Raw genomic sequence first — 67,961 nt, forward strand, 5'->3', positions numbered from 1 at the left:
GTAAAAAGGGTGCATAACATATCTGGTTAACAAAGCATGTCTGGTTAGACAATTTGAAATTTTTGATAGTTTTTAAATATTTAATTGATTTATTTATTAAAGAGAAAGAGAAAGAGGAAGATAGAGAATGGGCACACCAGGGCCTCCAACCACTGTAAACAAACTTCAGGTGCATTTGTGCATCTGGTTTAATGGGTCCTGGAGATTCAAACCTGGGTCCTTAGGCTTTGCGGGCAAATGCTATAACCACTAAGCCATGTCTCCAGCCCTATTTTATTTAATCAAAAGTTATTTTGATTAATAGTTAAGTTTAGTTGTCAGGTAAGATATATTTGAAACATAGAGAGCATACACATTCTATCTTTTTTAAAAAAATTTTATTTATTTATTTGAGAGCGACAGACACAGAGAGAAAGACAGATAGAGGAAGAGAGAGAGAATGGGCGCGCCAGGGCTTCCAGCCTCTGCAAACGAACTCCAGACGCGTGTGCCCCTTGTACATCTGGCTAACGTGGGACCTGGGGAACCAAGCCTCGAACTGGGATCCTTAGGCTTCACAGGCAAGCACTTAACCGCTAAGCCACCTCTCCAGCCCCACATTCTATCTTTTAACTATCTTTCAGTTATAAGTATAGGCAGAACATTTTAGTAGCCCTGAAAACAATATTTTTATCAATAACTTTAAGACAATTTGATTTACTCTAGAAATTGTATGACAGGAAAAGACAAGACAGTATAAAAACTTAGCATCTATGTTTGAAAACAACTTTGGCTAGGGCTGGAGAGATGGCTTAGTGGTTAAGCACTTGCCTGTGAAGCCGAAGGACCCCGGTTCAAGGCTTGATTCTCCAGGACCCATGTTAGCCAGATGCACAAGGGGGTGCACATGTCTGGAGTTCATTTGCAGTGGTTGGAAGCCCTAGTGCACCCATTCTCCCTCTCTATCTATCTATCAGCCTCTTTCTCTCTGTGTCACTGTCAAATAAATAAATAAAAATGAACAAAATATTTTTAAAAAAACAACAACTTTGGCTAGTCTGTATGTTAATACAAGTACCAATTACCCACCCCCAAACTGAAAGTAGAACAGCAATTTAAGATTATTTTTCTAGGGTAGGAAACATGTCTTAGGTATCAATATCTCTATAAGCAATGAACTTAAGATACCAGAAAGAGCCAATTAAGTGAAGCCTTGGCTGAGACTAATTATACATAGATCAAGAATAAAATAAAACTTGGTCATTGTTGAGTTATGTTAGAGGCAATATGACAGACACAAAGTAATTTCTTAAATAAGTACCTTTTTTTTTTTTTTTTTTTTTGGTTTTTCGAGGTAGGGTCTCACTCTCGTCCAGGCTGACCTGGAATTAACTCTGTCATCTCAGGGTGGCCTTGAACTCATGGCTGTCCTCCTACCTCTGCCTCCCGAGTGCTGGGATTAAAGGCGTGCGCCACCACGCCCAGCAATAAGTACCTTTTTAAAAAAAAAATTGTTTATTTTTATTTATTTAGTTGAGAGTGACAGAGAGAGAGAGAGAGAGAGAGAGAGGCAGAGAGAGAGAGAGAAAAAAAAATGGACGTGCCAGGGCTTCCAGCCACTGCAAACAAACTTCAGATGTGTGCGCCCCCTTGTGCATCTGGCTAACGTGGGTCCTGGGGTATCGAGCCTCAAACTAGGGTCCTTAGGCATCACAGGCAAGTGTTTAACCACTAAGCCATCTCTCCAGCCCCAAATAAGTGCCTTTTACTATTGAACAATTTTAAGGTTTAACTAAAGAAATATTTATGACTGTTACATGGTTAGGCAACTTATATTAACATTGTATACAGTGGATTTCCCTAAGACATGGGGAACTTCCCCAGTTTTTCTAAGAACAAGATCACAATAAGTCACTTTTTATAAGACTTTGATTATAACCTCAGTGATAGACACCCAGCAAAACAAGCATGAACAAGACAAGAACAATTTTTAAATAACAGAGTTTTATCCAGGCATGGTGATGTATACTTATTGATAGCCATAACATCATGGACTTTGTATAAAACAAATTGCAATACTCTGATACCTGGAAAAGTCAGATATTGACAAAAAGTACAGTTTACATATTTAAGGCACATGAGGCTATAGAGAGTAAACTATGAAGAAAAGGTCTGCTGACAGAATTTTAAATAAACAAGAAATCTATATTATATAGTAAAATTTTTGGTTTAGATATGAAGACATGAAAAGTTTTATAATTTTTAAAGTTCATCAGAAGTGGGATACCTTTATTATATATGTATTTATTATAAGATTTAGCACTTTTGAAAGCTAAATAAGATGTCCATCCAATCTATAAGTCAGGTTCTGAAATTAATTTAACTATATTTAACATATACAAAGAATAGAGAAACTGGATTAAACTGCCATGATCTAATGAAAAAAGGAGACAAGTTTCATGGAAAAGAGAAGGAATGAGCATGCCAGGGCCACTTGCCACTACAAACAATTTCAAAATATATGTTCCACTATGTGTATCTGGCTTTGCAAATAAGCACCTTTAACTGCTGAGCCAAAAAGAAATATTTTTATCTCTTCCAAATCAATTTTATAGAACTATACTGAATTCCAAACATACACAAAATTTTATGACACAATCTTTAGCTATTCAAACCTTACCCAACTCTATGGTTCTGTCTGTGGTATTTTGGTAAACTTGTTCAGTAATGACATAAGTTAAATCTAAAGTGTTAAGACTGATTGTTGGAGGAATTGAGGAATAACATCTTATATCACAACATAACTGTATTTATAGTTTTTAAGTGTGGGACAAATACTGCTTAATGTTTTCAAATGTGGTCTATTTAAAATAGAAAAAAGAAGAGTAAATAAATCCTTTGTGAGTTTTTTTTTGAGGCAGAGTTTTAGATACAATATCTTAGGAGAAAATTAAATATTAATTGGTTACTTTTAACCTTAAGATTTAGTTAAAAGATTGACAAATAAAGGGACCTAGTTAACTTAGTTGGCTACTCTAAATTCAGTCTTTAATGACCATTATTATGACCAGATTAACATCAATGAGTTAACGTTAAGTTTACAACCTGAATACCATAGCAACCTGCTACCAGCCAGGGCCATACTTTGTTAGTCTGATGTAAGCCCTAGGCTAATAGTCATTTTATATCTCAAGAAGTCTGTAATCTGATTAAGTACTTGTCTTTAACCTTCTGTTTAAACTTACTCATATCTTTATCTACATACTTTACTCATTCATTCATCTACATACTTTTACTTTACAATCTATGTAACCACTCTGTAACAATCTTTTTCATCAAACACTTAACATCCAACATTTAAAGATTTCCCTCCAGTCATCTTAGAACTACAAAAAATTTTATTGTCTTTACCATAAGATTTAAAAAAAATTTTTTTGTTTATTTTTATTTATTTATTTGAAAGAGAAAGAGGCAAAGAGAGAAAGAATGGGCATGCCAGGGCCTCCAGCCCCTACAAACAAACTCCAGATGCATGCGCCCCCTTGTGCATCTGGCTAACGTGGGTTCTGGGGAATAGAGCCTTGAACCGAGGTCCTTAGGCTTCACAGGCAAGCGTTTAACCACTAAGCCATCTCTCCAGCCCCATAAGACTTTTAATATGACCATTTAAGTTATTTTTTCCTCAAACAGCCTTTTGAAATAACGTTTTGAAAAAGTAGACTAGATTTGACTTACCCTGTTTACCCAGAATAAGCATATAGATTTTATCATTTTTGTTTCTTATAACTTTCCTGAAACACGTTTAAGAAAAAATATGAAAGCATGTCAGGCATGGTGGCGCATGCCTTTAATCCCAGCACTCAGGAGGCACAAGTAGGAGGATCGCCAAGAGTACAAGGACTACATAGAGTATTCCAGGTCAACCTGAGCTAGAATGAGTGAGACCCTACCTTAGAAAACCAAATATATATGTATATATATGAACACAGATTCGAACATTTTAAAATTTTTCTTACAAACTCAGTATTGAGTACTCCTAAATTTAAATATAAATCTTGAGGCTGTTGTCTGTTAGTAATTCCATAGAAGCATGGAAAGATAAAGTAAATGTAAAAAATTATAAATTTCTTATAATTAGTCCCCATCTGATCACAGAGACTTGGAATTCACTGTGGGCCAGGATCGTGAGATTCCCTGTGTTTGCAGCCCCCTGGATCTTCAAGGCAGGGAAACTAGCAAGAGCTTTTTTTTTTTTTTTTTTTTTTTTCTTCTTCTTCCTAAATTCCAGGAAGAGTTTTGGACTTCCCTCAGGGCTACAATGCAATTTTCTGATCCTGCCATTTTACAACTCTTTAAGAGTAGGAGACTCTTGCAATTTTTTTTTATTTTTATTTATTTATTTATTTATTTTTTTTGTCTATGGTCTTAATTACTTTTAGTTGGTGGAGAATATCTCCCACAATAAAATGGCACTGCTCAGAACAGAACTCATTCTGCAGCCTTAGGGCTGTTAGCCACATACATACTCATACACACACATTCATTTTAAGTGCACTTTTCATATAGTCTCTAGACAACCATTTCCCCTTTACACATTCATTCATTCATTTATTCATTCAGAAGCTATGCATTCCCATTTCAAATATTTATTTATTTATTTATTTATTTATTATTTATTTGACAGAGAGAGAGAATGGGTGAGCCAGGGCCTCCAGCCACTGCAAATGAACTCCAGACTCATGTGCCCTCTTGTGCGTCTAGCTAAGGTGGGTCCTGGGGAATTGAACCTGGGTCCTTTGGCTTTGCAGGCAAACATTTTAATCGCTAAGTCATCTCTCCAGCCCACATTCTCATTTTAAATTTCTATTCTACTTACAACTCCAGAGAACAAAATTAAACCTTGTTAACAGGCAGGGAGTCAGGAAAGGGTAAGGGAGCTGGAAGAGTTGGAGGAGCTGTTGGGACAAGGTTGCTAGAAGGACCAGGTGAGAAGAGCAGGTAGAACAGAGATGCAGATGCATGCAGAGTAAAAAATAGGGTATTTTGGACCATTTGCCTGTACATTGGCAGAAGTTTTTAAATAAGTGAGAATTTAGAAATCAAAAGTACCATTCCCAGGTCATTTAGAGCCATTGTTCAACTTATATTGTGGCCAGGCAGAGTTGTAGAGAAAGATAAGATCCAAGAGTCATAGAGACTTTAAGTTCTTAATGAGACAGGGAAAGAGCAAAATAAGGATGAGAGAAAGGAACTAGAGCTTAACCTGGCTTTTCACAGAACACCTATATGACCCCCTGGCCTGTCAGGGTGAATGGGGACTGCACCTACCACGTGGGCAGAGACCATACAGGTGGCAACTGTTGGCTTTTTAACCTGTTAGTGAGCAAGGCAGGTGACTGTGCCCCCAATGGTGAAAGCAGCTGGCAGTGGAAGATTAGGCCTCAGGAGGGAGAGGGAAGAGCAGTGTCCTAAAATGGTGCAACTGAACCAAAAGTCACACCTTAGAGTATGATAGACCAAAGAACGAGAGAACCAAGGTGTCCTAAGTGAGTCTTTCTCAAGACCTGAAGTTGGGGTCCAAAAGCAGCTGAGGGGTGTAGCCTGGCATGCCGGTATGGCTTCCTGGAGGAGGGATTAAACCCAGGAGCAGGACAACCTACGAGGAACACTTACTGAGAAGGAGGAAGGACAGGAGGAAGGGAAGAAGAGCAATGCCAAATTGTGGTGGATGTGAAAGCTGTTACCAGGCAGAGATGATCTGAAGCCTTCAGAGGGTCAAATGGCAGTTTGGTGGTCCAGTCAGGAGAAAGGAGGTCTGGCCACCCAAGAGGGCAACTGGAATCCTCCTATCTGAGTTGCGAGTACCCGAGTGACCAAGACCATGCAAACCACTCTGAGGCAAAGATGAAAGCTTTGATTTGGGAAAAACACAAGCTACCAGGACTGACTCGTAAGACAGGAGCACAGACAACCTGAGATTCCAGAGGGTGGGCTTTATAGGGCTCTTCAGTTCATTTCAAATAGCCAGGGTGTGAGACCAGAACAGTGAGCAGGCAACTTAGGAGATAAGGGGGCAGGAAATCATGACCTGGGGACTTTGTTAGGCAAAGAAGGAATAATGGCTGGGTGGTTTCTTGAGGAATGTAAATAAGTCCTGGTACCATCCTGCTGTCTTTGGTGGCTCCATTTTTGAGAGCCTGCCCCAACCTAACAAAGATGATTTCATCCTCAGTAGCTCTTCACAAACCTTCCTGAAATCCCATAGTCACAACAAGCAGGGTGTCTTATAAGATGACTCCTGCTTTAAATTTACACAAGCAATATTCCCATTCCTCCACTCCCAGGAGAGCCCTGTTTGTGAGCTTGTGTTAGTTGGTACAAGATAGATTTTGTAGCAATAATAAATCCCAGAACCTCTGTGGTGATACAAATTAGGAGCAAAATACTCTTATTTTGCAGGTAGTCAGTTTAGGGTCATAAGTCCAAAGGAACATGGACACCATCCGGAACTGGCAAGATTAGAACTCTAGTCTGATTCAGTCTCATCCAAGATGGTGACTAGCAGCATCACTTCCTGGTTCTTGATTCTTTCCTGGGTTTAGCACCTGTAGGTCACAGGATTAGCACTCTTCTGAGTCAGCAGTCCTCCTGGACCCAATAACCAATCAAAATCCTTTATATATATTTGAACTTGGCAATGAGGCTCATCCTAATTTGATGCTTAATTTATATAAATGGACCTGATCCAAGCCTCACAGGCAATTTTTCCTGGCCTTTCCCTCTTTCTTCCCAGCCAGACGGAAGGAGGAACCCCTCTTGACTTCAGAGATTTCCTGCCTTTCTTCTTAACCTCTAACTTTTTCTCATTTTCTTAATTTCCTCTTCTCTGTATCTGCATTCCTTAATTCATTGATAAATATAGACAAGTGATAGAGGGCTTTGGGGTCCAGAAAGAGATTGTGCAATAGATTTCAGGCCTATGAACCCCAACTTTTGTGTCCTTATCTGATGTAGCAAAATATTGAAAAGAAATTTACTCTTAGCAAGGTAAAATATGAGCTATGAGGTTTATTTGGGGGTAAATTAAGATCCAAAGGAAAGTTAGATGAAAGACTTAAGCCAGAAGGGAATTCTTCTATTGCCTGGCTGGAAAGGGGGAGGAGAGAGGGAATCTCCTTCACAGAGAAATCTCACAGGTAAAAGCCTGGGGAGAAAGCATGCACATATGTGCACACAGCAAAGCATGAGATCTAAAAGATCCCCCCCTGAATAAGATCAGAAAGGATTAAGAGATAGTGAAGAGGGCTGGGGAGATGGCTCAGTGGTTAAGGTGCTTTTTGCAATGCCTGATGACCAGGGTTTGATCCCCCAGTACTTATGTAAAGCCAGATGGACAAAGTGGCACAAGTATCTGTTTGTCTGTGGCTAGAGACCCTGGCATTCCCATTCTCTCTTTCTACTAACAGAGAGAGAGAGAGAGGGAAGGAGGATGCTAGTGAAGGATTCAAGGCTTAAAGGAAATCATACATACAGCAAAACAAGAAAGCACCCAAAAACAAGGCAGGAAAGTGCCCAGACAAAAAGAAATCCTCCCTCCTTGGAAAGCAAGAGAGCTTACCAAAGCAAGGACCAGGATGCAGTTGCCAGGAGAATGAATAGCCAAGGGAGAGTTACACACACATGCCAGGCCCATTTATATGAGTTAAACATCCAATTAGAATGAGCCTTGCTATCGGACACAGGTGTGTAAGAGAGAGACCTGATTGATTCTTGAACTCAAGAGGTTGACTCAGGAGGGGCCAGCCTACCCAAGTGTGGTGAGCTGAGGAAGAAGCTGTAAGCTGTAAGCCAAGGAGTGTTGCTTGCAGCCTTCTTGCATGGGAGCACTCAGAACACACACTAGGCAAATGCCTCATCCATTAAAAAGTGTGTGTGGTGGTGGTGGTGGTGGGTGAAATCAGAGGATTAAGAGGTAATATTTCTAGTATTGGGGGAGGGGAGCAGAAATGAATATAAGGAAACAATGAGCTATTGGGGATGTAATTAAGTGGTAGAGCACTATTTCTCAAACAATTTTTTTTTAACTTTTCAAAAGAATGAAACATAGCTTTCCATTCCTAGGTGTGAGCTGTGCACAGTAGCTTTCTTTCAAAAAGCACAGTATGGGAGATTGAAGTTGTAAGTCAGTGTAGAGGGCTTGCCCAAGTCCTGGATTGAATCCCTATCACTGCAAAAAATATATACAATATAGACTTGTGGAGGGTTAGAGAAAGAAAGCAGCCTACCTGTGGAGAAACTTGAGAGACACTACCTCAGATGGGTGTTCAGACCAACACTGAGAGTGGAAAGTCACAGTAGCACTCTGGGAATGATGTAAAAAGAAACTTCACATCAGTGGTCTTCTTCCCCAAAACTCAGAACCCCAGTCTCATCGTGAGAGAAAGATCAGATAAATCCCAATTAAGGCACATTTTTGCAAATTCCTGACCAATGCTCCTCAAAACTCCCAAGGTCATGAAAAACAAACAAACAAACAAAAAATCTATGATACTGTCATAGACCAGGAGAAGCCAATGTGACAATTAAATGTAACATGGGTTCCTGCATGGGGAGATGGAACAAAAAAAAAGGATATTAAAAGAAAATGAAGGTAATCTAAATATAGATTTTAGGGGATAATAATTTCTCAATGTTGGTCTATCAATTGCAACATATACCATACTACTATAACATGTTAATAATAGGGGGAAACCTATGCTGAGGAAGAAATACTTGAGATTCCTATAAAATACTATCTGCCCATTACTCTGAAAATCTAAAACCATTTTGAAAGTAGTGTAATAATTTAAAAAGCCATGTGATTACTTCATATGAATGCAAAAGTAAAACAACTATTTTTCATTAGTAAAAGAGATAGTAGGTTGTATTACTGAATTTATTTATTCATTTATTTATTTATTGTAACAGTGTCACTATTCACTCTGTAGCCCTATGCTGGCCCCAAACTCATGGCAATCTTCTTGTTCCATATTCCCAAATTCTAGGATTATAGGCATGAGCCACAATACCCAACCTTTGCATTTATTTCTTGAATAAATAAATGAATTACTTTTATAAGATTTTAGAAAACGTGTGATAGAAATAATCTTCTTAGCCTAGTAAAGGGCATCTGACAAAAATATCAGAAAGGATTAGGAAACATCAGAAGTATTATAGTTGAACTCATCAAAAAAAAGGGTACCTAATCTCACCCCCTATTCCTGTTATAGGGAAGGTAACTGTGCAATAAGAAAAAGAAACAAAGCCTGAGAGATGGCTCAGTGGTAAAGGTGCTTGCTTGCAAAGCTTAATGGCCAATGTTCAGTTCCCTAGTACCCACATAAAGCTAGATGCACAAAGTGGCACATGTGCCTGGCATGCCCATTTTCTCTCTTTTTGTTTTCTTTCTCTCTCAAATAAATAAATCAGTATTTTTTAAAAAAAAAAAAAAACATAGGAAATAGGTAAGAGATTTTAAAAAAGAAAAAGAAGCAAAATTGCTCCAGCTAAGACTTCAAAGATTATATTGAATAAGAGTAGAGAAAATGGATACCCTTGTTTCATTGCTTATTCTATTAAAAATGCTTTGGGGGCTGGAGGAGAAATGGCTCAGTGGTTAAGGTGCTTATCTGCAAAACCTAACAACTCAGATTTGACTCCCCAGTACCTACATAAAGCCAGATGCACAAAGTGGCACATTCATCTGGAGTTCTTTTGCAGGAGCTAGAGGTGCTGGCATGCCCATCCTCCCTCTCTCCTTGCAAATAAATAAATAAAAATATTTTTAATGCTTTGATCTTTTTTCCCATTTAGCATAATGTTGGTTATAGGTTTGTCATATATATCCTTTATTATGTTGAGCCATCTTCCTCCTAGTCCTCTTCAGAGCTTTTATCATGAAGGGTCTTTGAAAATGTCCTTTCTTGCAGCTGTTGAGATGATCATGTGACTTCTGTCCTTGAGTCTTGGTATGTAATACATGTATTGGTTGCCATATTCTGAACTGTCTTTGACTTCCTGGAATTAAGCCCATTTGGTCATGGTGAATGATCTTTTGGGTGTGATTTACAAGTATTTTACTGAGAATGTATGCATTCATTAGGAAGATTGGCCTATAATTTTCTAAGTGTCCTTATCTAGTTTTAGTAGCAAGGTGATACTAGCTTCCTAAAATGAGTTTAGTAGTGTTCTTTCTTCTGTTTCATGGAAAAATTTTGTGAATATGAGGGTTAATTCTTTCTTAAAGGGCTAGTAAAATTTGACAGTGAATCCACCTGGAACGCAGCTTTTCTTAGTTGGGAGACATTTATTACTGCTACAATCTCATTGTTTGTTGTAAATAAGCAGTTCTCTGTCAGATATCAGGGAAAAAACCTTTGCTAGTTACACATCTAATGGATAATTTGTACCTTGGTTATAATTAAAGAACTCAAAACTAAATAATCCATAAATGTGTTGAAGTAAACTGTACTTCAAAAGTTGAAGTATAGCTGGGTGTGGTGGCACACACCTTTAATCCCAGCACTTAGAAGGCAGAGGTAGGAGGATCACTGTGAGTTTGAGGCTACCCTGAGAGTACATAGTGAATTCCAGGTCAGCCTGGCTTAGAGTGAGACCCTACCTAAAAAAAAATAGTTGAAGTACAAATAGCCAAGAAATGTGAAAAATGTTCAACATTTTTAGTCAACAGGAAAATAGAAGTTAAAAGAACATTGAGACATTACTTCACCCTACTTAGAATAGTTATAATAAAGAAAACAAATAGCAACAGATACAAATAAGAATGTAGGGAAATGGGACCCTTACATACTGCTGGTGAGAATGTAAGCTTGTCCAGTCACTAGGAAACCAGTATGGAGTTTCCTACATAATTAAAAATTAATACCATTCCTGAGTGTACATTCAAAGAACTCTATAGTAACATACCACAGAGATGCTTGAACATCCATATTAATTGCAGACTACTCACATTTGCTAAGTTGTGGAATTGGCATAGGTGTCCTTCCATAGATGAATGGATAAAGAAAATGTGGCACATATATACAATGTAACTTTATTTTTCACAAAGAAGAATTAAGTTACATCATTTGCTGGAAAATGGATGCAACTGGAAATCAATATATTAAGTGAAAAGAGTGAAATAAGTCAGACTCGGAAAACAAATATGATGTTTTCTCTTATTTATGAATCCTAGATTTGGCATAATATATCTTGTATGTAAGTACACACAATATACTTGAAAGAAACTATTTTTATGAAAACCAGCCCTATGTAAATGACTATAAACCAATTACCAAAAAAAAAAAAAAAAAAGTGAGGGGCTGGAGAGATTACTCAGTAGTTAAAAGCACTTGCTTGCAATGTCTTGATTGCCCAGCACACTTGTAAAGCCAGATGCACAAAGTGACACATGCATCTGGAATTCATTTACAGTGCAGTGGCAGGAGGCCCTAGCAAGCCCATACTCTCCCTCTGTCTACCTCATTTTCATTGTCTCTCTGTCTTTAATAAATAAATAAAAATATTAACAAAAAAGGTAAATAAAAGATGTGAAAATCAAGTAAGTCAAGGGAAATGTTTACCTTCAAATGATATTCTTGTTTACAAAGATATCAAATCCAGACCACAGAGGGTACCTTCAACCTCTGGTGTCTGCCAGCATTTGCAACCCAGCAAGGGCCTCAGTGTCCTTGGGTGGCTGATGTTCAGCCTCCTCTTTATAGTTTGTTTGCTTCTTAAAAGAAATCCTCTCCTTTCAATACTTCCCCTTCTCCCTCCAGGATCATCACTGTAAACTGACTCCTCACTACTGAATGGGAAAAGAAACCAGAGAATTCAACAGATCCATCCTAAAGTGTCCCTGAAAGTTGCACTGGCTTAGCACCTTGGAAGAAAGAATTGAAGGATGCTTTGTGCCATTCACTGCCACATGAAACTTCACTACACGTGATGCTAGATGAACCAATAGTAAGAAGGTGCTGGACTCTGGACTCTTCAGACGCTTTCTCCACCTACCTCAATGCCTATTTTTTTTCTTCACCCATTCAAACTAACAGCAGTTTCATCCCGCTAGAGTGGCAAAAGACGCCAGGAACACATGAGTCTCTCCCCAGATACCAGGGACTTCTCAAGCCCCTAAAGACTGCCCAGATTCAATAGTAGAGAAAGTTGGGATGACCTTATATACCAACAATGGGTTTCTAATCTTTGGCTGAAGGATTTTTGAAATAGAAATCTAAGAGACTGAGAACATACCTCAATGGGCAAAGTACTTGCCATGCAAACACGATTACCTTTGTAGGTGTTTAGGTCCCTAGGAGTAGTGATGCATGCCTTTAATCCCAGCACTAGGGAGGCAAAGATAAGGAATCCCTGAAGAATCAATGGTTGGCTTGTCTAGGTGAGTTGGTAATCTCTAAATTCACTGTGAGACCCTGCCTCAAAGAATAAAATGGAGAGCAATTGAGGAAGAAGATTCTCAGTGTCATCCTCTAGCTCCATACACAAATGCACATGACACACACATACAAACATTCTCTTCACACATATAAAAATGAAATAAAAATTAACCTTATAGAAAATAAAGTTCTGTTTCTCGCATACCCACGCTTGTGGACAAAGTTTTATCCTTACTTTGTGACCACAATTGGCACTCAATAATTATTCTTGGGTCATGACCATTAGCCCAAGTCATAGAAACTTCAGTCTGACAATCTCCATAGTGACAATCTTAACCAGAAAATAGCAGTGATGATGACCTAAGGACAGGGACAGATGAAGGGGATAGAGATTTTATATTTCCTTTATACAGTGCTATATTTATTTTGTAACATTTTACATTTTAATGTTTTTATTAAACATTTATTTATTTTGAGAGATAGATAGATGATAGATGATAGAAGATAGATACATAGATGATAGATAGATAGATAGATAGATAGATAGATAGATAGATAGATAGATCAGATAGCATGGGCATGTCAGGATCTTCAGCCACTACAAACAAACTCCAGACACCACCTTGTGCATCTGGCTTATGTGGGTCCTGGGGAATTGAATCTGGGTCCTTTGGTTTTGAGGGAAGCACCTTAACTGCTAAGCAACCTCTCTAGTTCTACATTTTAATTTTTAAAGAAATTCCTCTCTTTATATCCTATACCTGACTTTGTGTTCCCTAAATAAGAGTATTACATAAAGATACTGAATCTTGTGTGCAATTCACACCTTTTATACATCTGACCTTCATGATGTCATTCCTACCTATTTTAGAAACCGTATTTGCACATACTTTATGAGAACACAAATTAAAATTCTATTTTAAGGATATGATGAACTCATAAGGAAAATACAAAGTCTAATTCTAAGTAAATATATTTGGGGAGCATACTCTCCTTCCTTACACCTAAGAGTTTTATCTTGTTTGGGAGGGGCCATATTTCTAACCTGGAATGATGAGTTCATATCTCATAACTTACAAACTCATTTTTCTGGAAGGAACTTTTCAAGACTTTCTAGCCTATCTTCTTATCTTGAGTTAATTTACTGAGATTTTTTTTCCCCCAGTTTTGAAGAGGAGAATGAATCGAATGTGGGAAAGTTCTAGTCTTTTGTCTCCTTTTGTCCTCTCTTACCATCTTCAATCCAGCCACATACTTGGGTTGTTGGGCTCTCTGCACCAGCTTGATTGAGGTGGGAAGTGAGCTAAGAACATGGTTAAAGCACTTGTTAAAACATGGCTTCTATCCCCAGAACCAAAAAAAAAAAAGGAGAGAGAAAGAAAAAAGATAGAAAGAAGAAAACCATAAGTTATCTTGCATGAGTATGAGATAGGAAAGGGACACTGAGCAACAAGTGTCACCTGTGTCCCCTGTCCCATTCCCTGTGCAGTGTCCCATCCTCCATAAGACTTCCTGCTATTTGCAGCCTCAGCTTATTGACACCAGCAATACTTTGCCAATGAGAAGCAATAAAATGGATATGTCTACTGAGAAGTTTGTGAAGACCCTGTGCTATTCTTGGTGAAAGTAAAAGGAGAAGACAGAGCCTACCATTTCCAAGGGAAGCTTATTTCTATTGGCTCTCATAAAACTGTTTGTGGAACTTTATATAGAGAACATTCAACAAATCCTCCCTTGCTTTATGCCTGAAGTCAGTAGAATGAAGTACAGGCTACATACCAGAGATAACTCTAGGTTTCAGGCCTGGATTTAGTCTTTGTGTTGTTACATATTCTGCGACATTAAATAAGCCATTTAGCTCCACTGACTTTTAGTCTGACTATCAAAAAGAATTGGTAGCAATTGTTTTTAGTAAGAGTCCACCCAAGAGAAATGGGATTTTCTGCTATACTTATTTATGGGTGCTAGCAAGACAAGCAGCTGGAACTTAGGAATGGAATCTAAGGCTTCTGTTACAGGTTGAATTTCTCTTGGAAGCCTAGGCCATCCTAGCTTCTAGTCATTACCATTCCACTCTGTTCAACTCTTTTAGATTCCATACATGAGTGATATCATGCAGTGCTTATCTTTCTGTGTGTGGCTTATTTCCTTTAACATTATTGTCTCCACATCTACTTACGTTGATACAAATGACAGTTCTGTCATTCTTTTTTATTTTTATTTGTAATATTCCAATGTGCATGTGTATTGCATCTTTATCCAATCAGTTGGTAGACACCCAGGTTGATTCCATATGTTAGTATTGTAAATACAACTGCAGTAAACATAGTAGTACAGTTTTAGTTTTTTGGTTTATTTTGTTTTTGTGCTGGGGATGGACTCCAGGTCTTTGCACATGCTAGGCAAACATTCTAGCACTGAGTTACCTCCCCAGGTCTTCCCAAAAGAGAGAGGGCCATTTGGTCTGTGTTAACACAAATATACTGCTTCCTGGCAGCATCTTGGAGTCTGAGTTTTTTATATCTTCAATGTAACAAAGCCCGAAAAACTGGGGAAGAAACAAGAAGTTGTTGTTGCTGAGGAAGGAGTAGGAGGCTGTTGTTTATAGCCATCTTGGATGAGACTGGATCGGATTCAAGTTCTACTCCTGTCAGGGCAGGTAAGTGGGCATCCATGTTTCCGTGGGTCAGTACCCAGCTGACTGCCTATCAGGAGAAACCTACCTTGTTCCTAATATGTATCAATTCTGAGAGGGAACTAGTCAGATAACTTTATTATTAAGTAGCGAGCTAGGAGAGGGCCCAAAAGAGGGAATGAAAAAGATGTCATACCACCTGCTTCAACAGAACTGGAATTCTGCTTTAGATCCAGTCTGTCCAATCAGCTTGTTCTCTCCCCCTAATCAGATGTGCTGGCATCTTTCTGAGCTAGCTAGCCCTTTGAGCTCAGATACAGATGGGGGCATGGGGGGAAGCTGCTCATCTCTCCACATCCAAGTCTTGCTGGTCCCAGTACCTCTAAGCCCAGGTCCTTCCCACCCTGGCTACCAGAGTGGGAAAGAATATTTTCTTACAACCTTTTAGTTATAGTTTTTTTTTTTTTTTTTTTTTTTGTTTGTTTTCAAGGTAGAGTCTCACTCTCTAGTCCAGGATGACCTGGAATTCACTCTGTAGTCTGAGGGTGGCCTTGAACTCATGGCAATCTTCCTACATCTGCCTCCTCAGTGCTGGGATTAAAGGCTGCACCCCCATGCCTGGCTACCTTTTAGGTTTTGTTTAAGCTCTAGCGTTTTTAACTTTCCTGAAAAGTCCCATTTCACATTCAGGTGCATGCTCAACTCCCACATAGGCTCAGTCGACTCAGATGTATTCATCCCCTTCCCTTGGTTCATCCTTAGAATTCATGTAGACTCCCCTGTACATATCTGACTCCCCTGAATAAATGTAATAGTTTATAATCTATCCTTCTCAGTCTGTTCATTTCAATTGTTTGTTTAAAACAGATCAAACACAGGGTTTGGAGTTTAAAGACTTTTCCTGAGTCCCCCAAACCCACATGGCCGAGACTAGAGAGGTCAAGTAAACAACTGTTTTGATCTTTTTTGGTCTAAATCTCCAAATGTAGGTGAGCCTATGAGCAGCAGGTGTGATGTCTGCCCTGATTAGACGTGAGCAGCAGATGTAATATCTGCCTTGATCAAATCTGCTAGAGCATTGCTGAGTGTCCTGTGTTCTCTATGTTTAGGAAAAGTTCATACTGCATTTGAAAAGTGTTTATAAGCAGCATGAAATCCAACAGAAATAACTGGGCCTCTTCTAAGTCTCCCCCTTTTTTGAGATGGAATTTCCTAGGCTCAAGCAGTCCTTTCACCTCAAGCCTCCTGATTAGTTAGGACTATAGGTGTATGCTAACATACCTGGAAAAAAAAACTAAGAATTAAAATCACATCATTGCAGCCTCTGAAATAAATCCAAACCAAGGATCCTGATTGGTGTTGTCCTCACGGGAAAATTGCTCCTGGCCTGCCTGCCACTGTCACCTGGACACCCCATAGTAAGTAAACTAACCTATAAACAAACCAATCTGCTTGGGCTGGGGAGGTAACTGAGTGGTAGAGTGTTTGCCTAGCACGTGCAAAGCCCTAGAGTCCATCCTCATCACAAAATGAAACAAAACAAAAAAGATAAAACTGTACTTCCATGTTTATTACACTTTTATTCACAATAGCTAAGATATGGTATCAACCTAGGTGTCCAAAAGCTGATGATGGGATAAAGAAAATGTGATACACATTCACAATAGAGTATTATTCTGAAAAAAAAAAAAAAAAAAAGAATGACCCAAGAGGGGCTAGAGAGATGGCTCAGTGGTTAAAGGTTCTTGCTTGCAATGCCTAATGACTTTTCAAAGCCAAGTTCAACTAAAAACATGAAAACACAAACAATGTTAATATAATTTGTCAAAGCTTCATGTAACAGTCATAAAATATTTCTTTAGTTAAACCTTAAAATTGTTCAATGGTAAAAAGTACTTATTTAAGAAATTACTTTGTGTCTATCATATTGTCTCTAATGTAATCAGTCTCAGTCAAGGTTTCCCTTAATTAATTGTCTCATTTCTGGTATCTTAAGTTCATTGCTTATAGAGATATTGATACTTAAAACATGTTTCCTACCCTAGAAAAATAATCTTAAATTGCTGTTCTACTTCCAGTTTGGAGGGTAATTGGTACTAGTAGTGGTATACAGACGAGCCAAAGTTGTTTTCAAACACAGATGCCAAGTTTTTATACTCTCTTGTCTTTTCCTAACATAACAATTTATATGCTAAATCAATTGACTTAAAGTTATTGATAAATATTGTATGCAGGGATACTAAAATATTTGGCCTATACCTATGACTGACAGATACTTAAAAGATAGTATGTGTATGCTTTCTATGTCCCAGACATAGCTTACACTGTCTCCTGACAACTAAACTTAAATATTAATCAGAATGATTTTAAACTGTTGTGTCATTCTCTAACCAGATCTGCTTTGCTAACTAGATATGTTCTGCATATACTAATATACTAATATACTAATCTATTTTGCTAATCTGATATGTACAGTTTCTCTGAGTGATTAATAACCATATGTATGCTCCTCCGGTGGGCAGGTAGTGCTGAGGGAAGGACCAGGTCTGCTAGTTCCTCCCAAGGGGTTAAGGAGGAAGATGAGTATATGGACGACTCAGAAACCTCTCCTAGCCACCGGAGAAAAACCACACTGAGTTGGGAGACTTTTTGAAGCAGGAACTCACAGGAACTCACTTTATTGCTATGAGCACTTGCCTATATTATGTTGGGGATGTAGGCAGGGATTTTAGGACAGGAGGGAGAGGTAAGGGCCAATAGTAAACTGTAACTATTGAAATGGTAGTTGCAATTCATGTGCGGAAGTTGCAGGCTAGAAGCCATTAGGCGTCTTGCTGAGTCCTAGCTGGCCTGAGACAGGTCACCAAACTTTAGCTAGACTCAGGAAGTTCCACTAGGCCTCACACCTGGGCATTTCAGGGCCCAACATTTCCCCATTTTGTTTTTGTAAGAGCATTAGTCACCATGGCCCCTGTCTTAGGTTGTCCCCCTCTGGGGATCTTACCCATCATTGGTCACATGGAGGGCAGAGGAGGTGGCAGTGGGTCATCTGAGGAACTTAATTCCTGAGTTGCCAGCCTGTGATAATGTATTTTGACCTGATGAACTTTTATTGCCTCTAGCCGCTGGTGAATAAAATGTGTAATTTTGTTAATTACACAAGGTCCAACAGTGAGGAGAAGGAGAAGGTGGAGGAGGGAGGGGTCCAGGTAGAGGGAAAAGGTAGGGTAAGAAGTCATGTAAGCCCATCCGCAGTGGGTTGTCCTAGAGGTCCCATTGTCTCCTCTCCAAGTCTTCCTGGAGCCTCTTAATCTTGTCCTGGATGATTTCCGATTTATTGGCATAAAAGCGTCATTTTTCCTGTAAAAACAAACATACGCCTCCCTTTTCAGGTCTAGTCCTCTCCTGTTTTGTAGGACTACCTCAGCCAGGGAATCTAGCTTCCAGGAATGATATCTACATCTGGGATTAAGGTGGCTGGGGCATAAAGGCCCATCCAATTGGTGGGCAGAAAGTTATAGGCCATTCCACCTCCATAAACATAAACCATTCCAGAAGGCGGGCAGTGTACAGAAGGAAGGATGAATGTATCCCACATCTATACTGGAATTATTAGGGAAAGGCAGGGCTCAAATGCCCAGAGGAAACATTGGGAGAAGCTGGATGGGGATGGGGAAGGTGGCTGAGTAATTTTTTAAGGTCGTATGGGCAATCGTACTGCAAGCAGCCAGAGAGGCCCAGATATTTTAGGTCTCTCGCTGGTACCCAAATGGGTCTTTTTCTTTTTACAAAGTTTTCCTATGGACAAAAATTCCATGCGCTTTACATAAGTTTCTATCAAAAAACTCCTTTCTGGGGCTGGAGAGATGGCTTAGCGGTTAAGCGCTTGCCAGTGAAGCCAAAGGACCCCAGTTCGAGGCTCGGTTCCCTAGGTCCAACGTTAGCCAGATGCACAAGGGGGAACATGCGTCTGGAGTTTGTTTGCAGAGGCTGGAAGCCCTGGCGCGCCCATTCTCTCTCTCTCCCTCTATCTGTCTTTCTCTCTGTATCTGTCGCTCTCAAATAAATAAATTTTAAAAAAAAAACCCTTTCTGTTACAGAGTTTTTGCATTTTAATCACTTCTCAGTATAAAAGATTATCTCAAGGTTGGGAAACAAACAAACCCTTTGATCTCAGCAATATAAACATAAATATTAAGGAGTGGTCAGCTCTTATCAGTAACACTGAATGTGTATAATCTTGCTTACATGTAGGTGTTAAAGTCTTGCTGTTAAATGTCCCAGAGCTATAGATACAAGGCCAGTCAAATGGCTCTAGACATTTTTTTATTTTATTTTATTTTTTTATGAACGGGGCCCTTCTGGGCCTCGGTGCAGAAAGACTGTGTCTGCCTTAGGTTGTCCTCTATGATATTTAGGCCTTGCCCATCATTGGTACATGAATTCTGTCATTCATGTCCTGTCTTAGGTTGACCTAACTTGAGAGAATCTTACCTGTCTTTGACTACCAGCCTTTGCAGGGGCTTTAAGATAATGTCTCAGGAAGCCGGGGTCAGGTCCGTAGCTGTATTCCATGTACTTCTGTACAAATATCCATAAAGGATCTTAAAAGGCATCTAACAAGTATGGGCAGCAGACACAGAATGAGCAAAAGACAAACACCTGTCGGAGCAAAGCTTCCTATCTAAGAAGTGAGAGAATTCCATCTAGGCAAGGCAGATTTAAAAACAGATATTAAGTCATCAGCAGCTTTAGCTGCATCAAAAATAAGATGATTATTTTGTAAAGACAAAATCTCTGAATGTAACTGAATCAGATTTAAGGAAATATTATCATTGTGCCAAATATCTCTTAAATGTATTTTCCCAACGCTATTGACTGTTATTATATTTTTTAGAACACAAATCCATTGAAAATTTATATGACACTCCAAACGAGTTTTAACTTTTAACCCTAGTATATAGAGCATCTAACAGGTGAAACTGTATCTAGGGTAAGGATCAAGCCCAAGATCTTAAAGGGAGGTACAGTTTGAACTTTCTCAGGAGCTACTTTAAAGCTGTATGAAGGATAGTTAGACATTAAAAGTACAAGCCTAAAGCCAAATGTCACAGCACACTTTAGCAACTCCTGTTAGGCATACTTTGTATATCTTTAGATTAAAATCTGAAACCCACCATCATACCTTAAGATAAACAATTGAATATATTGGGAGCCATTTATTTAAATTACCACATTCTGCCCCTAGAGCCCAATAGATTTGTAACCATCACATATTATAAATTGTTAGAAAAATTTAAAAATATTTAGGGTCAGTAATGCCATATTTAGGGTAAATAATGCCTTTTTTAGTTGGTTGTGTGGGGGTAAGGAGTTCCCCTTTTGTTTTTGTAATTGAGACTTGAGAGTTTGATTGTATCTTTTAATGATAGCTTGGCCCCGGAGGTTGTATGGGATGTCTGTGGAATGTGAAATTTTTTAGGTTTGGAGAAAATCTATAAAGGCCTTGTTTATGAATCAGGGGCCATTATCTGTTTTAATTTGATCAGGTAGTCCAAGAGTTGCAACACATTGAAGCATATGACTAATGGCATGTTTATATTGTTCCCTGGCATGTGCCGATGCCCAGTAGGTGTGGGAAAAGGTCAGTGAGCCCAGTCACCACAAGAGGGTGGACTTCTCCCTGTCCCCACCTGGGTCAGTCCAAGGGGGCCATGTGGCAGTCTCCCAGGAGGTGGATTGCCCATCAATTCCCAGTAGGGGGTGTTGGGCACAAGGTGCCAGGAGGGGGGCCATCTATTTAAATTATCAAATTCCGCCCCTGGCTCCCAATAGATTTATAACTATCATATATTATAAATTGTACTCAGTTTAATTTTAAAGGTCCCCATAGTCTTGACCAATTTAAGATATTAAGATCTGTAAAATTAAACAAGTTAAACACTTCTAACGTAGAAAGGCACAGAGTAAACATTTTTAACTGGTATAAGGCATAGCAAGGTGAGACTAAAACAATGTAAATTGAACCACCATAAACTAAAATTAATCTCAGTGCCTGTAATTTTAACTTGCTTGAGGTTTTCTAGCTCAAAATCTTAAGTCTCAGCCAGTTCATACTAAACTGCACCATGGGCTAGCCTAGTTAACATAAAAAATCAATCATCCAGCCGGGCGTGGTGGCGCACGCCTTTAATCCCAGCACTCAGGAGGCAGAGGTAGAAGGATCGCCATGAGTTCAAGCCACCCTGAGACTACAGAGTTAATTCCAGGTCAGCCTGGACCAGAGTGAGACCCTACCTCTAAAAACCAACAACAACAACAAAAAAAAATCAATCATCCAGAAGTTTATTCAAATTTCCTAAGATCTGAAAGGCTTCATCCAAGATAAGGTGGGCTAAGCTAAAAGGATCATATCCACTTAAATTCAATATTCCTTTTTATTGCTTGCAGATTGAGACAGAGCACATTCATGCTCCTGGCAGAAGAGCTGGTTCCTAACTAATGCAAGGCCCAGCTTCTTGGGAAGGGAGCAGTTCGAGGGTACAGCCCTGTAAGTTTGACTATGGATGGTGTTGCAGTCAGCTTTGCATTGCTGGCAGAAAACACCTAACCAAGAGTAGCTTATGGGCAAAAAGGATTTATTTTAGGTTATAGATTTGAGGGGAAGCTCCACAATGGCAGTGGAAAATGGTGGCATGAGCAGAGGGTGGACATCATCTCCTGGCCAACATCAGTTGGACAACAGCACCAGAAGAGTATGGCAAACACTGACAAGGGGAAGTTGGCTATAATACCCGTAAGCCCACCCTCAACAATATACTGCCTCCAGGAGGCTCCAATTCCCAAATTTCCACCAACAAGGGACCTAGCATTCAAAACACCTATGTTTATAGGGGACACCTAAGTGAAACCATCACAGATGAACACCCTTTTTCTATGAACAAGAGAGGCCCTTGGTCAGGGATGACACATTTGTTCCTTAATACATAGATACAAGCTGTAGCAGCAGGCACCCACTTTAATTAATTGTGATAAAGCTGCTGAAGCACTTAAAAGCACAAAGTAATGTGAGAGCTCAGCAAGTGTGAAAGTAGAAAGGTTTTGTGTTGTTTGTTTTGTTTTTGTGATACAGGGGAGTCAGTGGAACCTGAGTTGGATCCCCAACCCTACAAAAAAGAAAGGAAGAAAAGGAAGGAACAAAAACAAACATTAAACATAACCTCAAGGTCTACACATCCTGGAAAATGACCTGAAGAGGTCGGAAGAGCATAAGAGACAGGATTATGCTTTAGCCCTTAGAGAAAGGCAGACAATTAAGGGACTGCTGCTCAGAGAAGAAACAATCTAGAAAGGTTAAACATGTTTTTGAATCACATGTAAGCCTAAAAGAAAACAAAAATAGGGTTGGAGAGATGGCTTAGTGGTTAAGTGTTTGTCTATGAAGCCTAAGGACCCTGGTTCGAGGCTCCATTCCCCAGGACCCACGTTAGCCAGATGCACAAGGGGGCGCACACATCTGGAGTTCATTTGCAGTGGCTGGAAGCCCTGGTGCTTCCTTTCTCTCTCTCTCTCCCTCCCTCTTTCTCTCTCTGTCTGTCACTCTCAAATAAATAAATAAAAATTTAAAAAAATATAGTCATAACTTGTTTCTTCTTTTAGATTTTCTAGTTCATTGCTATGTTGTTGATAACTATTATTTCTTGATTTTATGCTGCTGTTTGCTTGCTTAAATGTGTCTTTTACCCAAGTTGTCTTTTATTTAGTCAGAAAGTGTTTGGCATGTGGCTGTGTGAATCTGTGTGTGATTTATAAATTCTTAGTGCCTGAGTGATTCCAAGTGACTTGCTGGACTATGATCTCTTTCCTGTGTCAAAAACCCTGAGAGTCATTGCAGAATGTCTGTCCTCTACCTGTTGTCTCCAAGGACTGAACATCAGCTTTGAGATAGCACTGAATTGCCAGAGCCCAATTATCAGACTTAAGGATCTCTGTCTAGAAGTCCAGTGTGCTAGCCATTGTACCACAGAGCCTTAAAATGTGTAGCCCAGGCTGGCTTTGAACTCCTGATCCTCCTGCCTCCGCCTGTTTAGCAATATTCTACCAGTGTGGACCACTGCAACCAGCACAATGTGCTGTTGATCAGAGAGACCTACTATATCTCCCAGAACAAACAGGACAGACTTCTGTCAGAGCACTTGATTACTCACCAGAAGTTAATGGTGAGACCCTACTGATGAAGACACCATACCTGTTGGCACAGACCATGGAGAGACCTGGTTGGAATCTGGAGGAGAGCCAGTCCCCAGACAATTAGCCCATCTAGTGCTGAAAGGCACTACATGAGCTACCAAGGGAAAGTGTCCAACATCTGTCCAAGAAACTCAAAGTCTAAACTACTCAGAAGCAAACAACCAGACATGAGGCTCACACAAGTGCAATAGTGGCACATAGCCAGGGTGGGTAACCAACTGCTCTTGGATTGGCTAACAAATCCACTCAGTGAAAGGAAACCATATCTGGAACTGGGAAACAAATCAGAATCATATTCAGATAATGATTCTGTTTTCCATTGTCGAGCTCCCACTAACTTTATACTATAAGAGGGTCTACACCCTTTTAATTCTCTCTAAATTAATAATGGTTATCCCATTATGCTGACTTCATTCTCTCTTAGAGAATCTGCTTCTCTTTTTCAGATGGGAGCTGGACCTGAGGAGATAAACAAACCAGTGCACTCCACCCCGGCCCCAGCTGAAACAGCAGAGCAATTGGGGAAATGTGCAAGAGTGCTGCTTTCTTAGTGAATCTGATATCAGCACAAGGGTGATGGAGATAGACACTGACAACACTCAACACCTACCAAACCAGAGATCCAGAGGCTCCTAAGTGCCCATCACTGAAGTAGACTTAAAATGCTCCCAGCGTGGCTCAGGGAACTTTGCGGAAGAGGGGGCAGAAAGATTGTTAGAGCCACAAGTTGGGACATTTTGCACAGAGACATTGCATCTCTTCCCCCTCCCCCAGCCCGCCCATAATGAATGATCCACAATCCCCATGGGGCTAACCTGCATCCCCAGTGAGGAAGGCCTCTTCAGAAAAGGGACAGGGAGGAGGGAAAGGATGGTATCAAAATGTGTTGTTTACATACAAAATATGTCCATATCTAATTAAAAAAATGTTGCTTAACATATATATATATATATATATATATATACACACACACACACACACACACATACATACATATGAAGAATCTCTGGATCAGAGATAATAATGTTCTGTTTTGTCTAAAGTGATAGTTAATAATAACAATGTTGAAACCTTATTTCCACACTCACTCAAGGTGATAGGCTTAGACTGCTGGCTCTTGGGAAGTAATGACATGGTAAAAAGAGAAAATCTGAATGTGTTTATTATCTTAGTTGCTCTGGCAACAAACAAACTAATAGAACTTAGGCAATGTCCCCAGATGTTCCTGTGGACAGACAAGTGGTAAAGGACTCATACCTAAGGCATCTACAGTGTGGAGGATGGCTGGAGTCAGCAAATAAGAATACTGGAACCCAGTTAAGTATGCATTTAAGTTAAGCCATATTAGAATAAGAGTATCCCATGCAATACATGAGATGTACTGAAAAATTATTCCCTGTTCATCTTACATGCAACTACAACAGGGCACTCTGTGTTTTACCTGGCAAACCTAAAAGAGAGAAATGATGATGAGGAGAAAGGCCAACCCAGAAGCTACAAAGGCTCTGGGGTAAATGTCTAATGCCTGGAAGTTGAGAACAGCTGAGCCATTGGACCTGATATGATAAACAGCTGCATGAGACCTGGAATGAATCAGCCATGCTGGGGACTACGACCACTGAACCTTGTTCTCTGTCATCTTTGTAGCACTGATTTAGACCTGCCATTTTGTAAACTATCATCTGGGAAGGCACTACAAAGAACCATAGCAAAATAGCATCTTATTAGTGGGAAGCTTTCATGTTTAAATCCTACTTCAGTTTAGTCCTCTCTACATAAATATAGCCAAGCCCACTTTTCTGTCTCTGCTCTTTCCTGGCCTGTAATTATGCTGGCCACCTATTAATGAGCACATAGGGTATAAGCAGCCAATGGCTTTATTTCCTAAGAAAACATCTTGGCAACCACAATAAGATGGCCCCCAAATGCAGCAAGTGTTTTGTCTCTTAAATGGTCTTGGTCAGGGTGTTCTGAGGTCAAGTAGGGACTTTCTCACTTCCAGCCTCCCCAGCACCAGAATCCACATTGGCAGCTGGTTCAGTTCAGTTTCATCCTGCCTACTTTCAAGGGGCCTCTGCCACCACCTCCTCTCAGGTGGACTTCCCAGTAGGTTTGCAACCAAGCAGCTGCCAGGTCCCTCCCAGATGTCCCTTGATGGCATAGCTTCTCATTTCCTTTACTTGTTTTTCATTTCCTCATGTTTGTATACAGAACACCTGAAGTCAAAGCCAAACGTTTACCTCCTCTCATTGGTAATATGAACCTCTCTGGGTGCCCTTATATGTCACCAAAACTAAATCTAGTCCTGAATTACATGCAGGCAGCATTCTTTATCCTTTTCTCTGCTTATTTAAGAGTGTATTTCTGTTATTTTGAAATGCTACTTGCAGATATGTTCACAGACTTAGAGCAACTAATTTCATACTGACTTCAGCTGTTGGGTAATCACAGACAATTATTTTAAGTACATCAAGTAGAAAGAGAGATGGCCAGATAATGAGGTAATCATAATGTGTACCTGGATTGTGTGGAGCCCTGACCCCCAAAACTCAAGGTCTTTGTTCTAATTCACCCCAAAAAACTAAGCCAACAACTGATAAAGGATAGATCAGGCATGAAAACTTGGGTGGATAGGCACAGCTCTATTAGCATCACTGGAAAAGGAACCATGATCTCAAAATCTAAAACTACATCCTTTAATTTCCTTGGATTATTTATTTATTTATTTATTTATTTAAGAGACAGAAATAGGCAGAGAGAGCGATAAAGATTAGGGGGTGGGGGAGAATGGGTATGCCAGGGCCTCCAACCACTGCAAACTAAGTCCAGACACATGCACCACCTTGTGCATCTGGCTTACGTGAGTACTGGAGAATTGAACCTTGGTCCTCAGGCTTCACAAGGCAAGAACCTTAACTGCTAAGCCATCTCTCCAGCCCCTCTTTTGTTTTATTTTAGATTAACTAACATTTTGGACAAGAGGGTCATATCTCTTATCTTCTTTCATTCCCACTCTAGAACTGTTTTCCCATTCAGTTCACCTGAGAAGACTGTGTAAGCATACATTTACTAGGGTGTGGGAGAGGAAGAGTTGTCTAAACTTCTCTAACAAGCTGGATGAATATCATTTTCTCTTTCCTTGGCATCATTCCAAGACTTCTTTTTTATGTTATTGTTTCATGTCACTCTGTAGCCCAGGATGGTCTAGAACTCACAGTTGTATTGCTTCAACCTCCTCAAGTGCTGGGATCACAGTCATGTGCCTCCATGCCCAGCTTCAAAGATTCTTGATAAAGCATATAAATTATAGTTTCTATAGTCTCAGAAATGCTAAAGTACCCATTGCAGAGCAGCAAGCGCTTCATTTACAAATTCATTCCTGGACAGGAGGCAGCACCCAGGGAACTGAGCACACATGAGAACAGTCACAGGCCAAGCAATGTCTCTATCAGGAGGACTCTGATTTTTAAATACACATTTTCACCCACCCCCAAATTTTTCCCTATTGAGATTAGAATTCTTAAGTTATGAGGATAAAGCCAATGTCTGGGCATCCTCACATTCACCAGAGGGACTCCTGCCACTCTGTGGTGGAACCTGTCTACTGGCCCCAGGTTTACTCCCACCCCCACTTTGGCCTCTCAGAAACCAGCCCACCCTCCCCCCTCAAATTAAATGGCCTTCAAAATCCAGTTGTACTTGAACCCTTCAAGAAGCATCCATCATTCTCTTGCCTGAAGCTCATACCTTCTGCTCCTTTAGATCCTGCTGGTCTGTTTACACACCCAGCTCCCCTATGCTGGACCATAGGTTGGCTTTCTAACAATGTAGTATCCATGTTCTGACCTAAAGGAGATGCACCTTATCTCCTCAGCTAGATTGAAAATTCTCTCAGAGTAAAGGCCTGGAATAGTGCTATAACAACACCAATTCCCAGCCAGCATTTCAGGAATAAACAAGTTAGACTGTTGCTTTGGGCCTGAGAATTGCAGAGAGTTATTGGGGATTCCCATCAAGTTAAACAGCCTATTAGTTTGCATAATCTTCTTTATTTAATACAATTATGTGTATGTTGTATATGTTATAATTTCCATGATAAGTGAGATGATTGATACACAGAAAATCTATTTCCACCCTAAGATTACAAACCAAAAATCAAATATCCTTCAGAATGGCATCATTTTTTAATCACTTAAAAAGTTTTTAACCGTGTGTGCACGCAGGTAAGCAGTGTACCACAGTGTATGTGTAGAGATTAGAGAACAACATTGGGTGTCAGTCCTTACCTTCTACCTTGTTTGAGGCAGGGTTTCTTTGTTGTTCACTGATGCAGGTTAGCTGACCTGTGTGTTTCCCATTCACCTGTCTCCACCATCTCATCTTAAGTATGCTGAGATTATAGGCAGGAACTTCCACATCTGGCTTTTATACGAGTACTAGGGATACAAACTCTGGTCCTCCACCCTTGCACACAAGTGCTTCTTCCCCAGCCCCTCAATCACTTTTTCAAAGAAAATTAGGAAGTAAGGCACTTTGATATGTGTTCCTGGGTCCTTGCTATTTGGGAAGTTGAAACAGAAGAATTATTTCAATTCAGGAGTTCAAAGTGAGCCTAGTGAGACCTTACCTCAAAAACAAAACAAAACATTGTATTATTGGGTATAGAAGGAAAGGGGAGGGGTCAAAGGGTATAAAGTTGGAAGGTAAACAGTATATATTTCCAGAGATATAAGGAGTACAGTTGTAATACTATATATTGGAAATCTGCTAAGAGAGTGGCTTTGGGCTCTTGTCACAAAAAAAAAAAAAAACAAAGAATAAAAGGATATGTAGGTAAAAGATGCACATATTGATGGCCTTGACTCTTTTGCTATGTATATCTAAACATCATGTTGTATAGTTTATATATGTACAATATATATTAAGCTAGACATGGTGGCTCATGCTTGTATTCTCCGCAGAGTACTATGCTGAGAAAGTTAGAGGCCATTCTGAACTACATAGTGAGTCCTAGGCTAGCCTGGGATACATAAGACCTTATCTCAAACAAAACATCAAATATTTAATAAATATAAAAAACAAAATAAATATAACATTTATTTTATTTATTAAAATAATATTTATAATTTATTTATTTTAAACCAAGTCACAGGAAATAAGCAAACTATAGTAGTCTAAAGTGCTCCCGAGTATTACAACATTTTGGGAAATCTATCCTCACAGAAGGAAAGGGAATAATATGCCCTATGGCAAATCCATTGGCTCTGCTGATCCCCTGGAAGCCTCTGCCTACTTCTGCCAACACCACTGATTGTTCTGGTCATGGTCTTTAGCAGCTCCAGCCCCATTGCCTCAGTTTATGAGCCAATTTCTGAACAGCAGCCTTCTCTGGCAGGATGTTCATATGACAATCTTAGGATTTCCTATAACAAAGAAATAAGGAAACAGTACAGGGTTGTGCTAACCTGCAACTTTGTTTTGCTTTTGTTTTTGTCATTCTGACTTCAACTCCAGATGTTTCTGGACAGCAGAGAAATCCTGGCCCAGATGCAGGTGCATGAGGAGGACTCTGGGTGGGGACAGTTCAGTGTGTAGGAGAAGAATCCAGGGACAGGTTGAGGGCAAGTGGGCAGGAGAGGCACCGGACCATCCAGATATGAAGCAGGAAGAAAAGCTTCCTCTTCCCATTGTCACTTAGGCTTTCTTCCTTATACTTTCGGATCCTCATAGTCATACCTCATAGATCTGGTAGATAGATCTCTACACCAGACCCTGAGCAGGAAGAAGCCTTTTTAAGTCAACTACAGGAATCCTAAAATGCAAGATTCTAACTCAACTACCCTTTCCACCTTCCGTGGGGAGGTTCAGAGGGTTAGAGGTTGAAAAATGTTGAGTAGCCGGATGTGGTGGTACATGCCTTTAATCACAGCATTTGGGAGGCAGAGGTAGGGGGATCGCTGTGAGTTCAAGGCCACCCTGAGATTACATAGTGAATTCTAGGTCAGCCTTGGCTAGAGTGAGATCCTACCTCAAAAAACAAAAAGAAAAACAATTGAGGTAGTTAAAGCTACATTATAAAAATCATCCCTATTGTCTGTTTTCTGTTGTTGTAACAGAATATGTAAGAGTGAAGGGTTTATAAAGAATAGATCCTTATTTTATTTGATGATTCTGGAGACTAAGAGATCAAGGAGTTGATTTAGTGATAGGATTGGACACTGCAAAAACCCAGTATAGTGCTGGGTACCACATGGCAAGATGGGTGCATCTAAGAGGAAAAGCCAGTGCCTTGAGTGGCAACCCCATTCTTCATATGCTTACACATATCAATTCTTGACTTGGGCAATCCACTCATAGGGACAAACAAACCCTCCAACCCTGACCTAATCACTTAAAAAATTTTCTTTTGTTTATTTTTATTTATTGGAGAGCATCAGACAGACAGAGAAAGAGGCAGATAGAGAGAGAGAGAGAATGGGCATGCCAGGGCCTCCAGCCACTGCAAAAGAACTCCAGATGCATGTGCTCCTTTGTGCATCTGCCTTACATGGGTCCTGGGGAATTGAGCCTCAAACCAGGAACCTTAGGTTTCACAGGCAAGCACTTAACTGCTAAGCCATTTCTCCAACCCTGATCTAATCACTTTTTAAAAATATTTTATTTTTATATATTTATTTATTTGACATAGAAAGAAGAAGAGAGAGAGAGAGAATGGGCACTACAGAGCCTCCAGCCACTGCAAACAAACTCCAGACCTGTGCGCCCCCTTGTGCATCTGACCAACATAGATCCTGGGGAATCAAACCAGGATCCTTTGGCATTGCAGGCAAACGTCTTAACCGCTAAGCCATCCTTCCAGCCCCTAATCACTTTTTTAAAACAATACCTGGCCCCATTTATTTCATTTTTTGTCTTGTTTTATATTTTGGGGGTTTTTTGTTGTTGTTTTGGGGGTTTTTTCTTTTGCTGTTGTTAGTTTGCTTGCTTGCTTGTTTTCCACTACTAAAGAATGGTACTTTACCGCTGAGCTATAGCTCCAGCTCTTGTCCCACCTTTTGAGATCTCAAGAGAGGAATTAAATCTCAATTCTGTATTTTGGTGGGAATATTCAAACTGCAGCACTCCCCCAAAAGAAGACTGTCTTCTTTAAACTTTTAATGTTTTTAGACCTAAACCATAGAGTTCTAAATATTTTCTCTCTTGTGTCCATTATGACCATTTTCTTACTGATTCCCTCTCCAACTCACACAATACGTCCTAGAGGGCAGAGAATAGCAGTTCTCATTTTGTCCTTCCCAGGTTTCATATGGCTTCAAATACACTAAATGTAAATTAAGCGTATGAAATGATTGAGAAGAGCTCTACATTTCACGGCAACCTGTCCCACATGTATAACATTGTCAATAAAAGCAGTAATAAAAGTGACCCTTGGCAGTAATGAACAACTTTTGTAAGTTAGGAAATATAGCTTCAAACAAAAGTTCTACTATACTCTAGAGACTGGGGGCAACCTGCCCTTCTCTATAGCCAGTCCAAGAGAGGCCATTAAAACTGGGACACTGAGAGCCCCTTGCCAAAAATAGCGTAAGTGACAGTCCCTGACTAAACAAAATGAAGTTCGTGTCTAAGGGGAAACCCAACACCTGAGACCATAGATAAGGACCTCTCCAAGTGTTTACATCACAGATACCTAGGAACTGAACAACGGGATGATCAAAGTAACTAGAAGCGGCAAAAACATTTTCCTTCTTTGGCAGAAGTGAACATTTCAAAACACAGGGACTGCTTACAAGGGCCACACCCACAGCAGCAATTGCTGAGACTGGTCCCTCTCAGAAGCCAGGAACTATACAGAACTCAGTAGCTGTGCAAATCCAAGCTATATCAGAGAACCTGTGGATGGAAACTCCCTTATTCAGTTTGATGCTGACACATTCCCACACTTAACACCAGCAGGCCTAAGCAACCCTCCTCTCAGAAGGGAACTATGCTAAATGTTGATTTTACAATCTATGCCAGGGCTAGAGAGATGGCTCAGTGTTTAAAGGAGTTTGTTTACAAAGCCTGCCATCCAGGTTTGATTCCCTAGTACCCTCCTAACACCAGATGCACAAAGTGATGCATGCATATGGAGTTCTTTTGAGTAGCAAGAGGCCCCTGACATGCCCATTCATTCTCTCTCTCTTCTCTCCCTCTCTTTCTCTCACTCCTTGCAAAAAAAAAAAAAAAATTAAAAATCTATGACATTCTCCTAACCCCTCTTGCCCTTCACTAAGTCTGGGTTCTGAGCCCAAGGACATCTCTCTGGAATGCTGTTTCTCTAGTCTATGTTACTCCCAACGTAGGAACCTGGCTAGGAACACTTGAAAATTCTCAAACAACTGTTTAGTGCAAAATTTGTATTTCCTTACTCTTACCTGCAAGCCGTTCCTTTGAAGAACATTCACCACTAGAGGAGACAAGGAAGAAAACACAGAGCTCCCCAGACGTCTATCTTGCTGGGGAATGGACCATTCCTTCCAACTCCAAAGAACCTGTGGCGTGCGTCTCTACATCAGATGTTGCCTGGAGTCTTCCTAGATCTTCTGGTCTATTTAAGCAGTGACCTGTTGGTGTGTTCCTGCTCCATGCTAAGAAGATCCAAGATTTCAAACTTTGCCCTTTTGGATTGCAAGGAGATGGGAGGATTAGAAAGGTGTATCGTACAGGGTGAGCAGCATAGTGAAGAAAAGAAATTTCCATCGTTGTCACCCAAATCTCTCCAACAAATGTAGGCTCTACATACTGACAGCCTGCATCCTAGGTGCTCTGGTCCCACCTACCTGTCCTCTGTACCCTGTCCCAGCTCCCCTTCCCCATTGTCCTTCCAACGTTGTCTCAGAACTCCTATTCATTCAAGGATTTTGCAAAGTAATTCAGTTATTCCCATATTCCAAGAGGTCTTTATCATTCCTGACAGCTCCAGAGCCTGCACTTGACATTCGAATTCCCCTCTCCAGAACCAATTGTGTTCATGTCCAGAACACTTGAGAAAGCACTTGCTGCTAGAGATACAACTCTCCCACCTCTCCCTCGTTTACACATTTTTATAAATTTTTTGTAAGGAAGTTAAATTTTTAAAAGAAAGTGGGCGTGGGTTTTCACAAAAAGTTTGGCCACAGTTTGCAGTGCAGTCCGCAGGCGGCCAGGCTCTCCTACCCGGTTGCACGCTCCTGGTGCATGCCCCTGGGTCGCCAGCAGGCGAGGACATCCGACCCACCCTGCGGAGACCTTCAGGGGGCCCCACCTCAGGCTGTAGGTCCCTTCCCGCCAGCCCCTCTACGCCCTCACCTGCGCGCAGGGTTTCCCGCCCCGGGGGCGTCCCTGCCCGAGAGCAGCAGCGCAGATATCGTGGGCGGAGCGCTTGGCATTTAAGGCCAAGGCCGCCTCCCCTGGGCAGTGGCTGACAGTGGGCCTTGGAGGTGCTGCAGGGTCCCCGCCACCGCCTGCACAGCCAACGCCTCCACCACTGCCCTGGACCCCGCGCTCGGCTCGGTCTCCACCGCCACCTGGCAGGACTTGCCCCACGCAGCACTACCCGGCTCGCCGGTACCGGTACCGCGCCAGTGTCGGGACTCCGGCCCAGAGCACCGCGCTCGCTCCCCACCCCCCGGAGTAAGCCAGCGCCCGAGCCACCGCTGCAGCATGCGCCGGGTGCGTGCACACCCCTCCGGGAGAACCAGAGCAGGCCAGCGGGAAAGCTAAAAAAAAGTGTCCTGTCTCAGGGCAAGAGGAGGGAGTCTTTACGTTGAACTCACTCCCAGCTGCCGAGCAGATACGTGCTACTCCAGAGCCAGCATGCTCAGATGCGCATGGAGGGGGTACAAAGACCAACCAGGCCCACAGAACCTACTTTGCAGGCTCTTAATCAGGGATGGCGCTGAGCTTGTGTTGGATGCTTGGGTAGTCTGAAAAGTCAAGCCATTAGTAGGTCTTCTTCAGAGTTCCCCTGCCCCTCTCCCGCCCCGCTGTCGCCGTCCCCCCCCCCCTTAACTCCCCCCCTCCCCCGCGCCCTCCCCTCCGCCCAAGGCAAACCAGCTAGTGTGATTTGTGGCAACATGGTCCTAGCTAACTTCCCACCTGCCCCACCCCAGAGAAGGAGCCCTTGAAGAGAGGCCATGAGGAAGGGAAGGACTCCTCGGAGATGGAGGAGGGAGATTTCCCACAGGCCTGCTACCCCACTTTCTTGAAGTGGTATTGAGGGGCCAAAGAGCTCCCTCCTCAGTGCAGGTCCCCACCCTCGGGGAGGCGCTCAGTACCTCTTCAGATAACCCATCTGAGTCCACAATCCATCGCTGCACCCTTGCTTCTCTTTCAGAAAACACTAGATATTTACTCTGTAGAGCTGGATGGAACTAAAGATGTCAAGCAAGCAGAGCAGGGAGATGGCAAACAGAAGTATAAAGGCCTGAAGACCAAGGACTCAGAACTCAAGGAGCGTCATCAGAAAGAGGAGCTTAAGAAAGAACTTGATCTGGTGAGTCTCCTTAAGACAAAGGAGTCCATGAGCCTTCCAGAAAACTTACTGCTATAACCTCTCTCTTAAAGAGAAAACTCAGCCTCAGGAATTTGGAATCCCTTGATTTGTATCCTGGTTTTGATTGTTTTTTTGTGTGATACCTGTCCTTGGGTGTGTCCCTGCCCCTATTCCTGCAGGATTCCTGTATTCTAGTTGGAGACAGCCCCAGGTTGAACAGGGATAGAAAAGCATATGACTCTAACCTAAAAGCAAAGCCCACACCCCGCTTCTTTTCAGTGGCTCCAATGAGACACAGCCACATGATAAGTAAAACTATTTGAACTGGAACTTCCAAGGAGGAAAACCAAAACTGTAGAACTTGCTAGGTTTTCAGTTATGAGTATTGGAGAAAACAGCTCCAGGCATAGGAATGCTAGACTGAAATTCCTCAACCCAGTGTCAATCCAAGTCCTTCTCCATGACTAACCTGGAACTGGAAATACACACACTAGCTCCACCACTCCCCATTTTTTATGTAAAATGAGAAATAAATAATTGTCAAGGTCTATAAGGAGAAAATTAACTGGACATTTTATAAGTAATGCTCTTTATGGATGGATAATATCGTGTGTGTGTATGGTGTGCATGTATATATGTGTGTTTGTATATATGCATGTGTATGTGCATGCATATGGACACCAGAAGTCCACATTGGGTGTCTTACTTATTCGCTCCCCACATTACTTTTATAAAATATTTTATTTATTTATTTATTTGAGAGAGAGTGACAGAGAGAAAGAGTCAGAGAGAGAGAGAAAGAGAATGGGTGTGCCAGTGCTGGGATTATAGGTGCACACTGCCACACCTAGCATTTTTACAGTGGATGCTGAGGACCTGAACTCAGATGCTCATGTTTGTGCAGCTTACCCACTGAACTAACTTCCCAGTCCCCAATATTATTATTAAGGGATACTTCTGGATTATGGCCACTTTAATAAAGAGCTACTCTGCCTCTCAGTAAGCCAAAGAGGAAACCTACAGGAAGCTTAAGATTCTACTAGGTTGTACCTACAGTCCATTGAGACTTTAAATTTCTGTGAGCATTGACTAGCTGCCGGACTGATGCAGCCTTCTCATTCAGGCTAGGTTCCCAATTGTCCAGGAACCTGGCAAGGTGAGATCATAGTGAGAAACCAACAAATATATGCTACAATTCAGTGCTGTTTATCTTTTCTGGAAATCTTGTTAAACATTTAATAGTATACTTGCATGTGTATATCCTGATTTACATTTAACAGTACACTGTGTGCATATATCCTGATAGACATTTAAGAAGACAGCTCACAGTTGGATTGGCTTTAATGTAAATCTCAGTATGAGTGATGTTCACTTTCCTATTTTTCACTCACCTCTAATCCCAACATTTGTAAGAGTGAGATGAAATGATCCTAAATTCAAGGCCAATCTGGACTATGGAGTGAGACCATGCTTAAAAGCAACCATGATGCCTATCTCATAGGGTTGTTAAGCAGATTAAGTGAAGCTGAGCAGGACAAAGAACAATACTAGGGAATAAAGATGTACTATTTCCTGTGTATCTCTAGCATTTAAGATTGAAAACATCTGTTTTACCTTGAGATTGCTACTTGAATATGTCTACTCTCTAATATGCCTGCTGATATAAATTTTATTTATTTATTTATTTATTTATTTTCTCACTTATTGAGACAGGGTCTTAGCTATGTAGCCCAAGTTGGCCTGGAATTCACTATGTGGCTTGGCTGGCTTCAACCTTGCAATCCTCCTGCCTCAGCCCACCATGTTCTGAGGTTACAGGCATGAGCCACCACACCCAGAACTTTCTACTAATAGTGATGAGTATTTCTCTTTGAGTATTTTGGGAAGATGTGTAATATTGTGATAAAAAAAAAAATCTTTTCCATAAGATTAGCCTGTTGCCCTGCTGAGAAAGGAGTGTCTTGCTTTCCCTCCTTTTCCTCATGTATATGCTGAGCCCTTCAATTTGTAACATGAAACTTAGTGCCTTTGCACCTTGGCTTCTGTGGCAATTTAGAGCTTTGATATCTAAAGCCTCCTGACTGACCAGCCTGAGCAGACCTGGGCTTCCCTGTTCTATTTCTACTTTTGGCCAGCAGAGGGAGACGCAGATAGACACAGCCTCACCTCACCTTTCCACTCCTCCCTGCTCTCATCCTGGATGTCCTTTGAGTTTGCTTATTACCTTCACCCAAGACCCAGCATCTCAATCTAAATGAAGTAACCAGCTAGCTAGTAGGTGCCAGTTGAGGATCCCAGGACTTGCATGTCCTGGAGGTTAAACTGAGGTATTGCTTTGTTCATAAAAACCAAAATATAAAAACTAGATATCAATAGCAAGTGAAGTGTGCTTTCTCAGGGAGGGCCAGGACTCATGGTAAGATCTTCTTTACCAGAATCAACCCTGGCACTGGGGTTCCTTCTCTCCTCTCCACCAGCCTTCCTGACCCCCTCCCATCCTCATTGCTATTTTCACCTTTCAAAGCTGGTCAAAGGTTGGGGGTGAGTCTTTTGGAATGATCTTATTCACTCTATTGTCCTTTACATTGGTTTCAGGACGACCATAAGCTCAGTAGTCAGGAACTGGAACAGAAATATGGCACAAATATCAGCAAGGTGAGTCATTGAACTGTGTATGTGGTGGTGGTAACAAAGGGGTTTTTGACCATACAAATGTGAAGAGGTGGTATGTTCAGGCTGTGTGGAGAAGCAAAGTCACCTATAGTAATCTAGGAACCATGCAAGGCTGTCCATCATCTACATGCTTAGAACCTGAGTCAGGCAGTGTGGCCTGCTGGAACTGGTGTGCCTGAGCCAAGGCTCTTAACAGAGTTCCTTTACTGAGCTAGATGCCAGGCAAAGACAGTAGGAAAGCTTCAATGGCTCTAGAAAGCTTCAGATGCTTCCTTATGGTCATGACCAAGGTTGCTTTGAATGCCTGTCTCTAGGAAGTATAATGGTGCATGAGGCCATTTTTATTTTTATTTTTATTGAGGAGGTCACTGTTAGAAAGTGAGGACCAAAAGTCACCATTTTAGAGCTTTGTCTGCCCATTGCCTTCTGTGAGAAGAAATGAAGGGTGTAGGGAACCCTAGTGTGCCCTCAGAACTTTAACTCACCTACTTCAGAACTATTTCTTTCTTCTGTAAATTCAAATATAAGTTCATTTCAAAAGTTTGGGCCTCTTGACAGATCTATAAACCTGAATATCCATTTGTTCAAATTGAAGAAAAATGCTTACCATGAGATTTACACTGGATTGGTAGTGAGAAGGAAAAAAGGGGAATAATCATGGCCTTAAGGAGGCAGATAGGTAACATCTACTCTGCTACACTAGGATGACCAACAAAAATTTGAAATTAGACCCTGAGAAATGGATGAATTCTGGCTAGAGGGAAAAGAGCAGACTCTGGGATGCTATACTACCTGAATGCGACTCACAATGATGACTCAAATCTAAGTATAAGGAGTATTGAGGGGTGAGAAAGAATGAAGGTGGGTTTGGACAGCAATCTGGACTTGCCAGGAGCCAGCATGTGTATGAAAGGGGGAAAGTAAGGGGAAGAGGTGGCTGAGCAAGGTTATCAGGTAAATTGTCAAGCTCTTTCATGTTAAACTGAGGAATAGGGGCTTTATTAGTTGTATAAGAGGTAACATTTCTAATGGGAAAGTAATTTGAAGCAATTCTGGTAGAAGATATGTATGTATGTATACACATATATGTTTGTTTGTTTTTTTAAATAGAAGAGTTGTCTGGGAAAAAAATGGAATAATAGCACAGAACTGAAATGACAAGCCCAAACAGGGCAGTTCAGGAAGATGGACAGAAAGAAAGTGACAGATTTAAGGGACAAAAAACTTACAAAGATCACTTGAAATAAGGAAAGTTGAACAAATCCCCAATCCAGTTAGCTAAGTTAAGGTAGGAGATGATCAGGTGGCAGGTGAGTGAGTATGAGAGATAAAGAACACAGCGAATAGGAGTCCATGATGAATTTCATTTTGAATTAGGTGTCCCTTGTTATCAACAGAGCAGCAGTTCCATTGTGCCTCACAGAAACCAGAATCCATAGTTGCTCAAGTTCTTTCTATAGTGGCATAATACATAATACTGCATACATTTCCTGTATACCTTAAATCATGTCTAAATGACTTTGCAGAGGATATGGAAGTAGGTGTTAGCATTGTTTAGGGAATAAGGACAAGGGGAAAAGTTTATATACTAAACACAGATGCTACAGTTTCAATCTGTGTAATGCAGAACTATCTCTGTAGCAGTCTTGTGGAAATATTCAACAGTTAACTGAGAAAGAGTTCTGGAAAGGAACTGCAGATGAAAGGTGGTGATAAGTTGTTAACTTAGAATCCAGTCACTCAATGAATAGTTGAGTCAGTTCTACAGAAAAAGCAGACTGAAAATGAACAAAATAGTGACCTTTCCTTTAAGTAGCTTCCAGGGAAGAATGGATATATACAAAATATAGGGAGAATGGATATATACAAAATATTCTCTGTGACAGTGGGTGTGGATGTGATGGCACATGGCTGTAACCAAAACCCACAGAAGGCTGAGGCAAGACGGTTCAAGACCAGCTTGGGCTACATAGCAAGTTCTTGTCTCAAAATAAAAAATTAAAGAAGAATGGACATGTAGCTTAGTTGAGTGCTTGCCTAGCATGCTTTGTTTAATCCACAGTACTCACCCCACCTAATGCTAAATGTTTGTGGAGATAGATCTGTTTAACCTGATTTAAATATTATGCAGTGTATATATATTGAAACATCATCACATGGTACCCCATTAACAAAAATAAAAATTAAAGCAATCCTATTCAAAAGGTGGGAAGTGGAAGGATGAGGCATCATTCACTTTTTCAAGCCCTTCTTGGGCATGTCAGTACCTTACTATACCTTGAAGAACCATTAAGCCCAATCTCTGGAGGGAGGAGGGATGTCTAATTCATGTTTCTATGTATGAATTGTGTTTGTTTTGTTTTGTTTTGTTTTTGGCTGTTTCAGGGTCTCTCTAGCACTAGAGCTGTGGAGCTCCTGGCTCAGAATGGGCCCAATGTTCTAACACCTCCCAAGCAGATACCTGAGATTATCAAGTTTCTCAAGCAGATGGTAGGAGGCTTCTCCATCCTTCTGTGGATAGGTGCTATCCTGTGTTGGATGGCATATGGGATTCAGTATGTGAGCAATAAGTCCACCTCCCAAGACAATGTAAGTCACCATTCTGGTTTTGTTGAGTAGTAGAGTAATAGTCATAAAGTGAGGCTGTCTGTGAGCACAGTGTTGGACTGGAGGCATGATTCTATAGCCCATCAGACATGATGAGTTCTCACAGTTGTAAAGCAAATCATCTCATTTTCTAATGTCTCCAAGTCTGTGTGAACATGAATTTTAAAATATAGACAAAATACTGAGTTCCTGAGGATGAAAATTCTCCTTTACCAAGGAAGGCAGCTATGCCTGTTCTCAACTGAGTACCAAAACCACAAATTTGAATTGACAGATGTCATACCAAAAAAAGAAGTTATGTGGTTATGAGACCACATATATGAAATATCCATATAGGCACTTCCCTTAAAAGACACATCCATGGGGACAGGAGCAGAAAGTGATTGCCAAGGAGCATAATGGACCAGACATGTTTGGGGGCTCATATTTGAGGAGGGATGAAATATGTATATATTCATAGTAAGATATCCTGGGGGGACTCTTTCTCCCCTGGGAAAGGGGGAGCTCCTTTTGGCTTGGAAGCTTTTCTGCTTTTTCCTCTTACCTTAATTCTTCTTTAATAAATCCTTCAAAATTAAAAAAAAAAAAAAGATATCCTGGGGGATGACACCCAAACAAAACACAATTTTTTTTGTCTTATATGTACCATAAGCATATAGCCTAAAAGTAATTTTTGGAAGTATTTTTAGTGTTTTCACGTGATCTGCCACTTGAAGTTATGTGGAATATTTCACTTTGGCATCACACACACTGGTACTCGACAGTTTTGAATTTTGAGCTGTTTCAGATTTTGGATTTTTTTTGGATTGAGGATTATCAACTTGTTACTTGTTTTTCTGACTACAGCCTCTTTTCTTCACCCAGATTTACTTAGGTGCCATACTTGTGCTGGTTGTTATTTTAACGGGTGTCTTTGCTTATTACCAAGAAGCTAAAAGCACCAACATCATGGCTAGCTTCAGTAAGATGATCCCCCAGGTGAGTAGCAGCCACCCCTCCCTAGCTTCCTGTTAAGAAAGCAGTCTTGATCCCTCCCTTTGCTGTCTGGGACATCTTGGGCAAGTTCCTTCATGTCTCTGAAATCCTATTAACTCACAGGGTTCTAAGATGGTCACAAAGAGGACAAGTAGGACAGAACATTAATCATGGTACAATATTTTCTGGACCATTTGGACAGTGTTCCAGAATATTCCTTCACTGACATACAAAAAAGTCCAGGTAGGCTTCTCTATCTGTGACTGTTTTGCTTGTAATTCCTTGAATGTTCCTTGGGGTGCTGGTGCTCTAGGAACCCCTGTTAAAAGTCCACAGTGGGGGAAACTACGTTGGACCTAACCCAAAAAAGCTACCAGCTAGAAGGGAAGATTCTTGGTACAAGAGATGCCTTCTGCTATCTCAGGATGCAGGCAGCCACCTCATTAAAGATCCTCAACCTCAGGCTGGAGAGATAGCTTAGTGGTTAAGGTGCTTACCTGTGAAGCCGTCAGAGCCTAGGTAAGCCAGACACACAAAGGTGAGGAAAGCGCAAGGTCATACATGCCCATTAGGTGGTGAAAGCATCTGGAGTTTGATTGCAGTAGCTGAGGCCCACCAATTCATTCCCTCTCTCCCTCTCTCTCTCTCCCTCTGTCCCTCACTCACTCTCTAACAAAATAAAAAATAAAAATAAAATAAAAATTTAAAAAGATCCCCAATCTCAGGGTTGGAGAGATGGCTCAGCAGTTAAAGGTTCTTGTTTGCAAAGTCTGATAGCCTGGGTTCAATACCCCAGTACCCACAAAAAGCCAGATGCACAAAATGGCACATGCATCTAGGGTTACTTTGTAGCAGCTAGGGGCTCTGGTGTGCCCATTCTCTCGCTCCTCAAATAAATTAATAAAAATATTACAAAACACAGCTCCTCAATCTCAGCAGTATTCTTACTCTGGCTGCCCAGTCAGAAGTCTCATCTTCATTATCTCCCTTGGTCATATATACCAGGTGACAACACCCCCACCTGGTTCCAAGAGCAGAATTCAAGAAAAAATTAGTTCTCAGGTCTTGTGGTCCTCAGTGAAACAGTCTTCAGTTTCATCTCCATCATTTTGACAGTTGTGGGGTCCCATGGTCCCTGTCCCTGGGATTTGGTGAGGTTCATACAGCATAAGGTCAGCACACACTGAGGCTGAGGCATCTATTGTGGTTCTTCTGCAGCAAGCTCTTGTTATACGTGATTCAGAAAAGAAGATAATCCCTGCAGAGCAGCTGGTGGTGGGAGATATTGTGGAGATTAAAGGAGGAGACCAGATCCCTGCAGACATCAGGCTGCTGTATTCCCAGGGGTGCAAGGTGAGCATCAGGGGGAACCCACCCTGAAGAGCTTGCTTGTAGCTAGTAGCCACTGTTTTCTCTCCTGATCTCAACAGAAAAGGCAGAGGACAAAGTGCCTAATTTTGAACTATTTTTGAAATTTCTTCCAGGTAGATAACTCCTCTCTCACTGGGGAATCTGAGCCCCAGTCTCGTTCAAGTGAATTTACTCATGAAAATCCCCTGGAAACAAAGAATATAGTCTTCTATTCCACAACATGCCTGGAAGGTAAGGGCAGCTGACTCTCAGGAGTATATGCCTCACTTCTGCTACCTCTCCCTCTTGGGTCTAAGGTTTTCTCATATTCCTTGTTGTAAACTTTCCCAGAGGAAACACATAATTTAAGGGGCAGAGAATTGGTGTGTTGGCCATTAATGTCATATGCTGATTCATTCTATAAGCTACCAGAGAGGGGTATATACAGGACCCCTAGAGTAAAATGTCTACTTCTCTTGTAGGCACAGCAACTGGCTTAGTCATCAACACGGGTGACCGCACCATCATTGGTCGCATAGCCTCCTTGGCTTCAGGCATTGGAAGTGAGAAGACACCCATTGCTATTGAGATTGAGCACTTCGTCCATATTGTGGCAGGAGTGGCTGTTTCCATTGGCATCATTTTCTTCATCATCGCTGTGTCTATGAAGTACTATGTCCTGGACTCCATTATCTTCCTCATTGGCATCATTGTGGCCAATGTGCCTGAGGGCCTTCTGGCCACAGTTACTGTGAGTCCATGCTGTTAGGGAGCCTGCAACACCTTATTGTTGGTATCTACTACTGCTGCTGGCAAGCCACAGATTCCTCCATTTGTAGAGAAACAACCCTCTCTATTAGGGACAACTATGGGACATTCTGAATAGACTTTCTTAGAGGGGTTGATTAAAGGAATTGTAGGTTGTTTTTTTTTTTTTTTTTCGAAGTGGGGTCTCACTCTAGCCCAGGCTGTTCTGGAACTCATTCTGTAGTTCAAGGCTAGCCTCAAGCTCACAGTGATCCTCCTACCTCTGCCTCCTGAGTGCTGGGATTAAAGTCATGTGCCACTATGCCTGGTGAATTGTGGTATTTTTAATATTTTAATGCATTGTCACTAAAAACGTTGTATTTTCAGACAATCTACCTGCAATTCATATAGGTTACTTCACCCTCTTAAAGTCTAGAGAAGATAGACTTAAACTACCATTTATAGGATTTCTATAAGTACAACACCTTCTACACAGTTCTTTTTTTTTATGTTTTACTTATTTACTTGAGAGAGAGAGAATGGGCACACCAGGGCCTCTAGCCACTGCAAACTCCAGATGTATGTGCCACCTTGTACATCCAGCTTTATGTGGGTACTGAGGAATTGAACCTGTGTCCTTTGACTTTTTCAGAAAATGCCTTATAACTGCTAAGCCACCTCTCTAGCCCTACATTTATTCTTTAATTTTTTTTTCTTTTTGTATAGGAATTTAGCTCCTTCCTGCCCAAACCTCAGACAGCCAGGTCTCTCCTTGTTTGCTTTTATCAAAGTTCATCTAATTCAGTCCTTAGAAAAAAGTCCCCTCCCATGGTAGGGTTCATGTTCAAATTCTTTAGCTATATGACTAAAAGACAAGAGATGTTTTTGAGCTCCAAAGCACATGCGAGTCTAGGAGACAGTAATTTGGAGAATTTAGAGCAAGAAAAAAAAAATCCTGTGAGATCTGAAGATTTCAAAGAATCTAGTGAAATTCTAGGTCTGCGGATGTAGCTCAGGTAAAGCACTTGCCTAGCATGTGCAAAGCCCTAGGTTCTCCTCAGTACTATTTTTGCAAACAAGTGCTTTAACCACTGAGCAATCTCCCCAGCCCACCGCACTATTGTTTTTAAACATTTCTTGATTTCCTAAAGCAACATGTGAGTACTTGAGGACAATCTCTTTGGTCTATATCAGTTACGGTCTCTCTTAACTTATTTCTGTTGTGGCAAGGACCAGGTGGTTGAAGCTCCTAGGCTTGGCTTTTTTTGGGAGGGGGAGGGGGTTGTTTTGTTAGATCCAGGGTGTCATGAATGCTAGGCCAGTACTTTACTACTAATCTACACCGCTTCCCAAGCTCTTCAAATTACACATGAGGACCAACCACAGCCACCTGGCCCCTCTTTGCTGCCTGTGGGACTTCAGGAGCACTTTCTTCACAGAATGTAGGGATGAGAAAAGTATCAGACATCTCTAATTTTTTTTAAAAGATTGTGGTGATTGTAGTGGCTTAAAAGTCAGTAGGCCAGAGTTGCTGCAGTAATAACTACCTCTGGCTGAGCCATCCCCATCTCTCTCCTAAAAGTCTAAATTGCTAAACACAACCTTAGCAATTTCTATTTGATCAAACCTGAGTTCAAAATATCTGTCCCCAAAGCATCTTTCTCTCTCTCCTGTCAGGTGACCCTGTCATTGACAGCGAAACGGATGGCTAAGAAGAACTGCCTAGTGAAGAACCTGGAGGCAGTGGAGACCCTTGGCTCCACCTCCATCATCTGCTCAGATAAGACTGGGACCCTGACCCAGAACAGGATGACTGTGGCTCATCTGTGGTTTGACAATCAAATCTTTATGGCTGACACAAGTGAAAACCAAGCAAGTGAGTTGTATGGAGGGTTTGTTCTAGCCAAAAACCAAAGGTTGAGTAGAGTGGCGGGCTGAGAGTAGCACCAGTCTTCAGGGCATGGTTTGGGCATGGCAGGTCCAGCACCCATACAGCCACTGTTCTTTCTGTGTTCCAGACCAAGTCTTTGACCAAAGTTCTGAAACCTGGGCTTCCTTGTCCAAGATAATAACATTGTGTAACAGAGCCGAGTTCAGGCCAGGACAGGAGAATGTCCCCATCATGAAGGTAAAGCTGCTACAGACCTCTGGTTTTGGTTTTTTTTTTTTGGGGGGGGCGTTTTTTGTTTTTTGTTTTTTACTTATTTGAGAGTGATAGACAGAGAGAAAGAGGGAGAGGGAGAGAAAGAGAATGGATGTGCCAGGGCTTCCAGCCACTGCAAACGAACTCCAGACGCGTGCGCCCCCTTGTGCATCTGGCTAACATGGGTCCTGGGGAATGGAGCCTCAAACCGGGGTCCTTAGGCTTCACAGGCAAGTGCTTAACTGCTAAGCCATCTCTCCAGCCCCAGACCTCTGTTTTAAGTCACTTGCAGTATGAGGTCACTGTCTGTCTTCTATTTGGGCATTTGGTTTTGTCTCTGCAACTGTGTGTAAAGTGTGCACTGGTAAAAATGACTCATAAAACACACAGAAAGTTTTCTTCACTTAGCTTTGAGAAATCAGGAGGATGCTTAGATGATTCTCAGAGTATTGATTTGAGTCCTTTTCCAAATTCTGTCATTTCAAGAAATGAATTTGTTTTTAATTTGCTTTCCTAATTTCTTTAACAACTAAATAGCTACAATCAAAGTACCTTATTACATAAATGCTATTTGCTGAAGTTTAAAACACAATTGGATGGAAATAAAAGGACTGATCTAGCACATTCTGTTCTTGACTACAACGTGGTAGCAGATGGAACTGCAAGAGGTCCTGGAATATTAGAACATAAAATACTCTCCCTCCTCTTTGTGTTTTCCTCCTTATCTTCCTTATCTTCTTCTGTTCTCTCTTTCTCTCCCTCCCTCTGCCCCCTTCTTCCATCCTCTTTTCCTCCCTTATCACTCTTTTCCATTTCAATGAGTCTGTCACTCAATGTGTCGTGGCTCTTTCATATGACGATTTTTCCCCCCTGATTCTTCCTCTTTCTCATATTTTTGTGTGTTTGCTTTTCTTTTTCTAAATATTTTATTTTTATTTATTTGAGACAGGGAAAGAGGCAGAGTGAGAGAGAGACAGAAAGAGAATGAGCACACCAGGGCTTCCATTCACTGGACAGGAACTCCAGATGCATGGACTACCTTGTGCATATGGCTTATGTGGGTACTGGGGAGTCGAACTGAGGTCCTCTGGCTTTGCAGGCAAGCACCTTAACCACTAAGCCATCTCTCCAGCCCTGCTTTTCTTTTTTCTATAACACAACTCTTTGGGTCCTAATGCACCTCAGATTTTTATGCCCAGTCCTAAATTTTCACTGGTCCTCCTGAAAAGCTGTGATGTGTTCATTTGAAATTTCTACCATGTTAGCCTATCAATAGTTTTTACTTTCTACCTGTGCCAAGCCTGGCTTTCAGTCCAAAATTTGGCTTGTCCCAAATTTTCTATTTTTCTATGACATACTCACCCTACTTATCTTCAGGCCAAAGGAAGTTATCTTTGATTTTTTCTTTCCTTCTATCATTCTTAATTTGAAATATACATAATTTTGTGTATCTGTTATAACCAGTACCTTGCATCTGAGTGGCTGAATCAGCCTCTTTCTTTGTTTATTCCTCTTCCCCAGTGTTTCCACTTGCTACTAATTTTCTTTAAATTCTAATTATATCTTCACCAAATATTGCTCAAAATTTTTCGGTAGTTATGTTTTCTGATGCTTGAATCTAAATTGCAGGCTGTCTTTCAGGAACCTACAAATCTTACCAAGCCCTCTATAGCCATCTGCACTTCCACTTATGGCTTTCTGCTTTCTAGAAGACTTTTCTCTGATGTCTCCAGGTAACCTGGTCATCTAGGACAGAGCTCAGGAAACCCTCCATTACCCATAAAGCTTCATAGCCCTAGTGCCTGTAGGTGATATCATTGATTTATATTCTTAACAGAGTCTTGGCTCTGTCACTGATGGTCATGTGAGGGTCTTGTCTCTTTAATTACTTAAGCTTAGTCAGAGATGTATTGGTTCATTTCCTAAGGGCAAGGTGGTTCATGGAAAATAGTAACAAAGAACCAGATTATGTGTATTAAATATTTATCTCTTTTTATTCCCAGAAAGTTGTAGTTGGAGATGCCTCAGAAACTGCTCTTTTGAAATTCTCAGAAGTCATTTTGGGTGATGTTATGAAAATTAGAAAAAGAAACTGCAAAGTTGCTGAAATTCCTTTTAATTCTACCAACAAATTTCAGGTGAATTTTTGCTCACAACTAGCAATCTCTGTTGCTAGAATGCCACTTCTACTATGCTTACTTATTAGTTAATATTCATATTCTAGATGATATCTACTTTCAAAATAGTTCTCAAGAGGATATAGGTCTAAATATCTTATCAGTCCAGGTCAAGGTTTTCTTGTTGGCCAACAGACAGAGAGAGGAAGAGGCAGAGAGAGAGAGAAGGGGCGTGCTAAGGCCTCCAGCCACTGCAAACGAACTCCAGATACATGCACCCGGCTAACGTGGGTCCTGGGGAATCGAGCCTCGAACCAGGGTCCTTAGGCTTCACAAGCAAGCGTTTAACCGCTAAGCCATCTCTCCAGCCCTAATTTATATTCTTTTGTTAATTCAAAATCCAATAACTATTGATTTGGAATCAACTACTAATACCAAAGTATCAATATTTTGTTTGTTTGTTTGTTTATTTGTTTGTTTTTTCAAGGTAGGGTCTCAGTCTCTAGCCCAGGCTGACCTGGAATTCACTATGTAGTCTCAGGGTGGCCTCGAACTCACAGTGATCCACCTACCTCTGCCTCCTGAGTGCTGGAATTAAAGGCATGTGCCACCACACCTGGCTTCAGCATTTTTATTTGCATATTATTTTCTCCCCATGACTTCAAGTTTAAAAAGCTTCCAGGCCTGGATTATGTAATTTATTGGTATTCTGGTTATCTAACATTTGCAAAGCCCTGGGTTCAAGCCACAGCACCACAAAAACAACTAAATAATTTCCCCATTCACATTTTTTTTTCTGGAATCATTTGTATGTTTAGAGAGTACCTGGTATTTAATAAGACTCTGCAGACATTTAGCTATTTCATTATTATATATACTAATATGTAATATATGCACATGATTTGGGAAGTAGAGTTGCTCAGGTCAAGAGAATTCATGTTTTTTGTGACTCCCGTTGTTTTGCTGGGTTCCTGAATGGCTGTTTGTGACCTCTTCTTCACCTCCACCGTTTTCTTCGGTGTGTAGGAATTCAAACTAGACCCATACTGAGGCAAAGAAGCACAGGTATGCCCGCTGCCCTCAGAGTAGTTCAGAGTCTGCAAGGTGACTACTCACCACAGGGAGATGAGACAAAGAAGCTTCCAGCCAAACTCTTTCAACTGCTCCAACAGATTGTTCCAACCTGAGGGACACATCTGGCCTCTTCAGAGGACCTTAAAAATCACTGTGTGTTTGATAAATAGGCTTCACTTAGTGTGGATTCCAACTCAGCATGCCCCTCTGGACCAAGGCCAAATATTAGCATATTTCAATTGGGCATAAAGATAAAAAGATAAATCATACCTGGAGATGTCATTATTGCCCTCCCTCCTTCACACTCTGAGGGCAAGTAGAAAGAAAAAAATGTGTTTCCTTTATTTGAATTGTTACTAGAAAAGCCATGGTAAAGATGCTGTATCTAATCCATTCAATTTCTGCCCTCCCAGCTCTCTATACACAAGACAGAGGACCCCAATGACAAACGTTTTCTCATGGTAATGAAAGGGGCCCCTGAGAGGATCTTAGAGAAGTGTAGTACCATCATGGTCAATGGCCAGGAGCAGCCACTGGACAAGAACTCTGCTGATGCCTTCCACACAGCCTACATGGAGCTGGGTGGCCTGGGAGAGCGTGTGTTGGGTAGGTGTGGTAGAAAACCCCTTCTATCTCCTGGGACTTATGGAAGAGGTCTCATCAACCATAGGGTACCAGTGGTTACCACAAGATCATATAGAGAAGACTACAAAGTGTTGAGATGTAACTCAGCATCATTTTCCTAACATGTGTGAAGCTCTGAGTTTAATCCCCAGCATTGTAAAAAAAGAACAAAACAGATGATAAATGGGATAATAACATGTAAGATGATATTATGTGATAATAGCAAGGGGAATGGGTCAATTCCAAACAATCCAAACCAAAAACTTTATGGAAGGAGTCATATTTTAAACTTGACCTTGAATAACTTTATTTGAAGGGAGGTATCCATATGAGGGAACCACAAAAACCAAGCAGACAGGTAAACAGAGAGGAGGTTTGCATACAGAATAGATCAAGCAATTCATGTAGTGTTGCAGGAAGATGAGATGGTGCTGATGTGGAAAGTAAGGCCAAAAAAAATAGATTAGACATAATGATGTGGAGTCCTTTATTATGTAGTGAGGAATTGGGGGTTTAGTTTTATAGTTGGTGGAGAATACTGAAGGCTGTGCAGGAAGAGTGGGCCAGTTAGAGTTATACCCATATTTATAAAGGATTGACCTTTCTGGCAGCAAGGAAAGAGAGATACTGGACTCAGCAAAAGGTGGCTATCCTTGCTGGACTGAAGAGTGTAAAGATTTGATGCAAAGTGACTGAAGAATGAAGGAAGGTCAGTGAAGAGAGTTCATGGAGGCAGAGTAGGTAAAACTTGGTAACTGATTAGTGAGGAATAGTGATTTTAAAAATGATTAAGCTTCCCATGTTATGAGTAGAAAAAAGTAACTTGGCTGGGTGTGGTGGTGCACACCTTTAATCCCAGCACTTGGGAGGCAGAGGTAAGAGGATTGCCATGAGTTCGAGGCTAGCCTGAGACTCCATAGTGAATTCCAGGTCAGCCTGGGCTGGAGTGAGACCTAACCTCGAAAAACAAAAACAAAAACAAACAAACAAAAAAAAGGTAACTTAGTAACTGCAAAAGAATGTGTTAGAAGTGGAGGGATCTTTGTAAATACTATCCCTTAAGTAGTATAATTTGGGAGTGATAGAATTGTCAAAATCATGAATTGACTGACTGGCCCTGTTCAGAACTACAGACTGATGAATTAATGGAAATAGCACATGGTAAGGCTCATTAAACACCATGAAAGTGTTTGCTACTACACATGGAATCCATGGAATGTGAGCTTCTATGGGATATTTTAATTTCTAAAGCAGATAAAAATGCACAAATAAGATGTTACTGATTCAAACATACCCTAAGGAGCCCACAGCACCAACTCAGTAGACTCCTCCAAGAACCTCTGTTTGACCTCTAAAGTCTGTTTTACTGAAATGTGGAAAGCAGTGGGCCATGCTGAGAGTAATGTTATGTAAAAGCTAATGAGAGAGTCACAAGATCTGAGAGGTCCACCACATACAGGAATGCCTTGGACCTCAACCTGAGAGGCTGATGGCTCAGACAAAGAGATGGTTCTATCTGGTTCCTACTGGCCTTTCTCATGGGTTTATCTTGATTAAGGACTGAATTGTTTTCCCACTCCTGAGGCCCACTGCTTTCCACAGCTTGCACAACAGTCTGCGCCGGCTTCTCTGCCTTAAGTGGCCATATTGCTCCCAGAATTTTTTCGCTGGGAAACATTCCTGCTCTGTCCTGCCTCTTCAGGTGTCTAAAAGGCAGCTGCCTGCTGGACCCATACCATGTTTTATTGTGCTTGATGTTTTCAGCATCACCACTAAAGAGAGACTTCTTTACTGTACTTGCTTTGTTCCTTAACATCCCTAGAACTTGGCATAGAACCTAATGAGCAAGCAAGACATTATTTTTGGATGGAATTAATTGAACTATGTCTTTGCTAAGAAAATGTATTATGGAATTAAAGGTATTAAACAATTCTTGACTACTCTATCATGTATTTGTAAAGTAGTAAAGGGCTGAGAATGTACTAAATGCTCCCCCATCCCATGTTTGGTGGCACATGCTGTGCCACAGAGCTGCAGTCTGACCCCAACTTAACTTTTATCATGTCTCACCCTACTTTCACTGACTTCCCTAACCCATGTCCATTCCAGGTTTCTGTCATCTCTACCTGCCAGCAGACAAGTTTCCAGAAACCTACTCATTTGATACAGACACTATAAACTTTCCTACCTCTAACCTCTGTTTTGTGGGGCTTTTGTCCATGGTTGATCCCCCTCGGTCCACAGTGCCAGATGCAGTCACCAAATGTCGAAGTGCAGGGATAAAGGTAAGAGTTATTTTCCTGACTCAAGAAAATTTCTGTGTGAATTATATCCCTTTCTAAGAACAATTGTTATAGGAGATTGTCAGTATTTAGGTCTCTTCAAGTAGATATCATAATTCCCTTCTTAGAATTTCTATCTGAACTCTGCTAAGATTTCAATACTGTCACATAAAAGCAAACAATTATCTATGTGCAATGGACAAGAAAGTTACAGTGAGATGAATCTCCCAATAACATGAACGAGCCACATATTCCTCTACACCATGATGGATAATTAAAGGTTTTATTACTTGGGTTTCCATAATCCATTTTGCTTCATGATTTTGAAGTCAGAATATGAATTCCATTACTGTATTAGCATTAAGACTGTTAAAGCAATATGAAACTATCTCAAATAAATACCTACTGGCCCTTTAAACAAGTGAAATTGCATCAAGGTGAAAACAGCCAGGCATGGTGACTAACACCTTAGTCCCAACATCTAGGAGGCTAAGGTCAGAGGATTGCTATGAGTTTGAGGCCAGCCTGGACTAGAGTGAGATCCTGCCTCAATAAATAGATAAATAAACAAACAAACCCCTGAGAATAAGAGTGTATTTAATGGAAATAGTACTTTGCTTGGAAATAGCTGAGATCCAAAATTGCCCATAATCAAAACCACAGCAATTACTAACAATATCCTACTAGGTTCTGGAAGAGTAGGTCATATCCTGGTAGATACTGAGTCACAACTTAGCCACTGAAATATTCCTTATTATCCATGAGTTCCTGTTGTTTGTGTTCTAGGTTATTATGGTCACAGGTGATCATCCTATCACAGCCAAAGCTATTGCCAAGAGTGTAGGGATCATTTCAGCCGACAGTGAAACAGTGGAAGACATTGCAAAACGGCTCAACATACCTGTGGAACAAGTTAACAAAAGGTAAGTTAATGCAGAAGGTAAAGTAATTAACCACAGAGCCCTGTTTATTCTAAAGAGTTGTGCTATTAGAGTAACATAACCTTTTTGCCTACTATGCTACCAGAATTAAGCTAAGTTGGCTTAATCAAAATTCACATACACACACACACACACACACACACACACACACACACACAGACTCTACCTCAAAAAAACAAATATAGGTAGAGTCTCACTCTAGCCCAGGCTGACCTGGAATTCACTCTGTAGTCTCAGGGTGGCCTCGAACTCATGGTGATCCTCCTATCTCTACCTCCTGAGTGCTGGGATTAAAGGCATGTGCCACCATGCCCAGCCATACATACTTCTTGTATGACATTTCAAAATCCAATGAAATACAGTCAGGTAGAGCTTAACAATAGTGTATGTTCAATTTGATCATTATGTGAATATCTAAGAGTATACTTATAGAAATGGAGGTAGCTACAGCAGTACTAGATAATAAAATCTTCTGGGTCCTCCAACACTGACTACAATGCCACTGTGCAGCAACAGCATAGGACAGCATATCTGGAACCTGTGCCAAGCTTAGAAAGGGGGAAACAAAGAGGGTATGAAACTTGTTGCCATTGGCCCCGTTCTATAAACAAGAATGTTGATAATCCTTCTGGGCTCATGCACCCTCCTCAGTGATCACCTTGGGTATTTATATGTATAATCAGTTGGCTTTATAATGTGTAGCCATACAGACATATTCTTTTCCTATGTAGTAATAAGTAGAGTCAAAACTTTCTAAGAAAAGTTTCTTTCCCTGTTTTTATTTATTCCTTCAATTATTTCTATTGTTTAATCCATCCATCTATCATTTATTCATTCATCTATTATTTCTTGCAACAGTTAGATATTGAGTGCCAGGCCCTGTGCCAGACACAAATGCATCAGCACCTGAGGAACTTTCCATTTGGCCAGAGAGACAGAAAACAAATAATACAATAAAGGAGACACACAAGGGAAAGAAACCTGGGCTATGAATGTTATAAGTGAATCAAACACTTCAGGATATAGGGCTAAAAAGGAAAATTACCAGCTGAACCCATCTTTCAGGCATATGAAAAAAGAACAAAAGCCATCTCTTAGTTACTTCAAGCACTTAAGTCTTAGGAACAGAGTTTCTAAGAAATAAATAAACATCAGGTAGCAAGGTACCAATTAGAACACAAAGTAACAGCCTCTGGGCACAGCAATAGTCTCTGAAGTCAGATTTGCTAGTACTCCTTTGTACATTCCTCTGCCAAAACAAGAGTAGGGCTTACTTATTCATTTGGTATTTTCTATCTAATAGAATTATATATTTTCATACCAGTCACCACATTGAAAAGGAGAGTGAAGCTGATAGTCAAACCCAGGGTCATGTGCAAACTAGGCAAATCTGTACCACAGAGCCACATCCAAGCCCAACTGGATACTGTTGTGATGTTTTCATTTATCCACTTCATGACCACATACATAACAATGCATTCTGGCAGATATAAAAGGAAAGGAAATGTCTTTTCTTTCTTATCCTTATCTTTCTTATTTTCTACTTTCAGTTAAAAAGACATATAGTTTGAGCCAGGCATGGTGGCGCATGCCTTTACTGCGAGCACTCAGGAGGCAGAGGTAGGAGGATTACCATGAGTTTGAGGCCACCCTGAGACTACATAGTGAATTCCAGGTCAGTCTGAGCTAGAGTTAGAGTGAGACCCTACCTCAGAAAAAAAAAAGAAGAAGAAGAAGAAAAAAGAAGACATACAGTTTGAATCAAGAGCTAGATCTAATATTTGGCAACTATAGGGAAACAAACCTAAAAAGCTCAAAACTTACAAAACATGAAAAATAATAATGCAGTGCTTGGGCCTCTAGCACTTGAGCTGAGATATGAAGGCTGAAATGTAATGTTAACCAAAAGAAGCTGAAGTAAAAATGACTGTTCCTAGCAAGAGAGACATGTGCAGGCCATATGGCAGTAGAGGCATTAGAGTTTCAGAACCCAAAGAATTCACTAAGCTGAAAGGGAGAACTCAGGAGGAAGAAAAGTTCAACAGCTTAGGCCTTGCTTGACCTTGCTTTTGGGCCTCTAGCACTTGAGCTGAGATATGAAGGCTGAAATGTAATGTTAACCAAAAGAAGCTGAAGTAAAAATGACTGTTCCTAGCAAGAGAGACATGTGCAGGCCATATGGCAGTAGAGGCATTAGAGTTTCAGAACCCAAAGAATTCACTAAGCTGAAAGGGAGAACTCAGGAGGAAGAAAAGTTCAACAGCTTAGGCCTTGCTTGACCTTGCTAGTCACACTTGACTTTTCAGGCTGCACCTAGCTTACTGGCAAACCAAGGAAGGAATTTGGCATGCATGTGTAGGGCACAGTGGAAAATGCCTGAGGAGTTCAGCAGTGGGATGGTACAGTTAGAGCTGCATAGTCAAGAATGCTTACGTCCTGATTTATGTAGACAATAATTTTGCTCACAGGCTTTAATAAGCCTTTCTATTAACATGGCACATTATACATAGTAGACTTCTATAAGCCTGAAACAACGAAGAAGTCTTATATACTTGTGTTAGCATAATGCAATTCCAAGAACCAGTATATATATGTAAGGGTGTGTTGGTTAGTTTGTTTGTTCCTTTGTTTTGTGATGTTGGGGACCAAACTCCAGGGCAAGTGCTTTACCTCAGAGTTCTACATCCATCCCTAAGCAGGCAGTTTTCTACTCTCCTTTTCCTTGTGAAATAAAGTATTGACCCAGGAAGCACCACTTCTCACCCATTCTGGGAAGAAAAGGCCACTTGACATTATATTCCTATTGTGATAGGGTACCAGGAAATGGCCTTATTTTTTGGCTTCAGCTTACATCTTGAAAGGGAAACTAAAGTGTCTCCAGTTCCTAAAATCCCTGAGATCTCATTAGAGTATCAAGGCCCATGCCTTGCCCAGAACCATATTTCAACCTAAGATTTACCCTTAGGCCTCATCCAGTTTCTTCTGCTGGCTCTTCTAGGGATGCTAAAGCTGCTGTGGTGACTGGCATGGAGCTGAAGGACATGAGCCCAGAACAGCTGGACAATCTCTTAGCCAACTACTCAGAAATCGTGTTTGCCCGAACATCTCCTCAGCAGAAATTGATCATTGTGGAGGGCTGTCAGAGGCAGGTGGGTAGACAACATAGATGACTGACCAGGTCTGGCCATCCATGGGGAAATGTGTACTTGAGACTGAGCAGGCCAAAGTTCTGTCCTTCTTTGAACCCGTTCTGGAGCCTCACACTCACCAGCTCTCTTCATTTTATCACACGAACTTGGGCTCCTGTGTAGAAGTCAGCCAAACACTTGGCACTGTGATAAGTATAGACATAGAAAGGTTAAGAGATGTAAAGATACCAAAAAAAAAAAAAAAAAAAAAAAAGAGAGACTCAAGAAACTAGTATCTATGGGGAAGGATTCCAGGAAGCCACAAGAATACTAACTCTACCATTGCTCAAACACCTTATAAAAAATCAGATAATATTTGCATAGAAGACAGTCACATCCCATATGCTTTAAACCATCTTTACATGGCTTATAATATCTACTATAATGTGAATGCTGCATAAGTAGCTGTTACTTCTTATTGTTTGGGAAAATAATAAGAAAATATACATGCTACATAAATGCTATTTCTTTTTCCAATATTTTCTTGTATAATTTGTTTGTTTTTTCAAAGTAGGGTCGAAGTAGGCTGGCCTGGAATTCACTATGTAGTCTCAGGGTGGCCTCAAACTCTTGGTGATCCTCCTCCCTCTGTCTTCTGAGTGCTAGGATTAAAGGCATGCACCACCACACCCAGCTGGCTTTGATTTTTGAGGCAAGGTTTCTATATGTAGCCTATGCTGACCTTAAAATCTTCCTACCTTCTGCTTAGAAGTGTTCGAAGTACAAATGTATAGCACCACATCCTGTTTTTTTTTTCTCTATAGATTCAAACCCCATTAGTATGGAGGGTTGACTGTGTTTTTACCTGTTTACTTGTCACACACCAAAGTATTTGAACATGTCTTAGGTCAGAGCTCCTTATTCCTGCTTCTAAGATTTCCCATCTTTATCTTTTTCTATTTTGGTTCCTTCAGCTTCAAGATAAAAGGATCCTGTATGTCTTTTACACAACCAGTGGCCCTTGGATCCACTTACTCCCATTTTCTCACTGTGTTGCCATAGGATGCAGTTGTTGCTGTGACAGGTGATGGAGTGAATGACTCTCCAGCTCTGAAGAAGGCAGACATTGGAATTGCCATGGGGATAGCAGGTTCTGATGCTGCCAAAAATGCAGCTGACATGGTCCTGCTGGATGACAACTTTGCATCTATAGTAACAGGAGTGGAGGAAGGTGAGTGGGGTCTCAGGATATCTTTCTGATAGCCACTTTTCCTAGGGAACTGGAAACAAGTCCTATAAAAAGACACATCTTGCCTAGGTCGCCTGATCTTTGACAACTTAAAGAAGACCATTGCGTACACCCTAACCAAGAACATCGCTGAGCTCTGCCCCTTTTTGATCTACATCATTGTTGGGCTCCCCTTACCCATTGGCACCATTACCATCCTATTCATCGACCTGGGCACAGACATCGTAAGTGGCACAAGGTCTGGGTCTGATAACTTCCCAGGGTGAAGTTCATGGTTACCTTCAAGAGCCACAAGAAGGGCAGTCAGTATTTCTCAAATTTTCCTACCATGGGCCCTTAAGTTCTACATCTCTAATGAACTCCCAGGTGATACCCATTTTGCTGGTCCACAGACCACAATTCCCAAAAACGGACTACAGATACCTGTCAAGTGTTTGGAAACTAAAACCACTTCTGTCCATGTAGAATGTTTTAAGATGTGAGGCATGGCAAAGATATAGTTCAGTTGTAGAGCACTGGTTTGATCTCCAACACTGAAAAAAAAAGACATGAGTGTTGATTCCCAAAACAATATGCCATTGTCAATTTCAGCTCATGTGCTTCCCTATTGTTTGGGGAAGATGATCCACCTAATAATCCTGTGCCTCTGAGCAAGAAGCAGTGGCTTAAAGTGATAACACTATAGCTAGCCCATGTTAAGAGAATCTGATCTGAAATTGCCTCACCTAAACATTGAATGAAGTAGTGGTATAAGGGTAGTTGCTTTGTTTGTTTTTCTGGTGAGTGGGGATGGGAAGCTTTTTTGTTGGTTTGTTTTCAGTGCTAGAGATTGGTTAGTAGAATTACAAATATTCAGCTTTGTCCAATAGCCACCCCCTAGGCCTTCTTCCCCCACTTCCAGTATGTATTCATTTAAACAAAGCTCCAGGAAAGACCACATGTGACTCTGGCTTACGCAGGCCAAGGGGAAACCAGCAACAGAGAACAAGATGAACTCCTTACCCTCTCTTATACAGCTCCCAGATCTGATACCTACATTATGGGGAATCTAAAAGTGTCATCCCTTGAGGGAATAACTGAGGTCCCCTTCATGAACAGGTTATCTTCCAAGCCCTTTTAAATGTGCACATTTCCTCCTACTGTAGTGGTTCTTCAAGTATGGACTGGTTTTGAAATTCTCTGGCCCAGCTCAGGCTTCCCGAATTGGGAAATCTAGAGGTGGGGCCAGGGCTCTTCTTTTAAAGGTGATCTTGTAGGTAGGACCCTGGAGAAGACACTATAACATTTCTCTGGAGTCCAACTGCATGCAAAAGGAGAAAAGGTAGAAAGAAATCCTCTGGAGGGGAATTATAATGAGCTTTATTTAAAACTGCCAACACATTGTGATTGAAAAGTCATATTTTTAAAAAGCATTTTAAATATTTATTTTTATTTATTTATTTATTTGACAGAGAAAGAGGGAGAGAGAGAATGGGCACACCAGGGCCTCTAGCCACTGCAAATGAACTCCAGAACATGTAGATCCTGGGGAATCGAACCTGGGTCCTTTGGCTTTGCAGGCAATTCTTTTAACAGCTAAGCCATCCCTCCATCCCTTATAACATTTTTATATTTTATTTATTTATTTTATTTGAGAGGGAGAAAGAGGCAGAGAGAGAGAGAGAGAATGGGTGCACCAATGCCTCCAGCCACTGCAAACGAATTCCAGACGCATGCGCCCCTGTGCATCTGGGTTATGTGGGTCCTGGAGAATCGAACTGAGATCTTTTGGCTTTGGCCATAACCACTAAGCCATCTCCTTAGCCCCAGATTGTTTTTTTTAGCCCAAGACCTCATGCATGTTTAACAAGCACTGAGCCACACACTCAGCTTTAAAACAGACCAGTGTTTTAAATTTGTGTTGATTTTAAATCTCACACATAAACAATTTACCCTGGGGCTGGAGAGATGGCTTACTGGGTAAGGCATTTGCCTGCAAAGCCAAAGGACCTAGGTTCAATTCCCCAGGACCCACGTTAGACAGATGCACAAGGAGGTGTACACATCTGGAGTTTGTTTGCAGTGGCTAGAGGCCCTGACACACCCATTCTATCTCTCTCCCTTTTTCTCTGTCAAATAAATAAATAAATGAAAATAAAGTATTAAAAAAAAAAAAGAAAAAAATTCTCCCTGCTCCCTGTTGCCTGCACCCTGAAAATACTAGCTCCACTTTTGCATCATCCCACCCTTGTTTGCCATCATTCTATTGATACTCAGGGTTTGGTTTGACTGGCCCTGTCCCTCCTCTAGATTCCCTCCATTGCCTTGGCCTATGAGAAAGCTGAAAGTGACATTATGAACAGGAAACCTCGCCACAAGAAGAAAGACAGACTGGTGAACAAAGAGCTTGCCATCTACTCTTACCTGCACATTGGTATGTGGAAGGTATTTCATCTCCATCATGAAAGGGTGCTCCTAGAGAACTCATTTTAGACCCAGGCATGATGAAAGTGTGGTGGAAGATGTCAGGAGGGCCAAGAGGAGCATGAGAACTAGGCAGCTCTCTGAGCCTGGCATAGTGCCCACATGCAAATTTTTTACTCTTCCAGGTCTCATGCAAGCCCTAGGTGCATTTCTCGTATATTTCACTGTCTATGCACAACAGGGCTTTTGGCCTACATCTCTCATTAACCTACGGGTAGAATGGGAAACAGATGGTATAAATGACTTGGAAGATAGCTATGGACAGGAATGGGTGAGTCAAGAGCTCTGCTACCAGCATCATCTGGTCCTTCACTCTCCTCTCACTGACATAGAACTCTTACTTCCTTAAATGGTCTTGATAGATAGACCATAGAAGCTTCTCAGCTAATAAGGGTTAGCAGGGGTGGTCTTTGGTGACAATGGACCTTTGCTAGGATTCAGCCTCATCTCTCAAACTAAACCCCAGGAGCTCACTTTTTGCAGTAGCTCTACCATTGGTATGAAAACAGAACCAAATACCCACAGTGGGGTGACATAAGTTAACATTTTCCCTTACTCATCTTGTTTAAGGAAAACGAAACTTCTTTCTAAACACAAGAAGGTAATCCACATTAATCTGGGTAGAAAAACAGTGTCAGACTTCACAGACATTTTCTTCTAGAGTTTCATAGTCTCTTTTCTTGGTGTCTTGACAGACAAGATATCAAAGGAAATTCTTAGAATGGACAGGCTATACAGCCTTCTTTGTTGGCATCATGATCCAACAAATTGCAGATCTCATTATCAGGAAAACCCGGCGGAACTCCATCTTCCAGCAGGGGCTTTTCAGGTACCTCCCATGCTTGCCTTCAGGATCTTAGGCCTGCCACACAGGATGACAAAGGTCTGTAGATTATCAGTACCCTCCTGTGGCCACATGTGTAATGCATAAGATGTTGGCTCTGCCTGTGGCATGATCTGTTTGGTGCTTGATCACACAAATATTGGAATTTAGAATCTGTTTGCTTTTTGTGTATTGCAGAAATAAAGTCATCTGGGTGGGGATCGCCTCACAAATAATTGTTGCAGTAATCCTTTCCTATGGCCTTGGGAGTGTCACAGCCCTCAGTTTTACCATGCTCAGGTGAGCTTGCTGTCACAACCTAAATAAACACTATGGTTCCAACCTATGGATCCCAAGCTATAGAGGCCCATTCTTTGACCTGCCCATTCCTGAAAAGAAGGAGGTTTTCCAGACCTCACCAAGCCATCCCCATCCCAATGATGCTTCTAGCAGTTGCACTCTAGGTTAAATAAGGATTTTGTAGGATATGTTGCATAATGCAGTGGATTTGTTGTTCTTTCCAGTGAGTCAGGGGAAATGAAAAGAAAGTCCCCATGCCTGACGACGGCCATTGGCCAGGATCTGGATTATTCCTTTAGACAAGCCAGGACTCACCTTCCTCCCTTTTGCTTCTAGGGCTCAGTATTGGTTTGTGGCTATACCACATGCCATCTTGATTTGGGTGTATGATGAGATGCGTAAACTCTTCATAAGGCTCTACCCTGGAAGTAAGTATAAATTTTATTTTTTTATAGGGCTGGAAATCTAACCAGCTATATAAGGCAAGTGCCCTAGTAATGAACTACACCCCTTGGCCTAACAATGTGGATATTAATGTTCATGTACCTCCTCTCAGAGGCCTTCCCCTTCTGACTTACCTCTTTCTACCTCCACAGGCTGGTGGGATAAGAACATGTATTACTGAGACCATCAGTTTTCCCTGTGGCATAAGGACTATGTTCTTCATGTTCTATCTAAACATTGCCAAACTCCATCCAAGAGACTTTCATGCAAAAAAAAACTATGTGACACATACTTTTGTTTTGTACTTTAAAGATGAGATTTAACTGTTTATATAGGATTGTTGTATCTATGTCCACTTCCTTATTTTTAAATATGTAAAGTTCAAGGTAATGGTACAGGGAAGAATGTGTTTATGTACATAAATGTACATAAAGCTCACTGTGTTGGTCTTGTATTGCCCAGGTGTCTACTGGAATCTGCTTTAAGATAAGATAGGATTGCTCAGACCTCGATTTTTTTACCCTCATTAGAGGTCTAATGGCCATAGCTGAGCTCACCAAGGAGCTTCTGTTTGCCAGGATTCAGCTTCAGCAGAAAGTACCTGTATCTTAAATGTAATATTTATTTCTTGTAAAACAAGCACTCTCCAGTAACAATTTTATTTCAGTCATGTTTTGTATTCATATGTCACATATGTATCCATGAGTCTCATTTTTAAGTAAAAGATGTTTTAGAAAACCCATATCATTGTGGTATTATAATTTGAGAATGTTTTTAGAACACAATGCACAAAAAGATGAAATGTGATTTCCTTATTTTGTTTTGGTTTGGCTTGAGAATTTTTTTTTGTTGTTGGTTTCTTTTGTAGGTTGATTGGTTGGTTTTGTTCTCTTGTTTCATTTATCCATAGGGTGTCTGAAAATGTATGTTTTCCCTTTGAAGTCTTGCTTTGCAGTACCTGAGTCCAGTCTCTTAGTCAAGACCCCTTTCAGTGGCAGCACACCGGATAAAATTGGTAATAAATTCCCTCCCTCCATTACATATCCAGAAGTAGCTGATTTGATCACAACTTAAGATGGCATCTGGTTAAACATTCTCCAGGCAGTGGTCTCCCCTGCACTGCAGCCTTTCACACAGGGTATCCATTGCTGATGACTCGCTGGCAGCTCTGGAACAGGGCCTATGTGCTCAGAAACACAGTAAGAATTTGAAAGCAGTAATTTTATAGTACTTATTCTGTGAAGCAAAAACTAATTTCCCATCTTCAAGGTTCTTAAATTCAAAGTACAGCCACAATTATCACAAAACCAACCTCCTATCTGTAGTTTCATTCCAGTTGTGAGAAAGAAGCTGTCTTCTAGGTCCTAGCTATAAAGAACTTGCCTTCCACTTTTCCTGCCAGGTACCTGAGTACTCTGGGATGACACACTGGCAGTTCTGTGTCCTATCATGGCCAGCAGGAAACAACCAGCAATGTAGCACGGAGCTCAGGTTTTAACTAGGGGTGAGATTAATTAAGAAGTCTCTTCACAGAAAGAACTAGGTCTGGGATTGCTTTCATACTTGTTACCTATTCTTGCAAAAAGTTAGCAAGTTTCTTCAAAATGAACAATTTATTAATCTAAGAAACCTCTGAGATAAGACTGCTATATCAAGTAGTCTTATGAAATTCTACTTAGAAAAAGGCAATAAAATTCTATCTCAGAGGTGTTTTGGTGGGATTACCTAATTGCCCTACAAAAACCTAAATACATTTTAGAATTAAGAAATAAAGTTGGTGGTACATAGCAGCACTCAGGAGGTAGAGGTAGGAGGATTGCCATGAGTTCAAGAAAAGCCTGGGACTACAGAATGAATTCCAGGTCAGCCTGCACTAGAGCAAGACCCTACCTCAAAAAAAAAAAAAAAAAAAAAAAAGTAATCAAGTTAATTTAAATGAATTGGTATGGCAGAAAAGCTCATCAAAACAAAGGTTAGAGCTGGGTGTGGTGGCACGTGCCTTTAATCCCAGCACTTGGGAGGCAGAGGTAGGAGGATTGCCGTGAGTTCGAGGCCACCCTGAGACTCCATAGTGAATTCCAGGTCAGCCAGGGCTAGAGTGAGACCCTACCTTGAAAAACTAAAAACAACAACAAAAAAAAAAAAAAAAAGGTTAGGCTGGAATCATAGACTCTACTTTTTAAAATAATCTCTGATTAGAAAACTGCAGGTCACTTAAGAAAACCTGGAATACTCCATATTTGTAATCCTAGCAGTTGGGAGGAACAGGCAGGAGGATTACTGGTTTGAAGCCATCCTAGGCTGCATAGTGAACTCTACCTCAAAAGGAAGAAAGGCAGAGAGGGAAGAAGAAAAAGTAGAATAAACCAGTAACAAGAAAATTAAAATCTCCTTGAATCTCACTAGCTAGTTATATATCCAAATAAAAGAATAATTTCAGAACCAGGTGTGGTGGTGAACACCTTTAATCCCAGCACCTGGAAGGCAGAGGTAGGAGGATCACTGTGAGTTCAAGGCCACTCTGAGACTACATAGTGAATTCCAGGTCAGCCTGGGCTAGAGTGAGACACTACTTGGAAAAACAAAAGACAAACAAACAAAACAAAACAAAAAAACAAAAGAATAGTTTCATTGGAGTTTTTGTAGTCCATTGCCTTAGACATGGAGCCACAACTACATTCATTGGAGTTTTTCTATGCATATACTTATATTTAGACAAAACTGAAAAGTAAAGTTTTCTTTTTGCTTTTGGTTTCACATTAAACATGATGCTAATGGGACTGAAGGTATAACTCAGTGGCAGAGTGCTTGCCTAGTATGCATGAGACCCTGTGTTAAATGTTCTAGCACTGCAAAAAAACAAAAAATGATTATGGAGTCTATATTAAGAGTGATTTAACTACATAAATGTATTTCCATTTATTCATCTTTAAAAAAAATGGTTATATCTTATCCTTAAATCTAGTGCCACATCAGTGATCATTATTTTTAAATATTCCTCAAAGCAGAATTAAGGGATTAAAAACATTTTTAGGGGCAGGAAAAAGGGCTCAGCAGTTAAAGATGCTTTCTTGCAAAGCATGATGGCCCAGGTTTAGTTCACCAGTTACCACATAAAGCCAGATGCCCAAAGTGGCACAAATGTCTGGAGATTGTTGGCAGTGGCTAGAGGCCCTGAAATACCATTCTTTCTCTCTCTCTTTCAAATAAATAAATAAAATATTTGAAAAAGAGCTGGGGAGATGGCTTAGCTGGTAAGGCACTTGCCTGCAAAGCTAATGGACCCAGGTTCAATTCCCCAGGACCCCTACAAGCCAGATGCACAAGATAGTACATATGTCTGGAGTTTGTTTGCAGTGGCTAGAGGCCCTGGCATACCCACTTCCTTCCTCTCTCTCTCTCTCAAATAAATAGATTAAAAAAAAAAAAGTAAATCCAGGTGTAGTGGCACATGCCTTTAATCTCAGAACTTGGGAGGCAGCGATAGGATTGCCAATGAGTTTGAGGCCATCCTGAGACTACATCATGGATGCCAGGTCAGCCTGGGCTAGAGCAAGACCCTATCCCCAAAAAAACTTGAAAAAAAAGTATTTTTAAAGTTCTTGATGCACACTGCAAATTTATCTTTACATAAACTGTACCAATTCGTAGTGCCATTAGGAATAATAAAAGGAATGCTTATCTTCCCTATTAGAATATGAAAGACCTAAAGATTAAATTTAGTGCCTTACACATACTAGGCAACGATGGTACCACTGGGCTACATGTCCAACCCTCTTTTTACTTTTATTCAGAGACATGGTATCCTTAAATTGTTTAAGCTGGTCTTAAACTTATTCTGTATCCCAGTTAGGTCTTGAACAATAGATTCTCCTGACTTAGCTTCTCAAGTATCTGGAATAACAGACCTCCACCACGAGGCCCAACTCAAGATGGTTTTATTCATTCATCAGAGATGCAGGAAGTGCTTCCGTTTAGCCTGAGAACACAAGGACAAGACAGATTTTGGGACTGGGAAGTGTCAGTGGCAGAACACTCGCCTAACATTGGGAGGCATTGGGTTCAAACACTGAAAAAATATACCCAGTCAATGATAGTGTTGGTCCAGTGAGGGGATAGAAGAAAATAAGCTGTGATCCAGAGCTTAATTTGGCATCATAATTGTAGCCCCAGTGATGTAATGGGTTTGCACACAGAAGTTATATGAAGTGACATCACAAGGCTTAGACTGTTAGGAGGGTGGAGATATGAGCCTGTTTAAACAGGTGGTTGGGAAAGCCTTTCTGAGGAGGAAATGGAGTAGCAACTACCTACCAGAAGCAGACAGAAATCCATGTGGGAGGCATATGCCAAAGGTCTGAGAGTAAGGAACATAACATGACAGAAACAGGAAGAGCAACAAAGCAGCATGGAGAGCTAGAGAAACAGGAAGCATCTTATCCTATGGGTTTGAGAGATCATAAATGTGGGTCCTGATCAGGTAATATGTTAAAATCATGTTGGCCTCTGTGTAAGTAATGGGAGAGGACCAGATGATATCCTCAGCCAGATAAGCTATGGCTTGGTCTAGGTTGAAGGTGAAGAGTATGAGACTAACATAGGAGATATGAGAAAGACAGAGAGAGAGACAGAGAGAGAGAGAGAGAGAGAGAGAGAGAGAGAGAGAGAGATCTTTACAAAAAGCCAGACCTGGTGGCACACGCCTTTAATCCCAGCACTTGGGAGGCAAAGGTAGGAGGATTGCCATGAGTTCAAGGCCACCCTGAGACTACATAGTGAATTCCAAGTCAGCCTGAGCTAGAGTGAGACCCTACTTCAAAAAAAAAAGAAACCAAGACAATCTTTAACTGAATAAACAGATTCCAGTGGGGGAATTTTATAAGGGAGGTCTTCTATAGATGACTCAATACTTATACATGTTCAACTCAGTTCCCAAAATGCCACCAACCCTAACTAACCTCATCAAGGTCAAGATGCAGAAAGAGAAAACACTGAGGCAAGTACAGCATTCCCCTCTGTATCCAAAGGGGACATATTTGAGGATGCCCCAGTGGATACATACCTGTGATAACATTTCTGAGATGTTAATTACAAGAGCCTGAGGCTGGAGGGGAGGAGAGAGAATGAGGTCAATCCACTACCAAACTACAGGTTATCAAAATGCAGGGCTGGAGAGATGGCTCCTTGGTTAAAGGCAGTTGTTTACAAAAGCCTGAAGGCCCAGGTTCAATTCCCCAGTACACATGAAAAACCGTATGCACAAAGTGGTGCATGCATCTGGAATTCACTTGCAGTGGCAATAGGCCCCTGTCATGTCCATTCTCTTTCTCTCTCCCTCCTTCTTTCTCCCCCTGCTCTTGGTGCTTACAAATAAATCAAAATATTTTTTTCAAATGTGATGTTAAAATCTTAACTCAAATTTCTTTGCATCCCATTATGACCTTGGACAATCCAGAAGAAAGAAACAACAGCCTCTCTTTATGGATAACACTAACCTGACATTTTCCCAGTTATTTATCCCTGCCCTTTTACCTATAACAATGCAGGTAGGATCAATGTAAACAATGTATGCCTTCTTTCTCCAATTACTCACTTTATCTTTAAAATGTTCAGGGGTTTAGCTCAGTAGTAGAGCATTTGGCTCTCATTTTTGAAGCCCTGGGTTCCATACCTAGCACTGGACAACAAATATAAATAAATACAAATAAAGGACAGTGATAGTAGCCGACATCTATTATTAAATATCTGAACTCACAACAACCCATCAGCTGCATCAAACTTGCCTCACAATAAGCAAACTGAGCTCTAGATAGAGTTCAGTGAGTGCCCAGTGAAACAGTTTCCCCTCTGCTCTGTAGAGTGTGTGTGTGGTGGTGGTGGGGGGGTGCCCTTGGATGGAAAATGGCCCTACGAGTCTGCATTCTGTTTGATAATGAAATATTAAAAATGTTTGATAGTGGGATATAAGAGCTGATAACAACACAAAGGTGAAATGCAGTCCTGTGGGGGACAGACAGGCTTCCCTCTCCTGAGAAAGCCAGTTCTGCTCCCTCTGCACAATCAGGTGACATTCCTGGATTCCAGATAAATGTGTACTTCTTGGCTCCTTTGACCTGGTTAGAACAGCTTCCTACTTCCCTCTGCCAAAGAGCTTTACTTTATCTCTGTATGGGAATCATGATGTTACCTACTTTCTCTTTTAAAATTATCTTTTTACAATAAAAAGGAAAAGAAAGTCACCATTTGATCCTAGCTCAGGGCACTCTGAGCCTCTTGGAGGTGCTGCTGTCAGCTGGGTTTGGCCAAGAGCCCAGCCCCCACCACCTCTACAACTTGTCTTCTGATTGGCACTGTTGCTTCATGGATGCTGTTTTTTCCACTTCAGACCAGTTCTTTCAGCAGGCTCCTTTCTCCCCTGTCCCTATTGTTACTTCCTGAACTTCCTGCTAGCATACTGGAGCCCAATTGGAGGATTTTATCTTTTGGTTCCAGAGGTTCAAAGATAAAATTTAATAGAAATTGAAGGTAAAAGCCTCGTTTGCTTTAAATTATTACACACTCCCCTTAGCCATTCATTGTCAAGATGAATTGAGATATCATGGGGTAGAGTATTTCAGTACTAGAATTTATTTGAGGTCTCTGTGTAGTGGTGGTGTTTGTATTTTGTGTTTACAAAATGTGTATTTTCTCCCCATTTCATCTGTCCAACAAATTATGGATCTGCTAAGGTACACCAAGCAGTGCCTACCTCAGATGAGAAATGATGCACTGGAAAGACACAGCATGTTTGCCAGGAAGCTATCAATGAAGGGCAGCATGTGCCACAGGCAACAAGAGATAGAGTGTTCCATAGGTGTTCAGGGATATTTTCCTGGATAGTGACAGCAAGGGGCATGTCATGGAGATAAGCACAAGGAGGTAGAACATCAGTGACATGGCTGGAGGGAAGGGTAAAGGCCAAAGATGTGTCCTGTCAGAGAGGTTCTTATAAGCCAGCTTCTTCTAAAGAAAAGTCATTGTCAAACAAAGATCCATGGACCGGGCCCAGCCTGCCACTCAACAGAGACAGAAATGGTGTTTCCTGCAGGAGGGAAAACTTCTAGTTTAGAAGGGCCACAGCAAAGCTGCAGCAAGTCACCTCACACGTGGAGATGGTAAGGCCAAAGACAATGTCAGGTAGAAAGATGTTAGCAACACAAAGAGAACGAAAAGGCCCAGGACCTGCCCATTCAGGTCTGTGAAGGGGAGAAGATCCAGGCTTCACAAATCACATCAATGATGTTTCCAGCTGTCACTGGAAACAGGGAATAAAATTTTACATTGCCAGCTATGCAACCTGAGAGCCCTCCTTAGAGCCTCCAGTGCTGGGATCTTAACTTATGCCACAGAAAAGAATTTCAGGATGTGCTAGAATAAAGTGAAGTTGGTAAATTTATTGACTAACCAGGAAGACAAGATGCACTTGAAGAACATCAAGTATGGGCATCAGGAAAGGAATGCATCCAAATGTTTCAGCAGCAGCTATGCATGTGATCTGAGAGCTGCTGAAGCTACATTATTTAGCAGAGGTCATTTATAACTGAAATTGAGAGAAGATATGTGCTGATAGATTCATTTCCTTATTGAAAAATAAAAAGATTTTTATGAAAGAGATTGAGAATGAATTGACACCAGAACCTCTACCCACTACAGTCTAGCTCCAGAGCATGTGCCACCTTGTGTGCATGTGCAACCTTGCATGCTTATATCACCTTGTGCATTAGGCTTATGTGGAATCTAGAGAGTCAACCATGGGTCCTTAGACTTCACAGGCAAGAACCTTAATCTCTAAGCCATCTCTCCAGCCCTGAAAGAAGTTTTTGTAAATCAAATTATAAGGTGATTTATGAGGGTACTATGCAGGTTATATATATGAGGAAGTAAAGGTTAAGACAAAATAAATCAAAAGACCTGAGCCTGGGGATACAGGCCTATAATTCCAGATACTTGGGAGGCTAAGGCAAGAGAATAACAAGTTCAAGGCCTGCCTGGGCTACAGAGTAAGTAGGCCTATCTCTATAGCTTAGTGAGATTCTCTCAAAATAAAAAGCAAAAACAGAAGGACTAGGGGGATGGCTCAGAAGTTGAAGTGTTTGCTAGCAAAGGCTGAGAGCCCAGGGTTCCAGTTCCCAGCTACACATTAAAAGCTAGATGGGCATTCATTT

General features: G+C 41.0%; 1 protein-coding gene across 3 annotated transcripts; it reads left to right on the forward strand.

Annotated features, from left to right (window-relative positions):
* The first annotated feature begins 32,757 nt into the window (after positions 1-32,757).
* Atp12a (ATPase H+/K+ transporting non-gastric alpha2 subunit) lies at positions 32,758-60,499 on the forward strand. Of its 3 annotated transcripts, none has more exons than XM_045146417.1 (23): positions 32,758-32,994; positions 33,659-33,817; positions 36,413-36,472; positions 38,876-39,079; positions 39,962-40,075; positions 41,291-41,425; positions 41,557-41,674; positions 41,905-42,173; positions 43,847-44,045; positions 44,188-44,297; positions 46,316-46,450; positions 47,917-48,109; positions 50,237-50,412; positions 51,196-51,332; positions 54,349-54,499; positions 55,541-55,709; positions 55,797-55,951; positions 58,017-58,140; positions 58,316-58,461; positions 58,886-59,019; positions 59,212-59,313; positions 59,650-59,741; positions 59,910-60,499. In XM_045146417.1, exons 1-23 carry the CDS (start codon positions 32,986-32,988, stop codon positions 59,936-59,938), a joined length of 3,120 nt encoding a protein of 1,039 aa, XP_045002352.1. In that variant the 5' UTR covers positions 32,758-32,985; the 3' UTR covers positions 59,939-60,499. The 3 variants fall into 3 exon arrangements, with proteins under 3 accessions (XP_045002352.1, XP_012805943.1, XP_045002353.1); XM_012950489.2 differs by having other exon boundaries at positions 32,758-32,955; XM_045146418.1 differs by having other exon boundaries at positions 32,758-32,889.
* The last annotated feature ends 7,462 nt before the right edge of the window (positions 60,500-67,961 follow it).

The sequence above is a fragment of the Jaculus jaculus genome, chromosome 3 (genome assembly GCF_020740685.1).
Source record: "Jaculus jaculus isolate mJacJac1 chromosome 3, mJacJac1.mat.Y.cur, whole genome shotgun sequence".
NCBI classification, from domain to species: Eukaryota; Metazoa; Chordata; class Mammalia; order Rodentia; family Dipodidae; genus Jaculus; species Jaculus jaculus.

Bases quoted from the DNA above. Each gene is read 5' to 3' on its own strand.
- Atp12a (XM_045146417.1), top strand. The intron at 39,080-39,961 runs GTAAGTCACCAT...TTCTTCACCCAG, and splicing joins AGTCCACCTCCCAAGACAAT to ATTTACTTAGGTGCCATACT. The intron at 59,742-59,909 runs GTAAGTATAAAT...CTACCTCCACAG, and splicing joins CATAAGGCTCTACCCTGGAA to GCTGGTGGGATAAGAACATG.